Here is a 72,089-nt window from a genome sequence, read left to right on the forward strand (position 1 = left end):
CCTAAAAACATTCAAACAACGAAAAACACACGCAATGCATAATTTGCTCAGACAACGGTAATTTGAGTTTTATAATGTTAGAATTTTTGCTTTTCCCCCTCTATGCAGTAATCATAAATATATAATGAAGTCATATTGTTTTTTTATTTAAATGTTAGAGGAGTAAATTGACGGGAAATAGTGTTGTTGATGCTTTCTTCTAAGAAGGGATGTCCCAAGCTAGTTTAGCTTATAAGATGGTAAAGACCGAAAGAGTTAGGGCTAACTAAAAATGTAGCTTGTTGCGAAGTAGACCAAAAGGGGTGCGGAAGTATCACTTGAGTTGGAGAGATTAAGGGCTCAGGTTGAGGTCCTTAAATCTTATTTGGTGTCAGAGACATGAAATTTTGGTGATCGGAGTTAGAAATTTGAGATAGGAAAACAGGAGGTTATAGTAGAAAAATAAAGCACATATAATGAGATGATTATGTATTTTTTTCTTGTGTTTCTTTTAAAATAGTCTCCTTTAATTGTTCTAGCTGCCATGTCTAAATCATTCAGTTTTGTTTATTGAGGAAGTTTAGTGTATTTTGTAGAAATTCAATAGCATAGTTTTTGAGCATTAATACAGGGTTGCAAAAGAAACAGGTTGGAAGTGTTTAGAAGATAAATTTAATTAAAATATGCAATGCAAGAAAGCCAAAACAGATTAGTTAGCTTAGTAATGTCTATGATTTGCAGGGAAGAAAATATGAAAGATAATGAAACTGAGTGTTGTCTAATGCAAATTTATTGTGCTGAAGGCATCCATCGCTTGGATTAGAAGATTCAGTTGTCGATGCTGCCTCTGCAATTTCAAATATGCGTGCAACCTTGTATCAATCACGTCCATTTCTGTTGAAATAGGTAACTTTCACCTTAAAGAAGCATGTTTTGCCTACGACGTTGTTGACTATTGGCGGAATTTCATCGGTGAGTTTGACATGCATTATTGATTTTTTTTGTCATTTTGATCAGTTACTTTGATAGAACAGGCCGCATAATTTTCCATAATATTTGGTGAATAAATTTAAATGGTAAGAATACCTGGCCAATCTCAGATATGATGTTCTCAATGAGGACACTCGTCAGTCGCTCAACCTCCTTGTTGAAAATAGTGAAAGTTATTTTTCCTGAAGTATCCTTCACCCCAACAGTAACCTTGTACCTATTATGGGCAGATTTTGTTAGAGACATTTATCACAGTGTATAGGTGTTAAAAGGGTTGTAATAAATTTTAATTTTAATAATGTTATTTGTTTAGGGAAGGTAGTTGATATAGAATAAATAGTGACCACTCGAAATATGGTGGGACAATCACTACCGTTGTTTGAAGCCATTTTTTTCCTCGGTACAGTTATCACAATAAAATTTGTCATTGTCAACCCTTATCTTCTTTGGGCACTTTGGGCATGAGTTGTAGAACCAGCCGTCATATTTAGAGACATCCACAATAGTAGCTTCACAGATGAAACGTTGTACCTGCATGACATTTTATTATATACAACTGATTTGTGATCATATTAAGTTCACAAAATAAATTAGTAAACGTTGGTCATGTGTTATGTCTGATGGGAACATTTGTGATTACCTCAGTGGCACTTGAGATTTAAGTATCCATTATTTCATTGATGGAGACTTGTTTCAAAGCATTTTCTGTCGTTGTGATGAGTTGTTTCTTGGTTGGGGGTAGTATAGTTTCATATTTGTTATTCGCTGCTGCCAACATATCGCGCTCCAGTTCTTTGAGAGGGATATAGTCTATATTGAAGTAGGTCTCGGTTGCTTCTCCACTTGAAAGTATGACTGTTGTCCCTGTAAGGTAGCAATTTCTAGACCAAGATCAAATATGGGAGTAATAAATGGTTTAAACTTTTTTGTGTAGACGTGTTACTAGTAGATTTTTATTAGTATTTGAGCCAAGTAAATCTGAAAAGATAATTTTATGCAAATAATTCTTTTTGCGAAATTACGTCCCAGAGTCCATCCTTTATGAATGTACCCAAAGTTATATTGGTCAATCTTTATATTAACTTTTTAAATAGTTAGACCCTGGTGTTGTAAAAAAGATAGGATTACAACATAAGATGAATGTACCAAAAATTTATTCATGATGAAGTAAGGAACTCGAATGCAAGTACATGACCATCTCTTGCAATTCCTTTGTGGATGTTTGTACGACAGACCAAGGAGTACTGTATATAAATATGTTAAAAAAATTGAGTTTGTATTTTTATAATCTGGTACACTTGTTCTTAGGAAGTTGTTGCAGTAGGTTAATTTTTTCAATAGCGTTCTAAAACCTTTGCAGTCTCTATTCTTGTTTTTATATATGTCCATATTTGTAAATATAAATATCAATATCAAAACTTATGGAGGTACAAATTATAGTTAAGCATTGATAGTTGCGTAGCATTATAATGACAATAGGTCAATTTAAGCACCATTTGTTGAAATTTTATTAGAGTTATGTCCAGTGTAGGTTGCCTGTGATTCAATATAGGTCACAGTGTACTATGTAGCAAAGTTTTGTATCAAAACAGTCCAAACTTAATTTAAGTTTTGTAAGTGTATGAAAGGTGCACATTATCCATGGTTGAAATTTTATGAACCTGAGTATTGCTTAGCAAGGAGGCCCGTTATGACGACGAATGTAACAACCCAAATCCGGGATCAAGATTTGGTGTCACAAAACAATCTTTACATAAAATAAAAGAATATTCAATTAACCCCTTGAATCTGGATCATTTACAGGTTATGGTATGAAACAAGAAACAAACTCTTTCCAACTTACAATAACTAGAATACAAGTGTAAATACCTTTGATCTAATGCTCTTGTCACATTCTTCTAACACCTTCAACCTCTCGCAGTGGAAATTTCTCTAACTTCTGTTGTCTATCACAGCTATTCACTTTTATCCTTATTTATTTCTGGCAGAAATAAGAATTTACAAAGCAAGAGTGAGCCAAAAATTGCCCAGCAAGTATATAATTTTAGTTTCAAACATTAATTTCAAAGAAAACTTCCGGATAAAATCTTAAAACAATTTTAAACAATTCTATTTATTTGAGTGAATTGAGCGAATAAACGTTGGTTGTCACTAGCCTTTAACCATAAATTCAAAAGTGACAAGCGATTCCCAAATTCATCTCCTGAATCAGGGTTTTGTCCGGTTTTGGAATCGTAAAACTTTTCGAGAGAGAATGCCGTTAATGGCGATCAACAACAAATTAGACTGGACACTAAAACCAACATATGCACTATACACTGCTGATCAGTCAGAATGCAGTGCGGATCTATACCCAACTGTATAGGTCCATTCAGGTACCTAGGCACTACGACGCATTTCAAGGCACCAGTCATATCCGGGTCCTCAGGATTAAGACACACTTAATCCCCAAAATATCATCATTATCCATCCCATGTAGTATTTTGATGTCAAATCATTTTAAATTCAAAACATCCCAATTCAGGGTTCGCAAATAACCCGAAAGAATGGGTATTTGATCAAGAGAGCAATCGAATTATAGGAACAATAATGAAAAGACATACATAATAAGAGTAATTGCAGCGAAATGTAAAACAGTTAACTATTCTGAACTTAGAATAGGAATGAATAAATAATTGCAGTATTTAAGGAGAAAGGTTAGGAATACATGCAGTATTTAAAAGAAAAATCAAGAATACTTGCAGTATTTAAAAGAATGTTCTGGAATACTTGCCTCAATAAGCTTTAATAGCTATTGACTTTGGTTCGACTTTGATCGTTCGGCTTTATCATCAAACTACTATCCTATTCTGGATACGATACCAACATTCAGACCCTTCAGTTGGAACTTCGTTGATCTTGACGTCTAATCACTAGATCGTTCCTAGTCCGATGTCAAATCTCGGGTCTTCCGTCTAAAACCTACAGGATTGAAATACCCTAATTCAGATAACCGCTTAAGCTTAACATCAAATCGTTATCCTATTCTACCCATACGATTTCATAACCGAATTCATATTTATATGTATTATCGAAATACACATAGCAATTATGGTTCACATCTTCGAAACTCGGTTCGGTATTTAATTTCAGAAAATACATATATTTGTCATTTTGAAAAATAGGGTAATCTATTATTCAGAAAATATCTTGTCACGTCACGTAAATAGGTTTCATAAAGTTCAATTATATCCTCGTTCGACATTTTCGATAATTACAGGTTACGTTCCCGTATTTTCGGAATTAATTTCCCGAAAATCGGGCAGCGTCTCCTTTGTTTACCGGCCTACCCGTCGAAATCAAATCGACGTCAAATCACAACCACAACCCAATCCAATTAGCAATCCCAACCACCGATATGAATTCAATTATTATGTACTATTATTCGTATTTTATTTTTCATTTCGTTTCGAAATTAATTTCTCAACTAATTTTATTTATTTATGATTTATAAATTTAGGACTCAGATAAAATCATCACGGTCCACCGTCAGCTCATCGAAATTCATCGCTGACGGCGGCGAATCTCGGAGGTACCCGATTCAGATGCTAGTCACGAGTTTCACCGATTAATTCTCAAATACCCGTAATAACAAACATTCAAATAATCATTAAAAATTCATTCGAATTCCTCAAATAAATTCAAATAAATACCATAATTAAATCGAATAATTAAAATATGGACCAATAATCAGAAATCGACTCGAACTAATTAGAATCAAGCAATACAACACGGAAACTAAGTACAGGCAACAAAGTACAGGAACGCAACTCCGGCCGCCTCACCGGAAAATGCCCGGCGGCAACCGAAAATAGCAAGCCGAAAAAAATACGGCAGAAACAGGCACACAACACACACAATGACCACACACACATAATACAGCATATATATATACACATGTATATGTATACGACCAACAGGAACGACGGGAAGCCAGAGAAACGGCGATAGCGACCGGAAAACAGGGGCGGCCGGGGAAAGAACAGGGGAAAAGAAGATTAAAAGAAAAGAAATATATAGAGTTAGTGAATTGAGAGGGAGAGAAGAGACAATAGAGAGAGAGATCGAGAGATTTAGGTCGTGAGAGAGGAGAGATGAGAGATAGAGGGATTGTATGCACGAGAGAGAGACACACAGGGTGCCGTGTGTTTTTTTTCCTTTTTGTTTTTATTCTTCTGCAATCAATATTTGACATGTTTCTGTTTATTTCGTGAATTCTCGCCACATGTCTCCCCATCCTGGAAGCCTAGTTTTTATTTCGTTATTTGTGACTTACCGTCATATTTCACAGATAAAAACAATTCGAAATAATTTCAAATAAATCTTAAAATCTCCCAAGTATTTAAAAATTAATAAAATAAAATTTTCATAATTTTAAAAATGTTTTTAAATCGCATATCAGGCCCGCATTTAACGATTTATCGAACAAACGTGCAGTTGAATAAAAGCCAGAAAATTACCGAAATAATTTTAAAAATTTTGGAAATATTCAAGAATTGATAAAATAAAATTTTCGTGATTTTTGAATCATTATGGAATTAAATACTGATTTTACAATTAAATGCAATCATAAAATCATTGAGAGATAAATAAGCAAAAAAATATTGATTTCTAAATTTTATAAACTCCTAAAAATAATAAATAAAATTATAAAATAATAAAAATAATTTTAGAAACAATTTTAGCATTTTTAAGAGTAACTATTGAATAAAATCACTTTAAAATGAATTAAATACATACAGCTCGATAATTAATTATAAAAGTAATCTTCACATCCAACCAATCAGACACAATTAACAACACATCAACACATCGCTAGCAGAACCATTGCAAATTTTATTTATTTGATATTTCGATAATTACATTCACAGACCGGATCCGAAAATAGGTTACTTAGCCGCTAAGTAACTAAAAAGACGATACGATTTTAATACCAAATTTGGATAATTCTCAAAACAGAGCTTCCCATAAAATTCCTTATACGAAATTAAAGTAATAATGTCTCGCCTTTTGAGAATATGGATTTTTATCGATATATAAAATGATTTGCGTATCGAAAATTTTATACTGGGACTCGTACAGGTCAAACCGTACCCTGGATCGAGAAAGTCAAAACATGAAAAATGTTCAGAATTATCAAATTAGGTTAGGAAGGAGTTTTCGGAAAAGTTTTACAAAACGCAAAGCGGTTGAAGTGGGACGATTTCTGGTTCTAAAAAGTAATTTTTATAATTACGTGAAATAATCATTATTAATTCTATAAATCCTTATAAAATCATATAATAATCCAAAAATTACCAGAAAATACCAAAATTATCTAGATTTAATTCTGGATAATTGAAAATTAAAATATCTCAATTTTATCAGAAATACACATCCAATTATTAATATCAATTATCAAATAATTCACCAAAATTTACATAAAAATCACATAATAATTATTTATTGATAAAAAACATGGTCTGTTCCTTAGCATGATTCCGAGGACATAATCCTTTTAAGGGGGGAAGAATGTAACGTCCGGGAAATATTATGTAATTATGCTGCATCCTTCCACCAATCACAACAATCATTTATCTTGGACGATACACATTCAATTTTATTAACTAATCCATTTATTTTTTAATAACCACGCACAGTTTTCATTATTATCGTCGTAATCTGATGGAAACTTAATCGTTATCTCGTTATTTCTAAAAACTCCATAGTCGAATCACCATTGCTTCATCTCCACTTATGTTCCCATATCAAACTTTCGTCACTGACCCGGGTACGAGCATTAAATTCACCATCACTTGTTTACGCAAGTTAGAGAACTTCACAACTTCTTGAAGAACACATTTGAAGTTCGATTACATTTAAGATTTCTTCTATCTTGAATTTTCACGACAAATATCTTTTCATGACGAAGGGATGCCTCGTGTATTAACCGCCTGTCTGAGTCATTGTTCAGAATTCCCCTGATCTTCGATTATCGTCCCGACACGCGCTTGCTTTGTCTGATGCACACAACTTTACTTCCTTATTTTGTAATTAATCTATTTATTACGGTTCACTAACGATTCATTTTTCGTCGAAATCTTCCGATTTGAAGTGCATCACGTTAACGTAATCTATCGTATTGATGAGATCCCTGTAGCAAGAACAACTGCCTGACTTGATATCTTCGCCATGTCCATATTTATCGGTGTATCTATTTTTCTTCACTCGCAGATGTCCACTATTTATTGATTTGCAGTCGTATCTATGTTCGTTGTATGATTCCACGTATCACACTATTTCATTTCTTTTGAAATCGTCAGAGAACAGACTCTACGCAAGAGGAGAATTTGTGAACATGATTTTGATTGAGAAACGGAATAAGGAATAACAATGCAACAACCGATTGAAAGAATTTGTAAATCAGAAAATTGAAGGAAGAAAAATGAGTGAAGATTGAGACAACCATATTTGTACTCAAGATGGCCATTTTTTCATACTATATGGCATACAGCACATGATTATGTGGCGTCCCACCCGACTCTTCGTCATTTCGACCAAGCATCATATCACAACACTGTTGTCTCAATCAGGAATCCAGAATTTGAGAAGAGAAATAATTCAAAAAAAATACAATAAATTTTCTTTCGTTTTCGCCTCATATAATTTATCAATAGAAGAAGCTCATACGTATTCAAAACTCGAGAAGAACATATGCTATCGTATTTGTAAAAGAATAACATTGTAGATCACCATTGGTTACCGTCCACGCTCCATTTACGTATGCCTCCAGGGACCATTCAGATGAGAGATTCACCGTTTAGGTTACGTTATAACTTCATAATGTCTTCTGGAAATGCCTCCATATTCAAAGCTTTAATAATTCGATCATATCGCGTCCTTACAAAATTTATAATCATTGCTTCCAGTTGCATTCAAGAATCAAGAAAAACGTATACTATCATATTAGAATAAAGGATATCAGTATTGATCACCTTCTATGCTTCGCCTATATCTGCCTTCAGGATCGTTCGGATACAGGTTTACGATTTAAGTCACATCATTGCTTCGAAATGATGTCTGGAAATGCCTTCACACCAAATGCTTCAATAATTTGATCTTAATCGCGTCGTTCCAAAATTTAAAATCACGGCTTCAGATTTCATCCATGTCGCGTAAAATATCCATCGATCACGCAACGCCTCAATTATGTCAATAGAAATATGATTCTTCTCTAATCATCTGGAAGATTCTTTCATTTCCTTCCATCATCCTCCGTCCATTTGAATCACGAGTCTTGTTAAATTTTAATAATTTTATAAATTGGGTAATTAGTATTTTTATATGTTGATTCAATTATTGATTTTATTAAACAACGTTTACCTTTATTTTTCAAAGAAAACTTTAAACCTTTCTTCCTGCCAATGGGTCTACTTGGTCCCCCGAACTAACAACACTGAGTCTAAATCCATTATTTTTTTAGGTCATTTTCTGTTGGTAATAACAAGAACATAAATAGTAATTCGACAACCAATTTGTAAAACTCATTTCATGCCAAAAATCTTCTGAAAGTTGATTAAGAAAATCTCTTCCGACATCTCATTTTAAAGTTTTGGAAATCAAATATTTGGTCGTCATTACTATATAAGTTACTTGCTATTTTTATGATTTACCCATGAACTGTCTAGTTAAAAGAATGCCCATATAAGGGTCTCTCCACTTTGGTACCTCTTCCACTTTGGTACCTCTTCCACTTTTCCTTGGATTCTGATCGCACTTATTGATTGACGAAACTTCATTTACTGTCGTATATCATTTTATTCCTAACTCGAACCCAATGCTAACGCCTACCATTGTCTTTCATATTCTCGTCGTCGTTCTTGACGTTATGCTTACAACCACGCATGCGATTCGATATTCTGTCTGTAGATAGGGTCGCATCTTCTTACTAGTCTTACCTATATCTAGGAAGGTAGATATCATTCCTCGGGCAGCGCCCGGTATGTGGTAAGAATCTTCTTGTAACGATGATGCCTTCGAAATGTGCAACATTGGTTCTTCATCAGCTTCCATCAACTGGTTTCCTTCGGCGTGAAGCTCGTCCTACTACCTAATTCTAAGTTAAATCGTAGCTTCTCTTACACAAATTCTCACAAGAATCGATCGCATATTCTTCAAAGCCATACGAAAAGTAGGGTAACATACCCAGTCTCCGTCAATCCGTCGATTCCTCATTATTATAGGGTCTAAGAATTCAATATACCTATAGCGTTGCGACATTCGCCTTACACTTTCTCAGCAATCCTATCTTACGAACTCCATATCGGATCTGCTAACCCTAATTCGCACTCAACTCAACTTAACCTGAGTATGCCTAGGGTCCTTCCTATCCTGTACGACCTATCATTCCTATTTTACTCTCACCTATTCTAATTTCAGTGACCAATAACCTGCAGCTCTGATGCCAACTTGTTAGGTCCCAATGTGTTTGTAGAAGGGGGGGTTGAATACAAACAGTACCGAATAATCGAATTAAATGCGGAAAAAAAAATGTGAAACAAAATTCAAGTTAAATAAAAATATTATTAAACTTGAAAGGTGTTACAACAACTGTATCGATTACAAGGAATTAATCTCAAATTAATTATCACAAATCTAGAATAAATTCGACATGAACTTTTTCTATTTTTGTAATAAAAAGATTCAAATGCTAAACGCAATTTGAGATTAAGTTCTAGGGATTTTGATCCGCTAGATTTTTACACAAGAACAAGATAAAGATTTCTAGTTGATTGGATTTAACTTTACAATCTAGAAATTGATCTTGAATTAAACAGATGAAAAATGTAATATTTCAAGGCGGCTGCTTTTCTTGTTCTTTTTTTCTTCTGTTTGAATGATAGATTCTTGAAAGAAGGTCTTCTGCTTCTTTTTAATCAACAAACCAATAGAATTGAATTGGCATGACAATCCTATAGCTGGCAAGACTTTCGGTAGGACAATTGAATGAACTAGCAAGACAATCTGAATGAACTAGCATGACAATCAGAATGAACTAGCAAGACAATTATCCTCCTAGAGTAACTTTCGGTATGACAATGGAAAATGGCCTAGCATGACAATCGGTATGACAATCCAGATTGTCATGCTAGTTCATTTCCATTTGTCTTGCTGATTTAAGATTTGAATTTAATCCAATTAAACTTCTGAAAATTCCTAAAATTAATTCAGAATTAATTAATCAATTAATTCAATTAATAAATAAATTATTCTTCGCAGATATAATTTATTTTCTTAATTAAATTAGATGAATTAATTAATTAATAGAGAATTAATTCTAGTCTTGAGCAGCAACCATTCTTCTGCAAATCTTCTGAAAATCACTGAAAATTATGAATCAATTCCACCACTTCAACGTTGACACTCGATGTACTGTTTGGTTCATGAGTGACTAACTTCCGTGACGTTTCTTCATGTCTTGACTCTGACACTTTGATTTTCTTCAGATTAAATCCTTGTAATTAATTGATACTCTGACGAGATCTCTGTCACTTGATTAAATCCACGATCTTGATTTATATCACTGAGGCATGATCAACTTCTTGAACTTCTTCCAGTGAATTACCTCCTCAAGTCTGTAGATGAACCTTGTTTCTGAATCCTTTGACAGATATTATTTTGCGAGATCTCTCTGACGGTCAATCCACTATTTACTTATTACATTCTTATTTGAGTTGAGTTGAATCCTCGAATATACAAATAGGCTATGACATATGACTTACAATCTCCCCCTATTTGTTTGTTAGACAATAACACACAAATACCTAGAGGATAACTCAACTAACAAATAAGAAAAAGATATAAATATACATGCAAAGTAAATAGTAGAAAAGTTCTGGACTAGATTTAACATTTTCCAGATTCCAAGTAGATGTTCCTCTAGACTGAACATATCTTCAAGTAGTTCCATCTTCATTTGTACAACCACATTTCCTGTTGAGAAGCCCATATCTCTTGCTTCTCCCCCTATGAGAATCAACTGATTAAAGAAGATCACCTTCGTTTTACCACCTCTCCCGTACAATAGGATCCGCATATAAAAACCAATGGTACTCCCCTAACAGCTTCTTCCCTTACTAGGAAATCACCTTGTGTTTACCACCTCTCCCGTACAATAGGATCCGTAGTTAGAAACAACAATGGTGTGGTGTAGTGTACATTTTTAGGATCTTTTTCTTCCTCCTTGCTATTTCTCCCCCTTAGTTGAGGAATCCTCCGAACTATTTCTTAAGCTTTTATCTCCCCCTTAAAGAAGGAATGTATGCCGTCGTCTGAAGGAGTTCTCATATTTCACTTGGTTGGAAAAGAAATAACAAGTAGTTTCTCTTTCTACCTCACTGTGAGTGTGTGATTCTGTTTAGTGTACCTCACATGTGTTTCACTCTTCTCTCCACTCGTGTTTACACTCATTCTCACAAGTGTATCACTCTTCTCTCATAGCTCCATAATCCAGCTGTACCTGCAAGGAAAATCACCTTAGCCATCCTTAAAGGAGGTCACAGGTGGTGCAATGGGAGTTCACAAATCCCCATCCTTGTTAAACTCGTCAGATGAATCTGAGTCATAATTTACAAGTTGCTAGTTTCCCTTTTAGGGTTCCAGATTTGAATTCTGGGAAGGTAAACAATGATCCAACGAATTTAGCATAAAGATCAAAGTTCCCTTCTAATGTCTGTGAAGACATTTCCTTGTGACTTATCAGGTAATATCTGAATCATTGTCAACAAGTTGCCGATCTGCGCCTATGTCAGATCCACTATCCGCAGATGCATCCAGGGGATTTAAGCCTGGGGAGGTAGACACTGACCACTGACATATGGCTTTTGGATCAGTATCCTCTCCTAACACCTGTAAAGGCAATTGGTCCACTAACGAACCTTGAACAATCGAATCTGACCTTAAAATGGTCGAAACTCTTGTTTCCGTCAACTCATCCTTTGTGTGTGTAACCTCTCCTTGTGCATCAAGAATTGTTTATGTTTGAAGTGGTGACACTATATCGGATACCTTGGCCGACAAGCAAATTTCAATAGACACACCCTGTTGAGAGAATGAATCTAGTAACTGTTTTTATGCCTTTTCAACCATTACATCTTTTTGAGAAGATGTATGGGGGTTAGCAGTTGTCTCGGTTTAAATACTACTCATCTATGTAGGAGACAGAGCTACTGGGTTGACTACAGAACCTTCTTTATGTGGTGCACTAAGGCACTATCTCCCTCACGCTCATTCATACTATATTTAGTGGTAAGAGAGTGTTGGTTGGTTCTGTTTTTGTGTTTGTCTTTACAGTCTGGGATAGACGTTGTGGGTTTTCAACCTCATGACTGTTAATGAAAGAAAGCCATTGGAGACTGAACCTGTAACACAGAACATATGGTAATAGAGAGAAAATGATTTACAATAGTGATTTCAAAAGATTTTACATGAAATAAGAAATCACTAATGTAGAAAGAAGTTTGATTTTGTTTTTCAATATGAATGAGTTTTTGATAAAATATTGATCACTTAGGGTAAAGTCTAAGTAATTCTCATTCATGTCAAAAGCTTACAAATATCTGCAACATAATGTTAACAAGATATCATTGACCGATACTTGTCAAGTACTTTAGATACTAATTGTTATGTTGCATTATCAATATACCACTGCACATATAAAACAATATGATTGTGCTTAGTGATAAGATAGTTACTAATATGACGACTCTACTTATTCATATAAAATTATAACTTCTGTTAGAGTGCCATACCATATCCTTGACGATTGCTTGAGCAGTATACTCGTTCATACCAACCTGAAGTGAGATTGTGAAGAAGAGATTGCATAGTCCAATAGATCTGCAACTGCAAAGTCCATGAACTGTGGTGCACTGACTTCCTCTTTTGACTTACCAATCAGGAGTACACTTGTACACATCTTACTAGAGTACAATTCCAAGTGTAATGTGCAGCAGGTGTCTGATATGTCGTAATATTCTCAAGTCTCGTCACTGGTGCTATATGTTAGATGATGCTTCCTGATAATAACCTAGCACAATATACAAAATTATAATGATAACATTCCCAGCTTGCAAACAGCCATATCCCTCGGATAAACCTTTGCTGTTATCTCCAAAGGTAACCATGGGGCCAGCTTTCTCAACCACATTTGATAGCAGGGCTCTATCTCCGGTCATATGTCTTGATGATCCACTGTCAAGAATCCACACTACCGGTTATACTTGTTTAATGCCCTGCACTACAAATGGATTAGACCTTCTTCGGAACCCAAACTTGGTTGGGCCCGGCATACTTGTAGAATTGTCCTTTGTCAGGCAAAACAACATTTTTAATTTTAATTGTCTCAACTTTCTCAATGACTGAACATTTGACCTTGTAAACAGCCTTAACAAATTTCTGTTTAAGCTTAGGCACAAATGTCTCCTTTCTAGCCTTAGAAGGACTAGCAGTCTTAGACCTATCATGCTTCATGTTATTCACATGCTGACGAGGAGTAGTCTTATCATTAGACACATGCTTACCATTAAAATAAGCATACATCATATTAAAAGCACAAGACATACAATTAGCAACACCACATGCTTTATGAGAGTGATTAACAGCAGGTAATTTATGCATGGTAGACATGGCATTATTGTTATCCAACTCATGTGTGTCTGAGTTAGTCTCAGTTGCTTTCACAACTTTGACTGGAACTTTCGACTCACTTGACTTGGAAACAATCTTCTCATAAGCATGATCCTCAGCACGTATTTCTTCTTGAATAACAGAAGAGGTCGCATCAAATGGTTCAGCAATTGATGCTTTATAGAGGGGTTCATCAACACCCTTAAGCACATGTGGTACTTCCCTCCCTTTAGCACAGACATGAGGAGGGGAGTTTATGCCTAATTCTCCAATAGCAGCATTGTAATCATATCATATTCCAGATGTTTGATCAACAGCTTGCTTACTGTAGAACTCTTTAGCCTTCGAACAAGAATTGAAGTAGGCTCTAACCTTAGTCTCAAGACCGGTGATCTTGTCTTTGAGAATAGTTTTGAGTTTTCTATAACAGTCAACTCTATTCTCTAGAAAAGATACCTGTTCTTTTAATTTGTCTTGATTAATATGCACAAGTCTTAATTCATTGACCTCTTTCTCAAGGTCTGTGATCTTTAAACTTAACAGTTCATTATCACGACGTGCACAATCTAAGTTACCTCTTAGATGATAAACCATTTCAGCATCAGAAAGTTTTACCTCTATTCTTGACGATAAAGCTTTTCCATCAATAGCCATAAGAGCAAGATTTCCTTCATCTTCATCTTCACTGTCAGTATCATCCCAGCTTCTTCCCTTTGCCAGATAAGCCCTTTCAGAGTTCTTTCTTACTTGCTTTGGCTTCCTACATTCTGTGGCAAAGTGTCCCAACTCATTGCAGTTATAGCATCTAATGGTGCTTCGATCAACCATCCCTGTTTTGTATCCACCACTGCTGGTGTTAGAGGATGAAGATCCACCTTTCTGGAATTTGTTGTAGTTGGACTTGTACTTAAGCTTGGGATTCCTCCTGAATCTGACATGGGAGAATCTCTTGACAATTTGGGCCATTGATTCATCTTCCAATTGCTCCAGCTCTTCCAAGGAATAAAAATCATCACTTGATTGATTTGTAGTAGGAGGATCATATTCTGCTACTAACTCATTTTCCTCACCCTTGGAAAACTGTACCATTCTTTCTAACTGTTGAGATTGTTGTTGTTGTTGACCTTCAGCTACAAGTGCAGTAGATGTGCTGACCATTCTATCCTTCCCGTAGACTTCCTTCTGTTGAATCTGCTCCAACTCATAGGTTTTTAACACTCCATAGAGCCTGTCCAAAGAAATCTCACTCAGATCTCTAGCTTCTCTAATGGCAGTGATTCTATGTTCAAGATGAGCTGGCAGTGTTAAAAGGAACTTTTTGTTGACCTCCCTGATTGAATAATACTTTCCATTGATGTTCAGGTTGTTGATCAACGCATTGTACCTCTCAAACACTTCAGTAATTCCTTCTCCTGGATTTGATTTGAAATGTTCATATTCAGAGGTTAGGATTTCCAACTTGTTCTCCCTAACTTCCTCTGTGCCTTCATTAATCACCTCAATAGTTTCCCACATGTGTTTGGAATTTTTACAGTTCATCACATGTCTGTTCATCAAGGGATCAAGGGAATCAATTAATATTAATTGAAGGCTGGCATCCAAGGAGGCTTCTTCCTTCTCAGCAGGAGTAAAATCTTCAGGCTCTTTTGGATAGGTTCTAGCTTCAGTAGTCACCACACCATCTATTATTACCTCCGGTTCAATAACCATCGGAGTTTTTATACCCTTCTTTAACAAGTTTGAATATTTGGGATTTGCAACTTGTAAAAATAATAGCATCTTCTTCTTCCACATGATATAATTCTCTTTATCAAATTGTGGAATTTTAACGGTTCCAACTTTATGTGAAGTCATTATGAATTTTTGAATAAATAAAAATTCAAGGAGTTGAAAAATCACAAAAGTCTAGGATCTTGATTTGTTCGTTAATCAGAAGGCTCTGATACCAATTGTTAGGTCCCAATGTGTTTGTAGAAGGGGGGGTTGAATACAAACAGTACCGAATAATCGAATTAAATGCGGAATAAAAAATGTGAAACAAAATTCAAGTTAAATAAAAATATTATTAAACTTGAAAGGTGTTACAACAACTGTATCGATTACAAGGAATTAATCTCAAATTAATTATCACAAATCTAGAATAAATTCGACATGAACTTTTTCTATTTTTGTAATAAAAAGATTCAAATGCTAAACGCAATTTGAGATTAAGTTCTAGGGATTTTGATCCGCTAGATTTTTACACAAGAACAAGATAAAGATTTCTAGTTGATTGGATTTAACTTTACAATCTAGAAATTGATCTTGAATTAAACAGATGAAAAATGTAATATTTCAAGGCGGCTGCTTTTCTTGTTCTTTTTTCTTCTGTTTGAATGATAGATTCTTGAAAGAAGGTCTTCTGCTTCTTTTTAATCAACAAACCAATAGAATTGAATTGGCATGACAATCCTATAGCTGGCAAGACTTTCGGTAGGACAATTGAATGAACTAGCAAGACAATCTGAATGAACTAGCATGACAATCAGAATGAACTAGCAAGACAATTATCCTCCTAGAGTAACTTTCGGTATGACAATGGAAAATGGCCTAGCATGACAATCGGTATGACAATCCAGATTGTCATGCTAGTTCATTTCCATTTGTCTTGCTGATTTAAGATTTGAATTTAATCCAATTAAACTTCTGAAAATTCCTAAAATTAATTCAGAATTAATTAATCAATTAATTCAATTAATAAATAAATTATTCTTCGCAGATATAATTTATTTTCTTAATTAAATTAGATGAATTAATTAATTAATAGAGAATTAATTCTAGTCTTGAGCAGCAACCATTCTTCTGCAAATCTTCTGAAAATCACTGAAAATTATGAATCAATTCCACCACTTTAACGTTGACACTCGATGTACTGTCTGGTTCATGAGTGACTAACTTCCGTGACGTTTCTTCATGTCTTGACTCTGACACTTTGATTTTCTTCAGATTAAATCCTTGTAATTAATTGATACTCTGACGAGATCTCTGTCACTTGATTAAATCCACGATCTTGATTTATATCACTGAGGCATGATCAACTTCTTGAACTTCTTCCAGTGAATTACCTCCTCAAGTCTGTAGATGAACCTTGTTTCTGAATCCTTTGACAGATATTATTTTGCGAGATCTCTCTGACGGTCAATCCACTATTTACTTATTACATTCTTATTTGAGTTGAGTTGAATCCTCGAATATACAAATAGGCTATGACATATGACTTACACAACTTATAACAACCCAAATCCGGGGTCAAGATTTGGTGTCACAAAACAATCTTTATATAAAATAAAAGAATATTCAATTAACACCTTGAATCTAGATCGTTCACAGGTTATGGTATGAAACAAGAAACTAACTATTTCCAACTCACAATAACTAGAATACAAGTATAAATACCTTTGATCTAATGCTCTTGTCACATTTTTCTAACACCTTCAACCTATCGCAGCGGAAATTTCTCTAACTTCTGTTGTCTATCACAGCTATTCACTTTTATCCTTATCTGTTTCTGGCGGAAATAAGAATTTACAAAGCAAGAGTGAGCCAAAAATTGCCCAGCAAGTATATAATTTGAGTTTCAAACATTAATATCAAAGAAAACTTCCGGACAAAATCTTAAAACAATTTTAAACAATTCTATTTATTTGAGTGAATTGAGCGAATAAACGTTGGCTGTCACCAGCCTTTAACCATAAATTCAAAAGTGACAAGCGATTCCGAAATTCATCTCCTGAATCAGGGTTTTGTCCGGTTTTAAAATCGTAAAACTTTTCGAGAGAGAATGACGTTAATGACGATCAACAACAAATTAGACCGGACACTAAAACCAATATATGCACTATACCCTGCTGATCAGTCAGGATGCAGTGTGGATCTATACCCAACTGTATAGGTCCATTCAGGTACCTAGGCACTACGGCCTATTTCGAGGCACCAATCATATCCGGGTCCTTAGGATTAAGACATACTTAATCCCCAAAACATCATCATTATCCAGCCCATGGAGTATTTTGATGTCAAATCATTTTGAATTCAAAACATCCCAATTCAGGGTTCGCAAATAACCCGAAAGAATGGGTATTTGATCAAGAGAGCAATCGAATTATAGGAATAATAATGAAAGGACATGCATAATAAGAGTAATTGCAGTAAAATGTAAAACAATTAACTATTCTGAACTTAGAATAGGAACGAATAAATAATTGCAGTATTTAAGGAGAAAGATTAGGAATACTTGCAGTATTTAAAAGAAAAATCAAGAATACTTGCAGTATTTAAAAGAATGTTCTGGAATACTTACCTCAATTAGCTTTAACCGCTATTAACTTTGGTTCGACTTTGATCATTCGGCTTTATCGTCAAACTACTATCCTATTCTAGATACGATCCCAACATACAGACCCTTCAGTTGGAACTTCATTGATCTTGACGTCTAATCACTAGATCGTTCCTAGTCCGATGTCAAATCTCGGGTCTTCCGTCTAAAACCTACAGGGTTGAAATATCCTAATTCAGATAACCACTTAAGCTTAACATCAAATCGTTATCCTATTCTACCCATACGATTTCATAACCGAATTCATATTTATATGTATTATCAAAATACACATAGCAATTATGGTTCACATCTTCGAAACTCGGTTCGGTATTTAATTTCAGAAAATACGTATATTTATCATTTTGAAAATAGGGTAATCGATTATGCACAAAATATCTTGTCACATCACGTAAATAGGTTTCATAAAGTTCAATTATATCCTCGTTCGACATTTCCGATAATTACAGGTTACGTTCCTGTATTTTCGGAATTAATTTCCCCAAAATCGAGCAGCGTCTCCTTTGTTTATCGGCCTACCCGTTGAAATCAAATCGACGTCAAATCATAACCACAACCCAATCCAATTAACAATCCCAACCACCGATATGAATTCAATTATTATGTACTGTTATTCGTATTTTATTTTTCATTTCATTTCGAAATTAATTTCTCAACTAATTTTATTTATTTATAATTTAAAAATGTAGGACTCAGATAAAATCATCACAGTCCACCGTCAGCTCATCGAAATTCATCGCTGACTGCGGCGAAACTCGGAGGTACCCGATTCGGATGCCAGTCACGAGTTTCACCGATTAATTCTCAAATACCCGTAATAACAAACATTCGAATAATCATTAAAAATTCATTCGAATTCCTTAAATAAATTCGAATAAATATCATAATTAAATCGAATAATTAAAATATGGACCAATAATCAGAAATCGACCCGAACTAATTCGAATCAAGCAATACAGTACGGAAACTAAGTACAGGCAACAAAGTACAGGAACACAATTCAGGCCGCCACACCGGAAAAAGCCCGGCGGCAACCGAAAATAACAAGCCGAAAAAAATACGGCAAAAACAGGCACACAACACACACAGTGACCACACACACATAATACAGCATATATATACATGTATATGTATTCGACCAACAGGAACGACGGGAAGCCAGAGAAACGGCGATAGCAGCCGGAAAACAGGGGCAGCCGGGGAAAGAAGATAAAAAGAAAAGAAATATATAGAGTGAGTGAATTGAGAGGGAGAGAAGAGACGATAGAGAGAGAGAGAGAGAGAGAGAGATTTAGGTGGTGAGAGAGGAGAGATGAGAGACAGAGGGATTCTCTGCACGAGAGAGAGACACAGGGTGCCGTGTGTTTTTTTCCTTTTTGTTTTTATTCTTCTGCAATCAATATTTGACATGTTTCTGTTTATTTCGTGAATTCTCGCCACATGTCTCCCCATCCTGGAAGCCTAGTTTTTATTTCGTTATTTGTGACTTAACGTCATATTTCACAGATAAAAACAATTCGAAATAATTTCAAATAAATCTTAAAATCTCCCAAGTATTTAAAAATTAATAAAATAAAATTTTCATAATTTTAAAAATGTTTTTAAATGGAGTATCAGGCCCGCATTTAACGATTTATCGAACAAACGTGCAGTTGAATAAAAGCCAGAAAATTACTGAAATAATTTTAAAAATTTTGGAAATATTCAAGAATTAATAAAATAAAATTTTCGTGATTTTTGAAGCATTATGGAATTAAATACTGATTTTACAATTAAATGCAATCAGAAAATCATTGAGAGATAAATAAGCAATAAAATATTAATTTCTAAATTTTATAAACTCCTAAAAATAATAAATAAAATTATAAAACAATAAATATAATTTTAGTAAAAATTTTAGCAATTTAAGAGTAACTATTGAATAAAATCACTTTAAAATGAATTAAATGCAGACAGCTCGATAATTAATTATAAACGTAACCTTCACATCCAACCAATCAGACACAATTAACAACACAGCAACACATCGCTAGCAGAACCATTGAAATTTTATTTATTTGATATTTCGATAATTACATTCACAGACCGGATCCGAAAATAGGTTACTTAGCCGCTAAGTAACTAAAAAGACGACACGATTTTAATACCAAATTTGGATAATTCTCAAAACAGAGCTTCCCATAAAATTCTTTATACGAAATTAAAGTAATAATGTCACGCCTTTTGAGAATATGGATTTTTATCGATATATAAAATAATTTGCGTATCGAAAATTTTATACCGGGACTCGTACAGGTCAAACCGTACCCCGGATCGAGAAAGTCAAAACATGAAAAGTGTTCAGAATTATCAGATTAGGTTAGGAAGAAGTTTTCGGAAGAGTTTCGGGTTGAAAAAACGCAAAGCGGTTGAAGTGGGACAATTTTTGGTTCTAAAAAGTAATTTTTATAATTACGTGAAATAATCATTATTAATTCTATAAATCCTTATAAAATCATATAATAATCCAAAAATTACCAGAAAATACCAAAATTATCTAGATTTAATTCTGGATAATTGGAAATTAAAATATCTCAATTTTATCAGAAATACACATCCAATTATTAATATCAATTATAAAATAATTCACCAAAATTTACATAAAAATCACATAATAATTATTTATTGATAAAAATAATTACATAATATTTCTCGGACGTTACAACGAATGCGGCAGCCCCTTTGAGAGCAGCTAAATGCTCCAAAAAATGAAGTGCTTTGTCTTCCCACAGATTGACTATCATCTCATTGTGGTTGTGTAAGATTTGGAAGTATTTGTTAAAGTTAACGGCCGAGCGGAAAATATATTGCTTTTTTACATAGTCAATAATTGGAATGGAAATAGTAGTTTTTTGATATTTCACCAGCCCTATTCCATAAATAAGGCTGACCTGTTGTCAAGCAAAAGGATCTCCAATTTTTTAGCACAATTGGAGGCAGTATTGAGATGACCAAAATTTTTTACCATTCCAATAATTTCTACATTCACATGAAAGATGTGTGTAGATCGGTACATAGTAATGCAAATGCAGGAATTAGTTGTGTTGACATTATTGTGCAATAGAGTATATTGAAATTTGGTCGTACCTATGAATTGTTTCTTTGCCCAAAGCAGTGATCAGACATCCTCAAACTTTGTTATGTTAAATTTGAAACGGGGGATTCGGCCCGTGTCTTCAATAGGTAGGACACGTGTGTTGTGATAAAAGTTAAGTGCCAGTTCAGCATCCACTACTCTGTATTCTTTTGGGTTGGAGACAATCTTAAAGTCAGAGATATTATAAACTGAGCCTTCTTTTAGCAATGGGAAGTAGTCCGCCTTTTGATTGTTCCAGATAGTGAGCATTATCTGGTTTTCCTGCAATGTTTGTTATGATTGTGAAATCAGTAAACATGAATAGATAATCACTTTTGTACTACCTTCACCATTAAGTACAGAAGCACTGAAGGAGCCGAATATAATGTTGTTTGATAACATTGATTTGAAAATTTGATCATAAACTTGCAATCAAAATGATTAAATTCTTTGATTATAAGATAAATTATTTTTGTTTATCATATATGTTGATAATCTAAATTGGGAAGGCCTCTCCTATATTGAGTGTGAAATATATTTTTGTAAAAGATATGCATCTTACCTCTTCATCAATGAAAACGACCTTAGTGTTGAGTAGCTTCTTTGTATGAGTAGCTTCCCAGACACGCGTCGCACGAACAAGGAGCTTTGCTTTGCCAGCATCCCGGTTGAGAGCAGAAATGAGAATTGTTTGAGGAGCCATTTCTGGAGTATATGTTTGTTTGTGGACTTCTATATTTAGTGTAGTTTTTTATGTATTGTATTTATGTAGATGCCTTTTATATAGTAAAGGGAGGTTATTTTTTTAGGTATGTGTGAGTGGGTCTCACGTATGGTATTAATATTGTAACGGAAGTGCACATCAAGTAATGTACCTGTTCAGATTGTTATCACTGCTTTATTCCCAACATAATTATTATAGTTACTGCTTCATAATTGCATTAAATGCATACGTTGTTACAGTTGAAATTAGTATTAGTGAAGAGATGGTTGCCCAAATTAAAAGAATTTAGGCTGGTATCTATTTGCAATGAATATATATGTTCTAAATACCCATTTTTGTAGTGTCCAAGAATCCCAGTTACTTTCTAAGGAACTAAGCGGTAGTAAGGGCGAATGTGTTTTTGTTAGTTATATTTTGTTAGTCAAAATTTTACCTCCTGATAGGTGTTACAAAACTCCTTCCGCATTCATCACAATGATACTTATGTTCTTCGACAGATATGATATGTTTGCAGGAAAGGCAAGAGCCATCATGGCGGTATGCGCGTAGCTTGACTTTAACGATAGCAACAATGCAACGGAACTTATATGTGAAATGTGCGTAATGTTAGGAAACTTTTTTTAATATTATGCAGCACAAGGTGCGAGATGTAAAAAAATTTCCAAAGATATGTAGTGGACTAATAACCTTTTGGTAGGCCCAGAGCCTGAACTGTAGGAGTTGTTTTAATGTCAAATATGGGGTTTTGGTGGACGACTCTGGTAGTAGTTCGTATTGATATTCCAGGACGGCTCTGGTAGTAGTTCGTATTGATATTCCACTCCGTGGGGCACCTGGCATATAAAGTCACCATATATCGCGTTGACGCGGCTTGATAGAGAGCAACTCGTCGACCGGCGCGTTGAAGAATAGGCTAGTAGATGGTGTTGACATGAAATAAATTATTCCTGCAATAGTAATAAAGGCATGATATAGTAAAATTATGTGTGATATTTCGGATAACTTAAGATTTGGTTGTCTATTACTTCTATTGGGTATTACCTTTTTGATTTTTGATTAGTAATCCAGTAATGATAATTGTTACATTTTTATGGCGATGTGGCTGGAAATCATATTTGAACATCCGCGCCTTGTTTCCCCACAGAGATACTTGTAATTTTGAAAGCCTGCATTGTTTGTATGCATATCATAAAGAAGGTTGATTTGTAATGTGGTATTTGGATAATAGTTAGCGAGATATACCTGCTATCAACCAAAAGCAGGTTAGTACTTCTAATATCGTATCTCTGGAACTTGATATCTCCTACATGTATAATGACTCCGCCTATGTCTGAAAATGCCATATTTCCAAAGTTTGTGAGTAAGGGGAAAAAAGTAGAACATGCCCGAATAAAATTATGTGGGCAAAGTTATTTCTCAGTACCGATAAGGATATTCTTTGTGTTGGCCCGTTTTGTAATTTCTGGCCAGGAGCAAAAGCCAAATTTGAGGCGAGGGATAGGGCTACTATGCAGGCAATCAATGATCTGACTGTTTTTTCCGAAGATAAGAGTCCGGTCCGTATCGATAGGTTTCCAAATGGTCGTGCTGTAACTATTTTAAAATCTTTTATGTATTAAAGTAGTCCTTCACAAATGAAGGATAATATGCGATCACGCTCCAAAAATGGAGCTACAGCCCAGTATAATTCATTCTACAAAGTGTACTCGATGTTAACTATGTGGGATGAGGGAAAATAGCAATGAATAAATTTTTACATGCAAGCAGATGATAGAATGATTTATGAGGAAAGTTTACCTTTGCATCAATCAAAATAAAATTCAGCATTTCAGAATAATAAGCGTGTAATGAGAAGCTTTGCCATATTCGAATGATGCGCACCGGGACCTTACTTTTGTGGTAGCCATTTCCAAGTTGGCTTAGAATTGCCATTTGTGTTGATGGAAAACTTAGTATTTTTGTGGAGTGTCACACTATACAGGTAGGTGATCGTTTTCACATGAATATATACATGGCTGGTATATTGGAAGAGGAGCTTTCTACCACTCATTAAGGACAATTAAAATCATTAAGTGTCTTCTGGACCGTTTATATCAGTTATTTATATAATTTTTTTTACAGCCCAGTTTTGGAATGTAAGGGAAGAAATAAAGTTGCAACGGTTGATTTTTCTCAGTGTGTAGACTTTTAAATCACCCCTTTAGTACTTTATATTTCTTTCCAATTTCACAATTTGCTTTTTTTCTAATCTTAAAATAATAGTTACAAATTTTATTATTTATTAAATTATAAAATTATCTGATAACATAAATGTAAGACATGAAACGATAAATCATGGGGCATGTGTTGCTGAGATATAATATAAAATAAGTAATCTATGCATATATTTGGAAAATAGAGCTTGTTAAAAAAATATTGTGCTTTAAAATAAATAGAGCTTGTTAAAAAAATATTGTACTTTAAAATCTCAACTATGTTTGGTTCTATATCATCGCTTACACACACGTTTGTTATGAATTACTAATTATTTTTGAGCTTTTTTTATTTTTATATTATTTAATTAAATTATACTATATATGACATGTCTAATGTATTACGAATAATCCAGAATTAAATAATAATTATTATAATTTAATAACGTTTTGAGTAAATTTTAAGTTGTAATTATTTTGTTTATTAATTTTGGAAAAATGATAATTATCATAATCGGCCAGTAGTATGCGTTGGGCAAAAATTTGTTACGTTAATTTTAGTAAAATATAAATTTTCATTAATAAGTTCTCAATGATAATATTATTACAATGGTGAGACCTTAAATATATAGTAATAGGTCATTTGTTAATAATCTGAATTCTTAAAATTCTGAATGAATAATTAATAAACTCTTAACCAGTATTCCATCTGGATACAAGATACATTTTGCATGTAAAAAAGGTAAACATGGTTATACTACGAATATTTGACAGTAACTTAGTCAGTGAAGCACCCAACAATTTGTAAAGTAAAAAGAGGATAAGTAGGTTACTTACAACTTGAGCTTAGTAATCGAGTTGTAGAATGAGAAGATGGAAAAGTTATGAGTCGTCTGTGAAAGGTGAAAGTAGTATTGAGAAACGATCCAGTCAAAAATTTGACAATCACTGGTCCAGAAAGCGTCCAGTTAAGTAAAAGTAGTACAACCAAGTAAAATGTTTATCAAACACTACTAACAAAAAATACTAATTCGTCCAGTTTAGGTGGTTTCATCCCTATAATTTTGACTCTAATAATGAGTAATTAATAGTTTTCGAAAGCCATCGTCCTAAATGATGGCCAAATGAGAAGAAAACCACATAAAGAGAATGGTACAAATCTAAAAATATATACATCTGAAAAATTTATCTCCAAATATATGTGTACTAAATCATTAAATTATCAAGGATATGAATAGAATGTCTTAATTTGTTCAACGTCATTAGCAAAATGCTCAAGCAGCAGAAAATAAAGTTGTCCAAAAAATATACAAAATAATGTATGATAGTCCTTTTCAGCGGATGAGAGGATGTATCCAGCGTCCAAATTGTGGTTTCCACAAAGTGAAATTAATCCACGGACACAATGTCATTAAAGATCTCATGGTACACAATATTTTTGGTGTAACCATCACATATGTTATCTTCCTCTGCGCAAACAATTTTCAAACCTGCGGGGGAAGTTACTCTCGATATGACAACATAAAGCTGACCATGGCTGAATACCGGATTTGGAAAATAAAGTCCCACATTTTTCACAGTCTGGCCTTGGCTTTTATTGACAATCATTGCGTAGCAAATTGTAATTGGGAATTGTTTCCTCTTGAGAACAAAGGGAAGTGTTTTGTCAGCTGGGGACATACATATCCTTGGTATATATGTTTTTTGACCAATCTTTTTCCATGTTATAATGAGGGCTTCTATGAGAAACGTGTAGCATCTAGTAACAATAAGACGTGTCCCATTGCATAGGCTTTTCTTTGGATTAAGGTTGCGTAGCAGCTAATGGGTGCTCCCACTTTGATCTCCATTTCATGATTAGGGACGCCACTAAATTTTAAAGAGTTTAGGTATTCTGTAGGATAAAGGACCTCATCAAAGGAATTAGTGGAGGAGCCTTTGCAGATAGTGTCACAACTTTTGTAGACCTGAGAGGCACCCGATAACCTCTTTAGTACCTCCTGATTGATCTTATCCACGTATTCATTTAGAGGGGTTAGGATTGCCCTATCACGGAAGTAATCAAGGGAGCCTTGTTTTTCGTTGAGGTCTGTATAGATCTCATCAACAATTGCCTTGATGGGGTCACCAGAAAATGACACCTACAACTACATGTATGAATTATTAAGGGTAACCTAAATTGGAACAGTATTTTGGCAGTTTTAATTGGTGACATTTCCAGCTTGGAACCATAATAAATGATACAACTATTTTTCCCGATATTAGATAATTTTTATGGAAATAGGTAGCCTTAGTGTTTTGCTAAGTTTACAAGATATATCTAGTTTACTGGAGGATGGAGGATTTACAGAATTGACGGAATTTATATTTCATATGAGTTAAAAGGCTAGTTATGTACATTATCTTGGCACTATGTTATTTTGTGTCTATTAAATAAGGAGTAAAGCATATGTATAGAAGGGAACTATAAAGTCGTTAAACATGACAACCTTTATCAAAATATACACTATAACTTATATGATTAGCTAGCACAACCATTATTATATTATATGGATCTGTTTTTTGTTCATATTTTATAGGGACATTTATTTGGTATCATGTTCCTTTTGTGAAGGCTACATGCGTAACATATGTGTTACTCAAAACTGGTGTGCTGCATTTAAATAATGGATTGTTATCATACGTGCATGTATATAGATAGACACATATACACATATTCATATAATATAAAATGGGCAAACAAAAGTCCTTATCTTGTATGCACGGAGATTATACCTCTTTCAGGATTTTGATCCACGTTGAATCTGCGTCATCACCAAATTGAAATGTCTGTTGTAGCCCATTACTGATGTTTGAGATCCAATCCTTGAAATGTAATAAGTTTCCATCAATTGATACTGGAGGTACATTTTGCTCGACACACATATTTTCGGTGAGCGTGTATATCTTGCATTCTCGCCAAAGATAAGATTTGCTTATACTTGCAGCCACAATACCTTCGGGACCTTCCTTTGGCACAATAGGTAAAGTTTGTCGGAAATCTCCACCCATGAGCATGGTGAAGCCGCCAAAGGGCAGCGAGTCAGCATTTGGATTTACAGTCCGGCGAATATCACGGAAGCTCCGATCAACGGCCTCATACACATAGCGGTGGGTCATTGGAGCCTCATCCCAAATGATGAGGCTTGCTTTGCATATTAATTCAGCAAGATGTGTGTTCTTTTTAATTTCACATGTACTAACCTCGTTTATGTCAATAGGTATCCTGAATCGGGAATGAGCTGTTTTCCGCCCTCTATTAGGAGAGAAGCTATCCCTGATGACGCAACAGCTAAGACGATGAGACCTTCACTCCGGAGTTTGCACAGTATGGTAGACCTTAAGAAAGTCTTGCATGTACCACCATGGTCATAAATGAAATAGAATTCCCCTGAATTTAAAGTAACAGATTGGATTAATTTGTCAAATATCAGGCGCTGCATCTAGTTAAGACATGTGGTTCACTTTGTTGCTTCAATTTTTAGTGCATGACAATCATACATCAATTCTTCCAGTAAGAGTTGGTTCCCATACTTATACGTTGCAGCCGTGTCTAACAGTGCGAGTTCTGGGAAATCGGTCATCTTTCCATGTTGTTTGAGTAAATTATTAATACCTTCCACACCTAGTGCTTGTTTATCGTGATCATTAATAACAAGCATGGGCAATTGCAACAGTCTTCTATGTGTGTATTGAATATCATCAGCTAAAGCGGTCCAGTGCTTTTCCCACAACTCTGCTGGATTGCTTACTTCACAAAAAATCAATATTGTTACAAACAATTCCCTAAGTTGTGGTGATGTTGCATAATGAGAGGCATCATCTAAATCCATATTCCACTCTTTGTCGGATTCAAGTAAACCCCTGTGGAAGCACGCCTCAAGTAAACCCCTGTGGAAGCACGCCTCTTTGTATGTTGGGTACACTATACCATCAACGGTGTGTATCCCTTCAAAAGTTTTTGCACCAACAATGACATTCAGAAGCAGGCACAAATAAAATCTCTCGCCGCTGGCTGGGTGAGCATAAACCATACGCCCGACAACATCCACTTTTTGTTTTCTGGGAGCCCAAAACTTACCAGAGTTATCCCAACGAAACATTGTGGGGTACCTCACAAATGTTAGGTCATGACCCGTTTCATTCCGTCGATTATTTAATAACCACTGGATAAACATGGTGCCATCTGACCTTACCCTATCTAAAACTTCGGGCAGAGTATCGTCATCATAGAATCGAACCTCTTGTTCATTCTCAAGATGAAAGTATAAACGTTGTACATATGGTTCTCTGTGGTGTATGGGGTTCTCAAAAATTCTCCAACAAGCCTCAGCTGATGACACATATCTGCAGGACAGGTAATTTTTGACCTCGTCTAATTGTACTTCTTGTGATGTGTATGCTGCCACTGTTGGGCCATTATATCGGCTGTCAGTGCGTTCCATGACCGCGGTAACTTTATCAGGACCTTTGCCAATATATTTAAATAAGTACTTGATTGATTGTGATCGGTTGCACCGTTCCACATTGATATGTGCTTGATACTTGACAAGTAATCCCCGATTGTAAGGAACCACATGCCTGTGAAGCATATTAAAAATATAAACCAGCTGGATCAGATGAGGATAAGTACAAGCTTCAATTACAAATTTAATAGCAAGTACCTTCAATAACATTATAATCCCAAGAATATTTTCATATCTTAATATCAGAATTACTTATCATTGCGAAAGGTTCGTAGGTATGTATGTTTTTAAGCGCAATAGAGTTTTTGGAGAGTTCAGAGCAAGGTATTATCTTTTATGATGTAGATTATTTCCATTCTTTTAATTGTGTTGATAGGGCTAGAAATGATGTAAAAGTTTTCCTAATCAATTAAGCATTCTTCTATATTATTTAATATTATCTATAATCAGCAGAGACTTTTCAAGGTAATCAGATATGAAAATACTGTGATTTGCGCAATAATAATTATTTATTTATTGACTCAATACCAATGAATGTTTTTCAGAATAGATCATGAATAATAAGTAAAAAATTCTGAGGATTTTTGTTTTATAATGATGGACCCATGTGTACATTTTACAAATTATTATATAATTTAGTCAAGGGTCTTTGTCGGGGCTTATTGAATAACAAGGACACTTCAATACGAATTTAATGATAGCAAGCTGTAAATAATAACATAATTTACGAATGGTGGCTAAACATGGTGTTTGACAACAATATAATAGATGATAAAATCCCCAGGTTTGGTTTCGACTCCTAGCTTGTGGTTATTATAAAAGAAAATCACATCAGACTTGCTCGCAGGAATGTCTTGTATAATGATAATGATACGTAAATATAATAAAAAGGAAGTACCTATTTTCTAGATGAATTTTGTTAACTTCTACTGTTATTCCTGTATCTCTCCTTCGATATAAAACATAGCCATCTGAATCCATTGTAGTGGTAGAGATGTAAGGTCTGGGGTAGAATTTTGAACACTTTCCATTTATCGTACACGGGCACCTAGGATTTGCTTCACCACATGGGCCGTGCATCATTAATTGAGAGACTGCTTCGTATCCGACATGATCATTTTCTTTATCAGGGAGTTCAGCGCTAATAATGTGATCGATATCTTCCGTAGACACGAGTTTGTCACCTTCAGCCAACCATAGAACAATATGTGCATGCGGGAGGCCGCGCTTTTGAAATTCTATTGTGTACACAGCTACATGCAAGTTACCAATGTAGTTAACTATAATGAACCAGACAAAAACAAAATAATCTGACATTGACAACTGATTTCTAAATTGAATTTGTTCATTTTTTCCGAATAACCATTTTATATTATATGTATAATAATGGCGTATTAAGAAATTTAGCTCCCATATTTCGAGGTTAACCTGCAATTACGCGGCCAACCACATCTTTCTTCATGAAATCAGACATCATGGCATCCAATTTAAGCTTGAACACTCGTGCAACAAGGTCTGGTCGCATAGATGCAGCTGTACTACCTGCTGATGCAAGTGCGCGTTGTATTTCCACCCATTTTGGATTGCAAGTGAAAGTCACAAACAAATCGGGGTGGCCATATTCCTTGCAGATAGCCAATGAATCTTGAAAATTTTGTTGCATATACCTAAAACCGCCTGTAAAGCTTGATGGTAGCACTATACGCTTGCCAACTTAAGTGGCCGAGACATCTCCATGCCTAACAGAATCAACAATGTTTTTATAAAGGTTTGATCTAATTATTGATTGATGCTTCTCTACCCACTTTAATCGTCCGTTCAATGCAACACCAGACATCAACCACATATTGTAAAAATAGTCTCCCCCTAGTAAAAGAGTGTGCCCCTCGCTAGCACGACACTGCAGTCTGAATGCCTGGAATTCTCGCATACTGACAGTCATGTCATTGTCCTGGTTCGCATTATTAACATTACGATGTTTAATACCCAAGCGATAGCCATCTTCTCCGCGAGTGAAGAGCAGAGGGTATTGCAAGGACATAAAACACGGATGTATTTCGGTTATTCTTTGTAGGCCTCCTCGTTTGTACTCAACCACTATATCCCTGTGGTTGGCTAGGTTTTTGTCCACTGCAAGGCCCACAAATTCATAATCATTTCTGCTTATGCGGTTTACAAAACGCCCATCAGCAGACCTCCTTTCCAGAAGCCGAAGCCGAACAGGTATTTGTTCAGATAAAGGGTATCGTTCGCGTATCTGTTTAAAGATTCCCAGAAGCGCATTTTCTCTATTAAGCATTTGTAATAACAAATTAACAATATCGGGATCCAACTGATCTCTACTAAGCGGGAATTGTAAACGGTAATCAACTGCCTCTTGTCCATCGTACATGTAGAACTGGGCAAATTTAGGTGTACGGCCATCAGGTGGAACTAAAGAACCATTACTATGATATACATGGTCATTGACGCGAAACACATATGGTCCTGATCCGTTGTTTATACTCTCATCCACACTGCCGCCAAACGAACACAGTGCAAAAATAATGTTGTACATCCGTAGATTGTGCTGGAACTTTATTTCCCTCATAGTAGTGCCAGTGAGAAGTTGTTTTAGTTCAGGTGGTGTCTCCTTTAGTAAGGGAAGCTGCACTTTTCCTTTGGCACAACAGATAGAGTAAGCCTTAGGACCCGTGCCCATGTGTGTACCAGTAAATTCTGCTGCCCATACAAGTGCGCCACAGAACTTGCACATCTGATCTTATCGTCCCATATCATGTATTGTGTTGTTGGTAGCTGCAAGAAGGACACTCGTAAGCATATTAGTTTTACCCTTTTTAAGAAAAAATATCAAGGCAGACTTGCCAAAGTCCCTTTTCTTCTTGTCAATGTGAGTACGACGGCGAGGGGACTCTATAGCTGAAACTGGGAGCACACTGAAGAGTATTATGCGAAAGTTCCAAATAGTTTGCATATGAAAAACACAAAACAGTGATACACAATGTTCTTACCAATCGCTGGTAGTGTATCAGAGTTTTTTGGTCTTATCCTTTATATTGCAACATAAATACCAATAAGGAATACTCTAGACAAGCCTAAAAAGAGGGGACATCAGTAGCATGTTTATTATAATTATGACAATTGACAACTGTATATCTTGATTATTTTACAATTACCTATTTGCGATCAGATACCATGATTGTTTTTTTAATTACCTATTTGTGAATCTCCACTTTTCAATCAATATGACATTAAACATAAAGTGAAATAAATAGATGTGATAAAGGCTACCTCCACCCCTTCTCCTTACTGCTAATGGAGCCACCTGGCCTGCTGTTGTAAGTGAGGAAGATGATAAAACATTTCCTGTAAATATACGGTTAACGGTGTGTTAATTTAAGATTTTTTAACAAATTCCTACTAAAGGAAATTAATGATATAAATGTGCTTTCCTTTCTAGATCCACACTCTTCACTGATATCCAAATTTAACTCATAAGTGTATGTGTTCGTGTATGTGTAAAAAAAGGGGAAATCAGTGGCATGTTTATTATAAGGGTTTGTCTAGTGTGTGCCCATGGGCACATGCTAAGCACTAAAACCTATAAATTTTGAGTATTTTGATTGGTGGAGTTGTTGTAAATGCAGGGGGGTCGATCATCATTAAAAAGTATTGGCCAATCAAAACAAGCCAAATTTATAGAAGTTTGTGTTTAGTGGGTGCCCATGGGCACACAGCAGAAAACCCGTTTATGACAATTGACAACTGAATATCTTGCTTATTTTACAATTGCCTATTTGCGATCACATACCATGATTGTTTTTTTAATTACCTATTTGTGAATCTCCGGTTTGCAATGAACATGACATTAAACATAAACTGAAATAAACAGATGTGCTAAAGGCTACCTCCACCCCTTCTCCTAACTGTTAATGGAGCCACCTAGCCTGCTGTGGTAAGTGAGGAAGATGATAAAATATTTCCTGTAAATATACCGTCAACAGTGTGTTAAATTAAGATTTTTTAACAAATTCCTACTAAAGGAAATTTATGATATAAATGTGGTTTCCTTTCTAGAGACACACTCTTCATTGATATCCAAATTTAACTCATAAGTGTATGTGTATGTGTTAAACGGCTACAAGAAGGATTAAAATATCTGGAAAACTGACTATACTACAATCCAAGTACATCATGAATGGTTTTATTACCTCCAGATCGTCGGGCATTAAGCCGCTGTTTAGCTACACGTCGTGCCTCAACCAAGCTATCTGTAACGACAACCCTAGGTCTGCCTCTCTTTCGAGTCGGTTGTTCCATGTATCCTGCTGGCCACCTAAAAAAAATCACTTCAATTCTAAAATCTATGAGAGACCAGTAGTATTTCAAGAAGGCCTAAATTAATACTGCAAAAAAGAGGCACATACCATTAAAACATCATTCAAAAACAATTAATGTGCACTACAAACTTACCAAAATATGGACTGAAGCTGACTGTAGATGACAAGATTGACATTACTTTTGCCCAAAAAAGAACCGTAAAAAGAAAAAGTAATAAAATAAAACCTTTTTATTAGTTGATTTATGATTAATTAACTATTCAATCAATTATAATAGATTAAGAAAAGAAATCTCTTGATTTGGTATCATTATGAGCTTCCAATGATTATGCTTTATTTATCTGATGAATAAGATAAAATAATAAGTTTCAGCAATCCAGAAGTTTTCTATTTAGGCATGGGTGAGTACCTTAACAACACAAACTAATCTAAATGACAAGTTTTTCCCCCTTTTTAGTATAAAATAAGTGAAATGAAGGGAATTAGAAAGAAAATGAGCATTACTGGCAAAGTTACAAAAAAATAGTGTCGCCCTGGTTCCAAGAAATTGAGAATTAACTTTTTTTAAAATTGAAGAAAGTTCAAGAAGAATCTACTTATAACAAATATATTCATTTTAGTTACAAAAAAAAGGAGACCTCTTCACATACAAGCTTACCTATGTGTGCACATATTCCATTAAGATAATTTTTAGTTAATGCTTCCTAGTGTAACATAAGGACCTTGCCAATTACCTGATTTCAGCAGAAGTCGATTACAAATGCAACTCAAATTTGGCACAGCCCGTGGGATTTTTACACGTCAATAATTTTTCTATTCTAGGTTCTGTAAATTTATTGGATATATTGTTCTCTAAATAAATGAGCATTTAAGTTCTAACTTCTTATAACTCAAATAATCTAAAATCCCCAACAAGTTTAAGAATGAGTGTTGTAGGAAAAGAAGAGAGCAAACCGAAAAGAACTTGAGAGAATGAAGGAGTCGTGGCGTGAATTAACACTGCCCTAAAGTTGAATTTGCCCCGCTACGTACACACGGCCTCTTGGCAATCAACCTCCAAGGTTACACGACTTCTATTTCTTTGGTGTAGTACAAAGAAATAGATTGAAAACACTCTTGATCATTGCCCAAAAATATACTTATATCTATATGAGAGGAAAATTGTTTTTGTGTGTGCAAACATGAGGGGGAGACCTCCTTTTATAAGAGCTCAAACTTGTAACTCCAAGAATGGCCAAAAGACACCATTAATACAAGGAGGTAAAAAGGCTCCAAAGTGAAAAGTCACAAACTGAAAAGTCTTGAAGATTTTTCTAGAAGTCTTGAAGATTTTTCTAGATTTTTCTTTTAAAGCAAACTATAGAAATAATATTTATATTAATATTAATTCTAACATTCCCCCACATGCTGCAAAAGAAAAATAATTTAAGTAATTTAATGGGCAATGGATAGTCGGTTTCTTAAGCACCAATGTCTTGTGGACTTGAATTGATACCGGTGCATACAAACATGCCTCAAAACCATGTGAGGTAGAAAAATCCTTGAACCTCTCACGGAAGTTAGTGAAAACATATTTGCGCACTTTAACCTTTCTCAAATCAAGAAGTGATTTCGCAAATTATATTTTTATATAAGTGCCCCCACATTGTACCTGGATTTTCGTGAACGCTCTAGAGGTCCTTCGCCAAAGGACTCTCATAAGGGGTTGGGCAATAGCCCCACATTCACATAGGTAAGTTCATCAAGTTTGTATTGTCGCAAACCACCTCTTACGAGACTATGAACTTATTAAGAGCATTAGCTCATCCTAACACATGTGACAATAATAAAAATACTACATCACTTTATTAATAGGAATGGTAGTAGTATATAAACATGAGTTCTTTTATGATTTCGTTTGACCCATTGAACTTAAACAAGTTTAAGATGGGTGTCCATCACAATTCACTCCACAATAGGCTTTAAACCCATTCCTTGTGCTGACTCCAACACTAATTTTCTACAAAGGCCTTTGGTGAGAGGATCTTGAAAGGCATATGTCATAGCCTACTCGTTTATTCGAGTATTTAACTCAACTCAAATAAGAATGTAATAAGTAAATAGTGGATCAAGCATCAGAGAGATCTCACAAAGTAACATCTGTCAAAGAATAAAGAAACATTGTTCATCTGCAGTCTTGAAGATTCACTGGAAGAAGTTCAAGAAGTTGATCATGCCTCAGTGATATAAATCAAGATCGTGGAATTAATCAAGTGACAGAGATCTCGTCAAGGTATCATTTATTACAAGGATTCAATCAGAACAACAAAGTCAAGACATGAAGAAACGTCATGAAAGTTAGTCACTCATGAACCAGACAGTACATCGAGTGTCAGCATTGAAGTGACGGAATTGATTCATAAGTCTCGAAGATTGTCTGAAGAATGGATGCTGCTCAGAGATAGTATTAATTCTCTATTAATTTAATTAAGTCATATAATTTAATTAAGAAAATAAATTCTATCTGCAAGGATTAATTTATTGATTAATTGAATTAAAGTGATTAATTAATTTAGAATTAATATTAAGGATTTTCAGAATATTAATTGATTAAAATCTGTGATAATTCTAAAAAGACAACTGATTGAACTAGCATGACAATCGGTATGACAATTGATAGTCATACCGAATGTCTTGCTAAGTCAGTTAATTGAATTGATAGAATTTTCAATTAGAATAAAATCAATTAAGTATTCAGAAAAACAATTTCATTTGAACTAATATGACAATCGGTATGACAATCAATAGTCATACCGAAAGTCTTGCTAGTTCATTTTAATTGTCTTCCTAGCTCTAATGAGATTGTCTCACCGAAAGTCATTCAAGCTTAAAAAGATTGTCACTGCAGTTCAACAACTTCGACTGTTTTGATAAATAGAAGCAGAAGACATCATCTCAAAATAACACAGCAAAAACAGAGCAGCCAAAAATACAGAACAAGAAAATTATAGCAGAACCAAAGAGAAAATATTTCATCCTTTCTTCTGTTTATTCAAGATCATAATTTCTAGATTGTAATGTTAAATCTAATCAACTAGAAATACTTATCTTGTTCTTGTATATCAATCTAGCGGATTAAAATCCCTAGAACTTAATCTCAAATCGCTTTTAGCATTTGATCTTTTAATTACAAAAATAGAAAAAGTTCATGTCGAATTTATTCTAAATTTGTAATAATTGATTTGAGATTAAACCCTTGTAATCGATACCGTAGTTGTAACACCTTTCAAGTTTAATAAAAGTTTTATTTAACTTGAATTTTGTTTCACAATTTTATTCCGCATTTTATTCGACGAAACGGTATTGTTTGCATTCAACCCCCCCTTCTACAAACAAATTGGGACCTAACAATTGGTATCAGAGCCTTCTGATTAACGTACAAATCTAGATCCTAGACTTTTGTGTTTCTTTCACTTCTTGAATTTTTATTCACTCAAAAATTCATAATGACTACACAAAAAGTTGGAACCGTTAAAATTCCACTTTTCGATAAAGAAAATTATGTGATGTGGAAGAAGAAGATGCTACTGTTTTTACAGGTTGCTAATCCCAAATATTTGCAAGTATTGAAGAAGGGTCCAAAAATACCTATGGTTATTGAACCAGAGGTAATAGAGAATGATGTGGTGATCACCCAAGCGAGAACTTATGTGAAGGATCCTGAGGACTTCTCTCCTGCTGAAATAGAAGAATCTTCCCTGGATGCTAGCCTTCAATTAATCTTAGTAGATTCCCTTAATCCCCTAATGAATAGACATGTGATGAATTGTAAAGATTCCAAACATATCTGGGAAACTATTGAGATTATTAATGAAGGCACAGAGGAAGTTAGGGAGAACAAACTAGAAATCCTAACCTCTGAGTATGAATACTTTAAATCCAATCCAGGAGAAGGAATCACTGAAGTGTTTGAGAGGTACAATGCATTGATCAATAACCTGAATATTAATGGTAAATACTATTCCATCAGGGAGGTCAACAAAAAGTTCCTTTTGACACTGCCAACTCATCTCGAACATAGAATCACTGCCATAAGAGAAGCAAGAGATCTGAGTGAGATTTCTTTGGAAAGGCTCTATGGTGTGTTAAAGACTTATGAGTTGGAGCAGATTCAGCAGAAGGAAGTTTACGGGAAAGGAAGGGTGGTCAGCACGTCTACTGCTCTGGTAGCTGATGAACAACAACAACAACAACCACTATATCAACAACAATCTCAACAGTCAGACAGAATGGTACAGTCTTCCAAGGTTGAAGACAATGTTATAGTAGCAGAATTTGATTCTCCTACTACCAATCAATCAGGAGATGATTATTATTCCTTGGAAGAACTGGAGCAATTGGAGGATGAGTCAATGGCCCTGATTGTCAAGAGATTCTCAAATGTCAGATTCAAAAGGAATCCCAAGTTCAAGTACAAGTCCAACTACAACAGATTCCAGAAAGGTGGATCTTCATCCTCTAACACCAGCAGTGGTGGGTATAAAACAGGGATGGTTGATCGAAGCACCATCCGATGCTTCAACTGTAATGAGTTGGGACACTTTGCCACAGAATGCAGAAAGCCAAAACAGGCAAGGAAGAACTCTTATGATTCTAATCAGAAGAGTAAATCTGAAAGGGCGTACCTGGCAAAGGGAAGAAGTTGGGATGATACTGACAGTGAAGATGAAGAAGTTGGGAATCTTGCTCTCATGGCTAGTGATGCAAGCACCTCATCGTCAAGAAAAGAGGGCATTAAACAGGTACAACCGGTAGTGTGGATTCTTGACAGTGGATCGTCAAGACATATGACCGGAGATAGAGCCCTGCTATCAAATGTGGTTGAGAAAGTTGGCCCAGTGGTTACCTTTGGAGATAACAGCAAAGGTTTAACGGAGGGATATGGCTGTTTGCAAGCTGGAAATGTTATCATTGAAAATGTATATCTTGTGCAAGGACTTGAACACAATCTGCTTAGCATTAGTCAGTTCTGTGACAACGGCTACAATGTTTTATTCGACAAGCTGAAGTGTCAGATTCTGCACAAGAAAAGTGAAAAACCCTCTTTAATGGGAATACGGAAAGGAAATCTGTTCGTAGCTGACATGAACTCTGGAAGCAATCTTGAAGTCAATTGTTTCTATGCAAAAGCATCGTCAAATGAGAGTTGGCTATGGCACAAGAGACTTTCCCATCTCAATTTCAAGACAATGAATTCTCTTGTCAAAAGAGAACTGGTAAGAGGTCTGCCTCAGCTGGAATTCTCTCCAGAAGGACTATGTGAGGCTTGCCAGAAAGGAAAGTCAAAGAAAGCAAGTCACAAAGGCACTGACACATCTTCCATAACTGGTATTCTGCAATTATTGCACATGGATTTATTTGGACCAGTTAATATCCTTTCTATGTCAAAGAAGTGTTACTGTCTTGTGATAGTTGATGACTATTCCAAGTATACGTGGGTTTTATTTCTTCACTCTAAGGATGAAACACCACAAGTTGTGATTGATCATATCAAGATGATTGAGTTAGATTCTAACGTCCCTGTTAGAGCAATAAGGTCAGATAATGGAACAGAATTCAAGAATGCACTTCTAAATGGATTCTGTACAGACAAAGGGATTACCAGACAATTTTCAGCTCCTAGAACCCCTCAGCAAAATGGAGTGGTAGAAAGGAAGAATCGTACATTGATTGAAGCTTCAAGAACGATGTTAAATGAATCAGGTCTTCCAATGTACTTTTGGGCTGAAGCTGTCAATACTGCATGTTATACTCAGAATCGAACTCTAATCAACAAAGACTTCATGAAAACTCCTTATGAGATGTTGAATGAACAGAAACCTTCTATCAAATACTTTCATGTATTTGGTGCCAGATGCTTCGTGCTCAAGGATGGAGATGATCGTCGTGGTAAGTTCGAGGCAAAGGCATATGAGGGTATTTTTGTTGGATATGGAAGAAGATCATATAGAGTGTATATCATTGATCAACACAAAGTAACTGAAAGTGTCAATGTTACTTTTGATGACACTAAACTCCCTAGTATCCAAACTGAAGATCCTTCTGAGAAACTGAAGTTTGATGATATGTCAGATTCAGAGTCAGAACATGGTCAAGAACCTGAGGTTGTTGCTGTTGAAGAACCTGTTAATCCTGATATTACTCAAGGTAATAGTGATGGAAACTCTGGAAACAATGGAGATACCACTGCTACTGACGGAGAATCTTCAAGTCAACATGGCAACAACTCAGGGGGAGATGCTGAAGGATCATCTAGTAGGACACAACATCACAATGAATTTCAAGGCGAATCATCAAGATCAAATCTTCCAAGACAGACAGTCTGGAATAAAGCTCACCCTTTTGAGTTGATTATTGGTGATCCAGATGTTGGAGTCAGAACTAGACGTGCTACTCAAAATGAGTGTCTGTTCTCAGGATTTCTTTCTGAGATAGAACCTAAGAAAATTGAAGAAGCACTAACTGATCCAGATTGGGTGATTGCTATGCAAGATGAACTCAATCAGTTTGAAAGTCAACAAGTCTGGAAACTGGTACCTAGGCCTGTACACAAGAAAGCTGTTGGTACAAGGTGGGTATTCAGGAATAAACTAGATGAAGATGGTGTGGTTACAAGAAACAAGGCAAGACTGGTAGCTAAAGGGTATTCTCAAGCTGAAGGTATTGATTATGATGAAACCTATGCTCCAGTGGCTAGACTTGAGGCCATAAGGATATTTCTGGCATTCGCAGCATTTTCAAACTTTAAAGTTTATCAAATGGATGTCAAGAGCGCCTTTCTGAATGGAAAGTTGGATGAAGAGGTATATGTAGAGCAACCTCCTGGTTTTGAAGATCCAGATCATATGGATTTTGTCTTCTTTCTTTTCAAGGCTATCTATGGGCTAAAACAGTCACCAAGAAAATGGTATGACACTCTCTCTGAATTTCTTATTGAAAATAGCTTTATTAGAGGTGTCATAGACAAAACTCTCTTTTCTAAGAAACATAAGAATGATACTATATTAGTCCAAGTCTATGTGGATGATATAATATTTGGGTCTACTAATGATAATCTCTGTAAGAGATTTGCTAAGTTAATGCACAGCAAGTTTGAAATGAGCATGATGGGAGAGCTGAAGTTCTTTCTTGGATTACAAGTAAATCAAAGGTTAGATGGAACATTTATTTGTCAATCCAAGTATCTCAAGGAACTCCTCAAAAAGTACAATCTAGAGGATTCTGCATCAGCAAGAACTCCATCAACTACAGCTGTCAAGCTTGGACCATGTGAAAACTCCATTAAGGTAGATGTCACAAGCTACAGAGGTATGATTGGCTCGTTACTCTATCTTACTGCAAGTAGACCAGATATTATGTATGCTACATGCCTATGTGCAAGATTCCAAGCGGATCCTAGAGATATTCATCTCGTTGCTGTTAAACGAATCTTAAGATATCTTAAGGGAACACCAAATCTAGGTATTTGGTACCCTAAAGAATCTGGTTTTAACCTTGTTGGATATACAGATTCAGATTACGCAGGAAGTGTTGTTGATAGGAAAAGCACCTCAGGAAGTTGTCAATTCCTAGGAAGCAGGCTAGTCTCATGGTACAGCAAGAAACAGCAAACAGTTTCCAACTCAACGGCCGAGGCTGAATATATTGCTGCTGGAAGCTGCTGTGCTCAGATCTTGTGGATTAGGAATCAACTACGAGACTATGGCTCTGTATTGAACAAGATTCCTATTTTATGTGACAATACAAGTGCAATAGCCATCACCAACAACCCTGTGCAGCACTCGAGGACAAAGCACATTGACATCAGGTATCATTTTATTAGAGAGCACGTCATGAATGGTACTGTTGAACTATTTTTTGTTCCAACAGAAGAACAAATAGCAGATATTTTCACTAAACCACTTGACGAATCCACATTTACCAGATTAGTTGGTAAATTGGGCATGTTAAATAGTTTTAGTGATTAACTTAATTAATATCTGGAATCTGTTCTTGAATGAATTTACAAATAAATTTTTTCATAAATGAAAAATTCATTTGCAAATTTATTTTATCATTTTATCATATTTCTTGCTTATTTCTATGTAATATATATTATCTTATCTATGGTTATTTACTCTACTTGTTAATTGAAAATATCTCAGAATATTTTATTTCCTCTAAAAATATTTTTCTATGAATTTTATTTGCTAAAATTCAACAGAAATCTATTTTTTATAAAAATAATTAATTCTGATATATTATCTTTGTTTCTGTAAAAATTATAAGTTTTACTATTTCAGTTTTACTATTTTTGAAATGAAGGTTCAGTACTTAATTAGATGTCTGTACATATTCATTTTATTTTAATACTGCAAAGACTATCGGCAAGACAATTAAAATTGTCTTGCTGAAAATCATTTCAGTATTCATGTAAATATAAATATGTTAATAGTTATTTTATATTAATACTAGAAAGACTATCGGCAAGACAATTGAAATTGTCTTGCTGAAAATCATTTTAGTATATAATGATTGCTTATTTTAAAATATCAGATTAATTTTATAACTGGCAAGACAATCGGTAGGACTATTGATTGTCATGCCAGTAATAAAATTAATATCAGAATTATTTTGTACTGGTATGACAATCGGTATGACTATCAGATTGTCATACCAGTTATATTTTTAATACTCTTTTTATTTGTTTTATTTTCCTTCTTTTTGCCTGGTATGACAATCGGTATGACAATCCCGGATTGTCATACCAGCTGTTATATAAGGCTTGTACTGCTTTGTTTTCAACCATTTTAATCACAGCAGTTCATTTTCGAAAAATTCTAACAGTTTTTCACTCTCTTTTTCTCTCTTCTCTCTCCTCGAACACCATCAATCCAAATTTTCTTGCTCGAGTTTTAACTCAGCACACTTAATCATCACTTTGTGATATATACATACAAGTATATACATAAAGAAGTGCTGCTGAAATTTTCTTACTTGTGTCTTTTGGTGTATCAAAATTGTGCTTGTGAGTTAAGAATTTTAACGAGATACATTTCGGTCTAAATTTTTCGATTATAATTAATTTAATTCGAATTATTAAATTAATTTAATTAATTCGAATTTTCTTAATATTATTCTTAAAATTCTGAAAAGCTTGTGTCTTATTATTTTTCTTTTAAAAAATAAATGGCTCTCAATTTCCAAATTGTCGCGCATAATCAAGTTGGTTATTTTAATCCGGAAAAATGTGATGTTGAAAAATTTAAGCCGTGGATTAGATTTTTAAATGATCATTCGATTGTTAGCTCTGCTATTAAATCAAATGTGATTTTAAACGTCGATCTTCTTAGACTGATTTGCACAACTTCTACTGTGGCCGATGATTCAAAATCTTTTTCATTCACCATCGCAAACACACAGTATGTAGTTGATGAAACAGTCGTCAATCGTGCTTTAAATTTTCCACTAGACAATTTCTGTAATTTACCCTCTGAAAATGATATCACAAATTTTTTCAATGCCATTCACTATCAGGGGGTGATCAATTTAACCAAACTTTCTAAATCAAATTTGGTGTCTGAATGGGATATTTTCTTCGATACCCTTTCCAAAGTGTTTGCCAACTGCACAAAATCTAATTTTCATAACATTACTTCCACCCTGCAGTATATTGGTCTTGCGGTTGTTTTCAATCAAAGGATCAATTTTGGCAAACTACTTTTTCCCATTCTCCTGAGACGTCTAACTTCTGCTTTACGTGATCATTCTACAAATCGTAGGGTATCATGTTACTATGCTCGTTTTCTTATGCTCATAGCAGATCATCTACTCACCCCTGAACACAAATCACTTTTTGCTAACTCTGCTGTAACTGAACCCCCACCAGTTAGCAAAAAGATTTACACTCGCCAAGACACAACCTTCAAATTTATGCAAGTACCAGTACTTGTATCTGCTTTCATGGCCAATTATATTCCATTACCTATTTTTAATCTACCCGGCCATGAACAGCAACCTCAACCTCCAGTGGTACAAGCCACCCAGACTCTTCCATTACAGGTAGTAATTCCTCTCTCTCACTCTCTTCCTACTTCTGTTAACAGACCCTCAGTGGTTGATAGGGCTGACCATGAAGTTGTAGAACCACAGCTTCAATCCCAGGTCATAGAGCCAAACACAGAGTCTCATTCTATCTCACCCTCTCCCCCACTGTCAAAAATGTTACCCAGAAGATTATTAGGAAGTAGTAAATTGTTAAATATGAGTGAACCCTCAGCTCTGCCTCCTCCTAAGAAAAGAAAAACCTATTCTGAGGCATCTGAAAGCCCATCCTTGTCCTCCCAACAGGACATGGACTTTGAAATGGCCAATGAACAGTTTCTAGAGGCATTCTCTCAACAGGATGCATCTATTGAAATTCGCCATCGGGCCATGGCATCCTGTACTGAGTCAAGCACAATTCCATTACTCACAATGGAACCATACACTTCCCCAGATAATACTCAGGACACCCAGCGAGGAGTGCACGTCGAGTCGGTTACAGTGCCTGCCATAGTTACGGCAGAAGAGCATTCACATGCTTCAGAGGGAAAATCTGACTCTCCGCCATCTTTATTAGAGTCATTTTCTCCCCTCCCAGATCAAACACCTCTGGCTCCCATATGGGATTCTCCACTCGCAGATTTATCTGGAGAAAGTGGAGGGCAACTCGGTCAATCTATCCCTGAAGCAATTCAGACATCTATTCCAAAAGATTTGATAGCATTGACTGAGGATCGGGACTCGCGAATTCCCATTGCACCACCACTGACCTCTCTTGAAGAGGCTAGGGTGATTTTTTATGCAGGTACACAAGAACAGCAATTGGAAGACTCCTCACGAGCAATCATATTGAGAGAAACACATGCACGTGAGATGAGTGAACCAAATATGAGTGAAATTCAGGTGAGAGCACACACAGACACTGATACTGTCAACCTGTTAGCTCAGATTGCAGCCCTGAAAGAAGAACTTGCCAAAAGTCAAGCTGAAGCTCAAGCATTCAAAGCACAAGTGGTTGAACGGTCTTCTTCTTCCACCTCTGTCGACAATCAGCTTGCAATCATAAGGAATGACATCTCAGATTTAAAGACTGCTGTAATACCAAAGCTCAATTCTATTCAGGACACTCCAAACTTATCAGCTGATGACATATCCAACTTCTGCTCCCTACATACAAGGATGACTTCTCTTGAAGACCTCGTTGAGATGAATCATTCACTAGACAACTCAAGATTTCTAAAGATAGAGACGGGCATGGAACATCTGAATGAAGGCATGAAGCACTTATATTACATGGTCAAGAATTCTCATTGCCCTAATGAAGAACAAAGAGCTTATTTTGAAGGACCGTCTGGTGGAGGATCAGGCTCTGGAAGTGGTGGAGGTTTCAAAGGAAAGTCTGTAGAGGATCCCTCAACTAAGGGGGAGAAGAAAGGAGGGAGTAGTTCCAAAGGGAAAGAAAAAGATACTTCTGCTGGAGATAAAGGAAAGGCTGATGATGCCTACTACAGTGGAGAATAGGATGACTTCGATATTTTTGACATCCCCACTGAACCAGTTCAGGAAGATAAAGATGGGTTATTTGAAGCTGAAGAAGAAAGTGATTTTGAAGATTGGGAAGAAGAAGATACAGTGGATCCTAGGTTTGAGAAAGAATTTCAGAAAGAACAGTCAGAAATGCAAAGAAAAGAAGCTGAACTCAAGAAGGTCTCACAGATCATTGATAGGAGAAAAGACATACAAAGGACAGAAACTCTTCAGAAGCAACGTCTTCATGACATTAAAGCTCAAGAAAGGAGAAGAGATGTCAGACTGAAGATGGGTGTAAAGTGGGATGAAGCTAGGAGAGTACTCGATATGCCTCAGCTATACACTAACAATGATAGGCAGTTCTTACATCTTCTTGACAAGCTGGAAATATCAAATCCTAACAATGACATGTACATGAATGCTATCAAGACTGAAGTCTCAAGGATCACAGCTGCTTTTGATAGATCCCTAAATGAGATGAGCATTTTTGTATATTGTCAGAGTGAAGGATCATTCAAGGTGTCACTTCATCTATTCGAGAATCGTTCGTTGTCAGAGATTTGGGTTCTTTTAAACAAAGTGAAAAGAAGCTCTGAGTTGAATGAAGTTCTTCGGGAAAGACTTAAAGAGTTTGCCAGCAGGGCTAGTCCTCAAGTGGTCAACAATCCTCATCAAGTGAGATTCTTTAAGTCTGATTGTCTTCAAATCTGTCAGCTAGATGTACAATCTCTTAAAGACTACTCAGCTAAGCATCTGGTCTGGATGGAACATCATTTGAGAACAGCTGGATATTCATCCATGTTGAAGACTCAAGCTGCTGACTTGATTCAAGCTTATTGTGAGAAGAATGTTAAAAGGTACAATCAACTCAAGAATAAGTTGAAGACAGTTGGAGTTCAACCAGTCAGACCTGCAAGCTTCACTTCAGAAAAGGATCGTGTTTTTGACAAGGAATTGCTTCAAGATTTGGAAGAAGGTGAAGTCAGAAGAGAAGACAACTAAAGTCAATTAGCTCAAAACTCAATGTAATATGATTAGAGCGTTATGAATCAAGATAGTCTAATGTAGTTATATGTTCAGGCTAGAGGAACATCTATCTTGTATTCACTTGTAAATTTCATTTGGAATCTGGAAAATGTTAAATATAATCCAGAACTTTTCTGCTATTTACTTTACATTACTGTTCATATCTTTTTCTTATTTGTTAGTTGAGTTATCCTCTAGGTATTTGTTGTTATTGTCTAACAAGCAAATAGGGGGAGATTGAAAGGCATATGTCATAGCCTACTCGTTTATTCGAGTATTTAACTCAACTCAAATAAGAATGTAATAAGTAAATAGTGGATCAAGCATCAGAGAGATCTCACAAAGTAACATCTGTCAAAGAATAAAGAAACATTGTTCATCTGCAGTCTTGAAGATTCACTGGAAGAAGTTCAAGAAGTTGATCATGCCTCAGTGATATAAATCAAGATCGTGGAATTAATCAAGTGACAGAGATCTCGTCAAGGTATCATTTATTACAAGGATTCAATCAGAACAACAAAGTCAAGACATGAAGAAACGTCACGAAAGTTAGTCACTCATGAACCAGACAGTACATCGAGTGTCAGCATTGAAGTGACGGAATTGATTCATAAGTCTCGAAGATTGTCTGAAGAATGGATGCTGCTCAGAGATAGTATTAATTCTCTATTAATTTAATTAAGTCATATAATTTAATTAAGAAAATAAATTCTATCTGCAAGGATTAATTTATTGATTAATTGAATTAAAGTGATTAATTAATTTAGAATTAATATTAAGGATTTTCAGAATATTAATTGATTAAAATCTGTGATAATTCTAAAAAGACAACTGATTGAACTAGCATGACAATCGGTATGACAATTGATAGTCATACCGAATGTCTTGCTAAGTCAGTTAATTGAATTGATAGAATTTTCAATTAGAATAAAATCAATTAAGTATTCAGAAAAACAATTTCATTTGAACTAATATGACAATCGGTATGACAATCAATAGTCATACCGAAAGTCTTGCTAGTTCATTTTAATTGTCTTCCTAGCTCTAATGAGATTGTCTCACCGAAAGTCATTCAAGCTTAAAAAGATTGTCACTGCAGTTCAACAACTTCGACTGTTTTGATAAATAGAAGCAGAAGACATCATCTCAAAATAACACAGCAAAAACAGAGCAGCCAAAAATACAGAACAAGAAAATTATAGCAGAACCAAAGAGAAAATATTTCATCCTTTCTTCTGTTTATTCAAGATCATAATTTCTAGATTGTAATGTTAAATCTAATCAACTAGAAATACTTATCTTGTTCTTGTATATCAATCTAGCGGATTAAAATCCCTAGAACTTAATCTCAAATCGCTTTTAGCATTTGATCTTTTAATTACAAAAATAGAAAAAGTTCATGTCGAATTTATTCTAAATTTGTAATAATTGATTTGAGATTAAACCCTTGTAATCGATACCGTAGTTGTAACACCTTTCAAGTTTAATAAAAGTTTTATTTAACTTGAATTTTGTTTCACAATTTTATTCCGCATTTTATTCGACGAAACGGTATTGTTTGCATTCAACCCCCCCTTCTACAAACAAATTGGGACCTAACAGATCTGCAATATTCCTCTCTGATTTTACATACTCGAGTGATATCACATTATTTATGATCAGACTTCGAATTATAGCATGCCTCAAGCGAATATGTCTTTTCTTCCCATTGTAGAGTTGATTATTCGCTAGTCCCATTGCAGCTTGTGAGTCACAATGCATTGAAACTGATGAAGAAGATCCAGATGCTAAACATGATTGCACATTAGCTTTCATAGGAAAAATATGCTCAAAAAATTCAACGTCTCTTGACTCTTTAAATGGACCAAAACCATATGCATCTTTAAGAATAAGTCTATATGCACCACCATTAAAACCAACAAAAATACCATCAACAGTCTTGGGACCAATTTTACTTCTTTGAAAATCTGGGAGCCCAATTTTTCCCAAACACCCCCACACTTTAAGGTAACTCAAGTTGGGCGCGAAACCCTTCCATAATTCATAAGGAGTTTTATCAGATTTTTTATGCGGCACACGATTAAGCACATAGCAAGCATATAAAATAGCTTCACCCCACATATTAGAAGGCATTCCTGAACTGATAAGCATAGCATTCATCATATCTTTAAGAGTTCTATTTTTTCGTTCAGCTACCCCATTTTGTTCAGGCGTATATGGTGCTGTAACCTCGTGAATAATCCCATTAAGTTCACAGAATTTCTTTAGAGTTGCTCCATCATATTCACCACCCCTATCTGTTCTTAACCTTTTAATATTTTTATTCAATTGTTTCTCAACTTCAGCCTTATAAATAAGAAATTTTTCTTCGGCCTCATCTTTCGAACTCAACAAGTAGAGCTTGGTGAATCGTGAAAAGTCATCCACAAAAGTAATATAATAACGTTTACCTCCTCTACTCATAGTGTTCTTAAAGTCACCTAAATCACTGTGAATTAATTCAAGCAATGTCGAAGACCGGTTTCCGATTTTATTAAAGGCCTTTTTAGGGTGCTTTGCTTCAACACATACTTCACATTTATCAAAAGATGTATTGCTGAATTCAGGGATTAGCCTAAGTTGTTTAAGCCTTTTCACAGAAGCAACATTTACGTGACCCAGTCTAGCATGCCATAAGGTAACAGATTCAGCAATATAAGCAGAAGCAGTAGCAATTTTATTATCAGTCAAAATATCAAGTACAAACAGCCCACCATTACAAAAGCCTTTGCCCACAAAATCACCATTTTTAGTAAGAACAAGTTTATCAGATTCAAAGGTTAATTTAATACCAGCTTTGTTCAATAAGGCTCCAGAAATCAGGTTTCTACGAATATCAGGGACATGCAAAACATTATGCAAAGCAATAGTTTTTCCAGAAGTAAGTTTAAGAGAAACCTTTCCCTTTCCAAGTATACTCACAGTGCTTGAGTCTGAGATTTGTCTTCCTTTATTTTTGAACCAGGTCCCTTTCCTTGCCTACACTCCTTTGCGGCATGCCCGAATTTTCCACAAGTGAAGCAATTTCCTTTAAACTGCCTTCTCCCTTTGAAGTTCTTATTTTTCATTTTAGTGCCATGGAACTGATTTGGACCTTTACCTTTTGGTCCTTTCGTATGACCTGCATCTTTTGACTCAACAAGATTAGCAGTAAATGAAGAATGACCAAGTGTTGTTTCATTTGTTTGAATTCGATTTTGTTCCTCAATCTTGATGTGAGACACTAACTCTTGCAGAGTGAAGTCCTTCTGTTTGTGCTTCATAGAATGAACATATGTTTGCCAAGATGGTGGTAATTTTTCAAGAAGACAATTAGCTTGAAACATTTCACAAATTTTCATTCCTTCAGCAATAATATCAGCACATAAATATTCATACTCATGAACTTGTTGAAGAACAGGCTTATCATCAGACATACGAAAATTTAGCCAACGACTACATGCATATTTCTTAGTCCCATAATCATCAGAACCATACTTGGTTTTTAAAGCATCCCAAATTTCTTTGGCCTTTAAGGACTTGCTATAGATTAAATATAAAGCAGATGTCATATAATGCAATAACATTCCACGACAAGTCTTATTATCCTTCTCGAAATCTTTTCCAGAATTTTCAGGGGCTGAGTCTTTAGTGAGACAATAATCTACTCCAATTTGACTCAAGAAAAACTCCATCTTATCGGACCACATTTTATAATTTTTCCCATCAAAAGGGTCTAATTTAGACATATCAGGAATAAAAGTATTGGAATTCATGGTGGCAGATAAGATATATGCTAACACAAAATTCAACTTTAGAATGTAGGAAAAGAAGAGAGCAAACCGAAAAGAACTTGAGAGAATGAAGGAGTCGTGGCGTGAATTAACACTGCCCTAAAGTTGAATTTGCCCCGCTACGTACACACGGCCTCTTGGCAATCAACCTCCAAGGTTACACGACTTCTATTTCTTTGGTGTAGTACAAAGAAATAGATTGAAAATACTCTTGATCATTGCCCAAAAATATACTTATATCTATATGAGAGGAAAATTGTTTTTGTGTGTGCAAACATGAGGGGGAGACCTCCTTTTATAAGAGCTCAAACTTGTAAATCCAAGAATGGCCAAAAGACACCATTAATACAAGGAGGTAAAAAGGCTCCAAAGTGAAAAGTCACAAACTGAAAAGTCTTGAAGATTTTTCTAGAAGTCTTGAAGATTTTTCTAGATTTTTCTTTTAAAGCAAACTATAGAAATAATATTTATATTAATATTAATTCTAACAAGTGTTCGATATTGTAGCACTTCTTTCGGAGCTAGCTAAAGTGAATTCCCTTAATCTTTGATGCTCAGAATAGTTTATATACTTGGACAGTTTCCTGTTAAATCATGCAAGTATGATTTGTTTACGAAATTAGTTCACAGTTTTATTGTCTTAGAATGAGTATTACCTCGGTTTCATGGCGTTTCACTCTGTGTAATGTGCAATGCATTAGTTTTTCTTGTACAATTAATACTCTTTTTGATATAAATGCATTTACAAAAAAATACTGATTAGTAAAATAATAATATCTCAGTGTACATTGCAAGGAGCAGAGGTGAAAATATATATAAAGAAGTCATTTTTAAAGTAATTGTAGTTAAGACTGTAGGTCATATCCATAATCCAAACTCACTGAGTGCCTCTTTACTAATTTGTACATCACTGAAAATTTAATGGGTCAATTTTCTGAACACACTACTACACTCGAGAATAAAGAGGTGGTACAAAAAATCTGGAAAAAGCTGCACACTAAGTTGTACATTATCACAATTAAAAATAACAAAGTAGTAATCATATGCATAATAGCACTGTATGTTCTCCAAAATTATTTGTATATGAGCATTGTTCAAGTACGCACATACCGTGTGAAGTTACTGCAGAGGCCGATTTTCAGCAAAGATGCCACACATGGTATAGAAAATTCCAAGAAACTGAAAACCACAGGAAACACTGATTACGAAGAGATAACATATATTATGCAAGAATAAGGTCACGAAAAAACTAAAATATAGAAGACAAAGCAATTCAAAATTAGAGGAAAAACTGATAACGCCAATTAGGTACAGGGCATTTCAATTAAGCTCCAGATATTAACATTTAAATTTCTTGGTACAAGAAATTACTAACCTAATTTGTTTCCATCTGCTTCTGCTACAACCAAATTGTGTATCTACTACTCCTAGGTACAGCTTAATTTACCCCATTTGCCAAGCTCTAGAGACAGACCACAGCCTTGCAATTTCATATAATTAATATAAAAAATATATTTCATGTCGCAACACAGTCATGTCTCTGCTAAGACCGGCGGTATCTATCACCTCAAAGGACCTACTATCCAACCTGTTACTGGGTTCTGTCTCCGGATTCTAATAGTCCTATGTGAAGCACTTTGAAACCGTTCAAGAACAGCATATGTGATTGAATCTGGAGTTAGCCCTTGCTATTTAAGTCACGCATATAGATCCACTGCCTCAGCAGTCCTACCACACTTTTCGAGACAGTCTAATAAGATATTGTATGTCACAATATTGGGGCAACAACCTTCAGCAAGCATCTCATCTAACAACCTACAAGCCATTTCAACTTTATTAGACTTTCCAAAACACTCTATCAGCGTGCTGTACGTGACAACATCAGGACTGAAAACCTTCTCTTGCATCTCTCTGAACCTCATATGTGCTTCATCAACATCACCATTCTTTCCTAGGCAATTGATTAATGAATTGTAAGAGATGATACCAGGCCGACAATTATATTCTCAACTTCTTCAAAAACTTTAACTGCCTCGTCAACTTTTCTAGCTCAAGCCAGCTATCAAGATGTTATAAGTAAATATGTCTGGTAAAGGACCGTCTCTTTTCATTGTTTCATATAGATCATGAAGATGAGATACCTGTTTTGATTTTCCAAGAGCAGATAACACTATATTATGCATATATGTATCCGCACTTAATCCCTTTTCAGGTATCTTACTTAGCAACTCTAAAGCCTCAGTGATCTTTTCTGCATTGCATAAACTCTCCAGCATGGCCAGGTAGGCATCCCTATCTCCATAGTCATGAAAATTCCAGATATTGCAGAACCTACGATGAGCCTCATTCGCATGGCCCAACTTACTCAATGTCCTCACAAGATAAGCATATTGCGACTTATTCATGTATTTCCTTGACAATTCTACTATTTCATCAAGTCTAGCAACCTGTCCTTCTGAAACCAAAAGTTTCAAAATAATACTGTACGTGAATTCATTAGGACGACAATCATTTTCCATCATCTTAGAGAAGAGAAAGATTGTCTTGTCGACCATCCTGCTCCTAGATACACCTACAGCCCGTGGGATTTTTACACGTCCATAATTTTTTTATTCTAGGTTCTGTAAATTTATTGGATATCCTGTTCTCTAAATAAATGAGCATTTAAGTTCTAACTTCTTCTAACTCAAATAATCTAAAATCCCCAACAAGTTTAAGAATGAGTGTTCGATATTGTAGCACTTCCTTCGGAGCTAGCTAACATGAACTCCCTTAATCTTTGCTGCTCAGAATAGTTTATATACTTGGACAGTTGCCTGTTAAATCATGCAAGTATGATTTGTTTACGAAATTAGTTCACAGTTTTATTGTCTTAGAATGAGTATTACCTCCGTTTAATGGCGTTTCACTCTGTGCAGTGAATTAGTTTTTCTTGTACAATTAATACTCTTTTTGATATAAATGCATCTACAAAAAATCACATCCATTCTACATTAGGAGAGACCTGCAGTATCTCTAGAGATCCTAAATTAATAATGCAGAGATGAGGCATGTTATAATTAAAATATCACACAAAAGCAATGAATTACCAAACTACGGACTCAAGCTAACTATATATGACAAGATTGACATCATTTTTTCCAAGACATAAACATAATTTAAAAAATTAATAAAACAAACCCTTCTCAGGAGTTGATTTATGATTAATTAACAATTAAATCCTATATTTCTAGGAAAAAAAAATCAAATTTTGAGGTTATTCGAGAAATGCTTAATATTTCTAATTTACACCAGGAAATCAGAATGAACCTAGTATATGCTAATTATATGTAGAAGATCTCGAACTTGTTTCCAGTCTCTAGGTAGCTAGGTTGTGTATTTATAGAGTGCAATTCTGGCGTGTTATCAGTATTAATGCACGAGACTCCATTGAGATAAATCCAATCAACCTTTGACACATGATAATTTATAAACTTTTTTGTACCAATTTGTGACTCCCGGTGTTTGTCAGGTTCAAAGATTTTGTCAGGTTTAACTCTTACTCGAGTAATTAAAACTATAACGAAATGATGTTTACTTTACAATTAAGTAGCAGAGTCCACAACCTAACATATGTTGTTACTCACTCTGTTAGTTTTAAGGAGGCTTTCTTTTCTGATCAAATTTGGAGCGAAGGGTGTTAGGAAGAAAATTCCTTGGTAGTCATCTTCATAATTCGAGGATTCCATTCCTTTAACCGAAACCAGACTCTCTGAGTACTGACAACCACCATAGCAGGGGGACAAACACAAGTATCCTTCCTTTCCAAGACTCTTCAGATTGTCGATTGTATGGTTTACAAGATTGACACAGGTTAATGTGAGATTATCACTTACAAACAATATGTCACCATTTCTGAAGCACTCTACCAAGTAATATGGCCTCAAAGGATTAGCTAGCTCCCTAATCATAATCGGTCCAATGGACTTCTTATTCCAACTACAACATTCCTCATTGAAAACATAAATATCGACCTGTTCATTAAAGAATGATGGTTTAATAGTCTTATCGCAGATGCAATCAGAGATACAATTTCACAAAACTTAACAGACCGATTACTTAGAATTATTTACGTAATTGCATATACACATAAGCCAGACTGTGATGATAAACGACAAACCAAATATATGCCCAATAAATTTGCACACTAATAAGCAAAAAACAAAAATTCGGGAAATGCGGTATATGTAATGTGATCCGCTATATTCATTTTAATTTCCAGCAAAATTTATAATGAATCGATGATTACACTCCGAATTAGCTGGACCCATACATTTACAATGATAAATATTTTACTAAATTAATACTAATACACAGTGTACAACTTTATGTATCAGTGACATATGATATAATTGGATGTTGGAGATCTCCGGCCAGTGCCAAATATCTCCGCATGGTACTTGCTTGATTTGAAAACCAGAGTATGGCTCCTTTGATTTTATTATTTCATTATCATCTTAATGTTAATAAATTATATAGTTGTTTTAGAAAATAAGAATTTGGGAGAAAAAAATTAAATTCAAGACAAATTATAGAGCATCAATTTTCATCATCCACTGACACCTTGTTAAACTTGGCAGAGGTAGAGAGAGATGATTATCTAATTGAGAGATTCTGAGCATAGCTTGTGCGAATTCACAGGCAAATGGGCGGTGAGAGCATCCATTGCCTTTATATTTAAAAGTTTATTGAACAGAGGAGAGCAATAGTACAAGGGAGATAATGAGAGTTACTGGGGGTGACTTTACCTCTTCTCTCTCGGTATTGTATTGAATAGAAAGTGTAGGGAGCATGTGATTATGTGCTGTAATAATTTCAGGTATTAAAAAATATTTTAAAGGTATCTTTTGTACCTAGGATTTAGAAAGTAATTTTAATGTAATTTTAGTGTTTTTGTGCGTAGGGGCTTTTTCAGGATGATTTTTTTGTCTCATCTAACCCCTACTTATAGATTGTGTAATTCAAATTCATAAAATTCAAGTAGTCACCAAGAAAAAATAAATTGAAAACATGCGAGGACAAACACAAAAGAAACTAGTCAAGTAATTAAATTCACATGTACATAAATGAAAGGAAGGGTGAAATCTTGAAGATCACTGGTGTCAACCTTACTAACACCGCCTGGACCTTAGTGTAGGTATTCGACTAACAAATGATCAAAGTAAACAAGAGAAGAACTAACACACTAAATGGCTATAAAAGCCCTAGATTGTATTAGGCATCGCCAATACCAATTAAAAAGACGGGCGAAACAAGTAGCCAAAATTATAAGAATTGAGTTATGAGGGAATGCTACTGCCTACTAGGACAATCAGGTGGTGTTCGTGTAGGGAATGTGGGAAGATGGTTGTATATATGCAACAAAACATCATAAAATTATGATTAAAGCTAATAGTAAAAGTAGCAAAGCCAGCATTAAGGCAAGAAGCAGCGACAATAGGCTCTTGAGCTACAAATATCCTCAACTTATCCATTACTGCCATCTTTTCTCCTCCTATGTCCTCTGTATTGTGTTTTATATTTATTTCTCTCGTTTTGTAATTTATGTTGGGTGCTCTGTTTTTATTTCATTTCTTCCTTCCCCCCTTCTGTTTTGGAAAATCGGGTCGGGTTTATCCGCTTGCAAATTTCAGGGTGACGTTAAATAAATGTTTGAAACTGTTGAACAATAATTTTATTGTAATTTTATATATAATATATTGTATTAGATAGATTTTTTATTATTTATAATGATTACAAATTTCTTTCAGATTTCTGTTATTTGATTATTACAATTCCGGCTCTTTAGTTCATTACTTGCACCACATATCAAATTGGGAGCAAATCAATTATAAAAAAAAAACTAGGGAGCAAATCTTGAAAGATGGACTCTAGTTTGGATTTAGTCTATATATGTTGTATACTCTTGAGCACAAAACTCAATTAATTCTCTGATAATAGTAAAAATCTCAAATGACTTTAAGCATACCTATATACTTTTTTTCGAAACAAGCTGTACTTGCATTAATCAAATACTATCTGAAATCAATAAATGATTAATAAACTCGGGTGGATCTACAGTCCACACACAAAGGTCAGATGTAGAATAAATAGCTAACAAGTGTGTCACATTATTCACAGACTTACTAACCCACTCAATTAGCACATGTATAAAGTGCTTTTGTAACTCTAAACAATCACCAACAATAGTGTGAAAATAACTGTCCCCTTTTTTATCTTTACAAGCTTGCACCAGACTCCTCGCATCCGTCTCAAACACACAATGATCGAGCCCCAGTTCTTTCTCCCAAGTCAATGTTTCCTTCAAGCTGATTGCCTCTGCTTCTCGTGGATTCCATCTGCCCTTTATTCGCTTACATCGAGCTCTTACAAACTTTCCATGTGCATCTCTAATTACCTGGCCAACACCGATATAGCCATCCTGAAACACTGCTGCATCTGTATTAATTTTAAACCACCCTTCAGGAGGTCTATTCCATTTTCCGTCCATTCGACTAGTCAGCTGTGTTCTTTTTTCGATTTCACATGTCTTCCTCCAGTCTGTTAGCAGATTCATAGCTGCAGATTTTACTCCAAACACCGATCCCGTGACTCTTTTCCAAATCCATTTGTTCTTATGTCTCCACAAACTCCAGCAGACCATCCCTATTAATGCACACTGATCCTTCGTACATACACTAAATATCCTATTAATAACATCAAAAACTACCTCGTTCTGCATCACTGTAACTTGAGAGCATAAACCAATACCCGCCCACACCTTTTTTGCAAACTCACACTCAAACAAAATGTGTACATCAGTTTCAACATTCAGGTGACACCACGAGCATACCATATGAACATTGATCTGCTTCATTATTAACGCCACTGTTGTAGGTAAACAGCCTCGACACACTCTCCATATGAAATTAACCACCTTCCCTGGAATTTTAAGAGCCCATAGCTGTTTCCAGAATTTACTATGCGTCATATCCAGAGCGCCTTGTAACTTTTGATACACACTTTTCACTGTCAACTTACCATCCTCTTCAAATTGCCAAAATCACGAATCTTCCTTTCTTCTACTTGAAAGTGGAACCCTCCGTATAAGCTCCCTATCCCTGTCATTAAATATATCATCTATAACCTCGAAATCCCACCAACCTGTATCCATATCTATCAGATTTTGTACTGTAGCTCCACTCAATTCCTGTGGCATTACTGTAGTGACACACCCATTTATTTCACATGGAAGCCAAGGTACCTCCCATACCTTCGTACTCGCCTCGTCTCCAATTCTTCTCCAACAACCTTCTTTAAGCACCTCATGAGCTGACAATATACTACGCCAAGTGTAACTTGGATTTGCCCCTAAACCCACGTTCAAAAAATCTGTATCTGGGTAGTATTTTGCCTGCATAATTTTTGACAGTAGAGGATTTTCTCCTTTCAAAATTCTCCATCCTTGCTTGGCTAGCATAGCAGTATTAAACTCCCGAAAATTACGAATTCCAAGCCCACCTGCAAATTTCGACACACTTAATTTTTTCCAGGACAACCATCGAATGCCCTTACCATTTGAGCCATTTCCCCACCAGAAACCATTTAATTGTCGTTCCATTTTTTCACACACACTTGCAGGGACCATGAATATACTCATCCAGAAGGTTGGTATTGATTGAGCTCCAGCCTTTATAAGTGTGAGTTTTCCACTCTTTGACAACACCTTATTACTCCACCCTTGCACTTTGTTCCCCACACGATCAATCAGCTCCCCAAACACCTCCGTTTTATTTCGGCCAATCGACATTGGCATGCCTAAATATTTACCAGGCTCGTTAATCTCATGTACCCCTAATTTTTCACACACTTTAATCCTGTCATCCACCTTAGTATTAGGACTAAAAGTGATGTTTGACTTACTATAATTTATTGCCCGACCAGAGATTAATTCATATCTTTGTAATACATTCTTCATACAACCTGCTTCCATCTCATTTGCACGGAAGAACAAATAACAGTCATCCGCGAAGAAAAGATGAGAAATCGGCAGAGCACCTTTAGCTATACTGCATCCATGGATTAATCCCACACTTTCATGTCTACGAATCATTGCTCCCAAGCCTTCTGCACATACTATGTACAAATACGGGGAAATATGATCGCCTTGTCGGAATCCTCTACGAGGATGAACATTACCAAACACTTCACCATTCTGCAGAAAACCATATGACACGGTCTTGACACAGCACATAATTCTATTAATCCATCTCTGATGAAAACCAAATTTTAACATCATATTTTCAATGAATTTTCATTCAAGTCGATCATATGCCTTCGAGACATCAATCTTTAACCCATCCAGGCCATTTTTTCCTTGTTTCTTCCTCCTTATATAGTGATTCACTTCATATGCAATTAGCGCATTATCAGTCAACAAACGCCCTTCTACAAACGCACTTTGTTTGTCTGATATAATATTATTCAAGCACGACTTTAAACGATTAACCATTACTTTTGTCAGAATACGCACAAGCACATTACATAGAGAAATGGGTCTTAAGTCTTGCATCTGCTGTGGCTGCGTTATCTTCGGAATCAAACAGATGATGGTGTAATTTACACCTGCAGGTAGTTCCCCATTATCGAAAAAATCTCTGCAAAATCTTATTACCTCTTCTCCAACAATCGACCAATAAGTCTAGAAAAAAGCAGGGTTAAATCCATCATAGCCAGGTGATTTATGAGGATGCATCCCAAATACAGCATTATTTACATCTTCGCCATTAATTGGTTTCAACAGCTCTTCATTTTGCTCATACGATATCTTTGGCACTTTTTCCCCATCTGTCAAATACCCCCCGGTTACCGAAGACTGAAATAAGTTCGAGAAATACTCCGTAATAATCCCTTATATCTCTATACTATCTTCTTTGAATACACCAATCGCATCCTTCAATTTAGTTAGAGCATTCTTCTTGCGTCTGTTTGAGGCATATCTGTGAAAAAAACGTGAATTCATATCCCCCTCCTTCAGCCACATTTGTTTGGCCCTTTGTTGCCAATATACTTCTTGTTTTTCCAGCAAACAAAGAAACTCCCACCTAGCGGCATTGTATTGACTTACACCGTGATTGTCTCTTCGAGCTCGCAATTTCTTCATCTTTCTTCAGCATTCTGCTATCTTTTCTCTCATCTCCTTAACCAAACCTCCCCCCCACTCTTCTAGTTTCACACCACACCTCCCCAGTCTAACCATAATATCGTCATTACTTTTCTCAGTCCAACAACTCTTTATCACATTATAACAGTCACTCTCTCTAATCCAGGCATTCTCAAATTTGAACCTTTTCTTTTTCTCCATATATACCCGCCTATTTAAGTCAAGGAACAACGGAAGATGATCCGACGTTGACACCTCGATAATTTTAACCACATCATCAGGGAACAAAGATTTCCAATCCTGGTTAGCCAATCCTCTATCTAATCTCTCTTGAACCCATGCATCAGTGCCTCTACATCTCTCCCATGTAAACATCTCCCCTTCAAAACCCAAGTCCATTAGGCCACAGTCTAGTACAGCTTCTGTAAAACCTTGTAATAAGAAACGAGCACATGGTCTTCCCCCTTTTTTCTCCTCAGCTTTCATTAGATCATTAAAATCACCAATCAAACACCATGGAAGTGAGGATCGTAATGACAAATCACGCAACATATTCCATGCTTCAATTCTTCTACCTTGCTCCGGGTACCCATAGATTCCTGTATACCTCCATCTTCCAACTTGCTCTTTCGTCACCTCAAAATCAATATAATTACTACAACTATCTATAATCTGTACTCCTCCCTCATTCTTCCACAATAATGTCAGACCCCCTCCATGCCCTTGTACATCCACGACAAAGAATCCAGCAAAACCCAGCATTCTACTAATATCAGCGATTCTATTTATTTTACTTAACGTCTCAGACAGAAAAATAATATTGGGCTTATAATAATTAACAGTCTCCTTGAGAAACCTAACTGCACGTGACTTGCCCAACCCACGACAGTTCCACGATAAAAGACTCATAATGTCTGGCGGGCCTGGAGTCCAAAACCCGCCACTAACATGTTTTTTGGCCCATTTTCCATATCGAGCCCATCTTTATCAATATCATCCTCTCTGTTATTTACTCCCTGTAAACCCGCATCCACCCTCTTCCTTTTCGAATCCAACACAATTTTTTCATTAATACATGCATCATTCCTTCCTATAATTTCTCCCTTATTTTGAATTTGAATTACATTATCCATATCCTTCTGATCACGCATAACAACTTTTATAGCGTCTTTATCTCCTGATTTCTCGCGTAGAATTCCATCTACCTCCATGAATTTTGGTTCCGCCATCTCACCACCCTGTACGGTTGTTGATGCTCCCGTTTGACCCCTATTATTCGCCCATTTTTTGTCTCCATCACCTGCATTACGTAGCCACCGAGCTCCTGTCCCCACCTTATTCCCCCGATTTGGAGCTCTTAACCAAACTCCATAAGCTCTTTCAATTGTTTTTTCTGGATTGGCATAAACTATGTTGCAGTCTCTCTCTGAATGTCCCATAATGCCACATACAAAACAAAATGAACTAATTCTTTCATATTTAAATTGTATCCAACTCCAATTATTTCCGTCACGTTTGAGTTTCATTCTCCTTTTAATCGGCTTCTCAGTATTCATTGCTACTCGCACACAGACATATTCCTTCCACCTGCCATCAAGATTTGCTGGGTCAGTTTTTATAAATCTCCCAACTGAACCTCCCACACTCTCTAGAACTTTCTCCGATATAAGCCCTTTTGGGATATCATAAATCTGAATCCACATGTCCACTTCCTGCAGTTTAACTTGACGAGGATCTTCCATTTCACCTAATTCGCGACATACCAGCATACTCTGTTCAAAAGACCACAGACCACCCTCCAAAATCTTATGCATATCCAAGATATGGTAGAATACGAACGAGAAACGAGATTCCCCCATCGTACACCTCCATCCCTTCTTTCGGTCGCCACAAAGAGGCCATAATGTTCTGCATAGCATTAAAATTGATGTTTTTCTCCGTTAAAAATTTACCTACAAGAATAAAAATATTTGTCTTCGCAACTTCCTCTGTATTTTCCACAATAACTCCACCCTCCTCTTCCTCCTCCAACGTAATTCTTGAGTATAGTTCCTCCAATGATACACCACTTTGGTTCATTACTTCACTTATACGAAAGATAAGAGCAGATATATAAAACTGAATAAGGAAAATGATGAAATGATGATAAAATGATTTCAAATACTGTCAATATGACAGACAAAACTTGCCATTTAGCAAGACTGATAATGTTAGCTTACAATAAGTTAGCTTACAATGTGACTAGAGTATCGTGATTTTACTGATTTGGCCATTTAAATGCAGCATACCTATATACTTGATAATATTATAATATTCAAGTCACGTTAATTGTTCAATTTAAACTGAAAAAACAGGGGACTTTTTTTAATATTAAAAGAGAGGAACACAAACATCCCCCAGGTAACAAGATATATAATGGCGAGCATACAAAAAACTGAATACTAAAATACCAAATGCATGTTCTTATGCTGCTGCATACAACAAATAAAATCTTCCCAGGACATGTTAATGGTGAATAAACACACTGTTTTATTTTTATCATTTTGTTCAGACAAACAAAATAAAATCCAACTATGGAGGAGGAAACATGCAACAAACTAGAACATCGGATAGTTCCACATTTACATTTTAAAAATATATACATACACAACACTAAATTTCATTACAACAATTCGTACAAAGAGCCCTCACTACTTTCCCTAGTCAAAACTCTTAAGGGTGTGCCAAAAGCCAAGAAATCTGAATATGTGCATACATGAAAGATCTACCAACTTACAGACTATTCATTCTACTCCTCCCTAAATCAATTTTCACAAGGTCTAACTCTACAACAAACATGGAAGCTTGATACAACTGCACAGTGTACAAAGTTTACAAAGCTGGGAGCATCCATCCGATGGTCCAACCCAAGAACAAGCCGGCACCTACAAGACTCAATCCCAAAGCAAACATAAGAGCGTACTTGCTTAAATTACATCTTCGACGCCCTTGCTTGGAACATTTCCCCTTTCGCGTTTTCCTGTTCTTTTGAGGCATCCATGGCAACACCCCTGGAAACAGAGAAGAGACCGGATGGTTTTTGTTTTTCTTGATCTGATAGTACAAGTTCTCTAGCTGCAAAAGGTGTAACCATTGCTTATAAGCGAAAAGCTGAGATGCCTGCCTGAAAAAAAGCTTTACAACATGCTCTTTCTCGGCATATGCTTGCTTCACTGCCATCTCTGCTTCCCTTGCACGGGTTTGAGAATGCCTTAAAGCTTCTAGCAGCTGAGCCTTGCATGGATCTTTAACAGATATCAGTGTTTCAGATTGACCTACTTTTGTTGTGTTATAACTGTTTCACCACACGCCAGTAGAACTAAAGTTATAAACAGAAGGTATTCTCTATTACCGCTATTTATGTACCTACTACTTGTCTGTATAACAGAGTACCAGTTGCACATAAAACATTGTTTGGCAAATAATATCACTTTTTTAGTGATTAAACATGTGAAAACTACATTTTACCATGCCACTACTACTTAATCAATAATTACGTGCTTTACTGCATAAAATAAACATGGATAAATATCATGAACTAAAAGTTTGCAAAATTTAAAAATGAAGCGCAGTTTCAAGAATAGTGAGAAGAAACTCTAAATCATCACCACATCACGAAACCAAACACCAACTCATAATACACATGAGATTAATAAATCTTACTGCTTCCTACAGAAAAATTGTGTTTTGGGGGAGGGGGATATGAAACAGGTGATGTGCACTTAGGGAATGATTTTAATATTCTACCCCCCTGCCTTATGTATAATTGTTTGTCTTGCCTGTTTTCTTATGCTTTAGGTGTTCTAATTAATTGTAACTCTAGTTTGTTCATGTATCTTAAAGAATTTTGCATCCTTCCCTCTGTCATGCATTGCCACGACCCTTGCAAGAATTCAAGGTTTTAATAATCAGAAGTACATAAAAGGAAAGGTCAAGGAACCTTGTCCCTTTCCGTGTGAACTTTTATTGTTCAGACACCAAAAAGACGTGAAAAATGCCGACAGTGGTTTATTCTCAACATGACCTACCAGTACCACAGATGTAGGGTGAAGGCTTCTTAAAAAAACATTGCAAGGCATAAGAAATTTTTGTCAATACCTGATGGCCTCATCTATACCAGATTTTAAGCTTCCTTCAGCTGACCAGTTACTCCCACGTCCACCTCCTGGAGTGCCACTCCCACTTGTGTGACTAGTTGGAATGCTTGTGTGACTAGTTGGAATGCTGCGATCAGCACTTTGAGGCATCAGTTCACCAGATGATTTTTTACTCCCATCATGATCAGAAAACCCAACACAAGCATACGGGGGCCTCTTCAAGTAAGCTTGTTGAGGCTGGGGAAGATCCCTCTTCATCTGAGTTGTCCGAGGCAGGGGAAGATCCCTCTTCATGTGAGTTTTCTGAGGCTGGGGAAGATCACAATTCTCAACAAGATCGAGTGATCTTTGTGCAACTAAAAAAACTAATTCATCACTATCTGCATTTTTCCACCACAGCTCTCTTTTTCCACTTACAATCAATGGAGACTCTGAATCAAAACACGACACATCGGATGTTTTGAAACTTGCATTATCAACATGATCCATTTCTATAAATTCATAAGACTCTTCACCATCTTTCATCTTTATAGGTTCTCGGGTGCTCTTCGTATGCACTGCCTTCAGCTCTTGCTTGTTAACTATAGGTTCCTTCTTTAAGAAACTTGCACAAACTTTACTTTCAGTGGCACAAGAGGCCTCTGAGTTTAAACCCTTGGTAATTAATGTGCCAGCGTTCTTTAAGTGGAATCGACTCGATTTAATATTTAGGCTTGCAAAACCAGCACCGTAGATATTCATCTCTGTTTCCAGGGTATTTAACTGTTCATTTGACAAACCCCTTTGTGATCCATAGTTGGGTTGCAGCTGGAGCCACCATTTATTGTCGGGAGATACATTTGTATATGAAGGGTTTTTGTTGAGGGGAACAAAACCTGGAACATGATAGTCTTGTCCGTCTGTTACACTTGCAGGTCCAGAATCAACCTGCTTAGTTGCTGCTCTTGATGATGGACAGCAAGCTAGTTTTGGAGCTCTTTTTGCATCTTCTTGAACAAAGCAACGATTAGCTGCTCTTTGCCAAGCAGTCCTTGCTTCTCCTGCTGCCATCACTCACTCATTTTCCAGACATTCTGCAATATATATAACGCTTCTAAGACAATATTCATTATTAAAATCAAAACAATACTTTTTTATTGGATCAACTGCTTTAGTTATCCCATGACTGGCAAGAATATTGTTACAATGTTACTTGAGCAGGATACTAATCAGATGAACTATATGGGTATGCAATATTAGCAACCAATCATCAGTGCTCATGTTCATCTGAACATCTGTAAGTGTCCTAGTCCATTAATGAACATGCAGAAAAACATATATATAGCAAGAGTTCCACACAGAAAGACCAGTGGCTAACAAAAACCAACACCACCTAGAACCTATATAGCAACAGAAATACAGAGCGAAACAAAAAAATGGCAAGTCATGACTAGCAAAATGACTTGAATGACTCGATTATTACGTATTTAGTTCTAAAGTTTTTGTGTTCATCCTCATGAAAATTCAGTAAGTTCCAGAATGACACAAAGTTGACAAATGGGAAGTTTCAAACATCAACGCAGATAGGGACCCAAAATTTCCACCCTACCCAAAATCAAAGATAGAGTAAGCAAATATATGACATTTTAACGGGTCACCAAGTTCAAATTAAGCTTTCGCTCTTGCAAATCAAAGAGACCAAGTTCAAATTAAGCTTCCGCCCTTGCAAATGAAAACATGCTCATCCCACATTAAAAGGCAACCAAAACTAACAACAAATGAAAATAGAAACAATTTGAAACAGACACACAAGTTAACAACTGTCTATGGACAAGCAAAAACCTAAACATGGTAGATATTATTAATGTGAGACACATATACCCCTAACCTGGTGAAACAGGAAAACAGCTGAAATCTTGTATGAGACTGCTAATAAATGATATAAACACATGTGAAATGATCACTTGAATTGTAAAAATATATTGATCAAGAATCCATCTTGACCACAACAGAGTAAGCAAAATTTACAAAATACATACATAAAAACAGACAAAGAAATAAAATTAAAAAAGAAAAATGAAGTCTCTTTGACATCACCTCATATCAAACAGCATGAAACCAAAACGATTTCATACTTATCCATACAAAATGAGACAAAAAACTTGACCAATCTGATCAATGCAAACATTATACCGGGGGAGAGGGAGGTAGGGGGGGGGGTCGAGAGAGTATTTATTTATTTATTTCATGAAAGATTTATGATTTATATTTATATTATTTCGTAATCCTAATAAGCAGGTATTATATCTCGGCCCAAAACCTAAAACCTTGCTAATTGATCTTTAACACGAGAGAGAGAGAGAGAACCTGCAAGAGAGAGTTGAAGAAACTAAAGGGATCGAGATGAGAGGAGAATGATGATATTAAAAGGGGGAGGTAGTGGGTATGTACGTAAAGATCCACTATAAAATACAATAACAATAATTGAGGGAGGGGGGGAGAAATGTTTAAGAGGCGAGGGTGTTGAGTTACAAAGACACGAATCCTGATCCTCATCATCACAGATCCTTCATTTTGTTTCCCATTCATTTCTTTTCTTTGCTTGCTCATTTGTCGGTTTCTCGGTCCCAATCCCAATAAACGACATGGTACGGTTAAAGCCTAAAGTTATACATACACGCTGTACCGTAACAGTTTAAATGAACCTGGAGCTGTTATTTTTAGAAAGGCGTCTAAGAGTCTTTTAGTAACTTGCAGTATTTAGATATTTTTTACTATTTTATTAAAGCTTGTCATTTCGTTGTTGGATAAATCAATACCACGGTGCCACGTGGTTAGTACAGATACGATAGTAGATAAACATGAGAAAGGGTTTGGAATGGGGCAGATATGATTATGCAAAAACTTTTATTCCTTTCTTTCGTTTTATGAACTCTCCCTCTTCCATTCCTGTCGTTTATTTAGCTTAATCTGTTGAAAAGTTTGTTTAATACTCGAGAAGTGTTATAATTGGTATCAGGGCACTCGTTCCTTGGCTCTAGTACTGATCATGGCAGAAAGAACGCGCTTAAGAGGGTTAGATGAACGATTGGGAGCGCAGGAAACGAAGGTTAATGAAGTAATGGATAAGATCGTTAAGAACAGGGATGAAGTGGTATTCCAATCGAGAGAGTTAAACGGTAGAATCACGGGAGTCGAGGCCAAGATTGGTGGGATGGGTGAGTCACTAAAGGAGATTAAACAGATGTTGAATGCTCTGCAATTGGGTAAAAAGACTGGAACAGTGGGTAGCTCGAACACATCACCACCTTTATCTTCTGGACCAAATCTGCGATTTGGGAGCACATATGATGTGGGAGGAGTTCTCAATCCCAACTTCCAAGTTACTACTCCGTCTGGTACTCCTCATTCTCACTCTAATAATTTCAGTGGCATATATACCTCTAATGCTAGTATTATAACTCCCAGCTTACACACACCTCACGTACCTCTTAATTTCAATGGCACTCCTTATTTTGCTCCACCACACTATAGCACAATCACAATGGCACACCCTCTTATGTCTGTTCAGTCTTGTATACATATGACGGCTCCATTCACTACTGTTGTTAGCACACCACCTATTAGTAGCCAACCCCATTTTGTCCCTATAAACCAGTACGTACTACCTCCACTTACAAACACCTACACACTTCCACAGTACATCCACATACCAACACCCCATAATAACTCCCAGTTTCATCATAATATGACTACCACCACATTTAACCCTCACCTTAAAATTGAATTTCCAAGATTTAATGGTACTGACCCAAAAGGCTGGGTGTTAAAGGCGGAGCAATACTTTGATTTTGTTAATATAGAAGAGGGAAAGAAAGTTAAATTGGTTGTGATGCATTTTGAGGGGAAAGCAAACACGTGGTACATATATTATCAGGGTAGCAATGGTGTGGTGCATTGGAAGAATTTTCAAGCTGATGTAATTTTGAGGTTTAAAAATCAAGATCAAATGGATGTTCAGGACCAATTTAACAAATTGAAACAGACCTCTAGTGTGGCTGAGTATGAAGATAAGTTCGAGGAACTTAGAGCTATGGTGATGCATAAAAATAAAGGGTTCAATGAAGAATATTTCTTGTCTAGTTTTATCAGTGGTTTAAAATATTCAATTAAGGTGGCAGTGAGAATGTTCAGGCCCCAAACCCTTGTGGATGCTGTCTTCTTAGCAAAACAGAAAGAAGCCAAGAATTCTAAATCAAGCTATGCTGCTATTAAGAGCTCAACAGTTAGAACTTCTTCTCAAATAAACAATGACTTCAAGTCACTCACCATCAATTCAAAGACACCCTACCAAGGAGACAGGAGAAACAAATCGACATTGGGAAGTAAAGAAATTATGGAGAGAAGAGCAAGAGGACAATGTTTCCACTGTGATGACCCTTTTCACCCCGGAAAGGAGTGTAAATCTAGACTCTATAAGCTGCTTGGGGAAGAAATAGAAGACTGGGAGCAAGGTACTGATACGAGTGAAGTAGAAGTACAGTCAGAAGATTTCCTGGAGAAATTTCTATCAATGCCCTATCTGGGAGTAGGTCAACTAGCACTATCAGACTCCAAGGTGTTATGAAGGGAAAGAAGGTATAAATTCTTATTGACAGTGGGTCTACACACAGCTTTGTAGATACCAATTTGGTCAAGCAATTGAAGCTGACAGCTGAAGTGGTTGCTCTGTTATTAGTAACAGTAGCTAATGGCACAAACATGATGGTGGATACCATGTGTAAGGGATTAACCTATAAAGTACAACATCAGAAATTTGTTACTGATATGCGACTATTTCCACTAGGGGGCTCAGACATTATATTAGGGGTGGACTGGCTCAAGCAGCATAACCCAATTACATTAGACTACCACAACATGAGCATCTCTATACACAAAGGGGGAAATCCAGTAACACTACAAGGAGCATCACAAGAGGGTAGCTTGCAAGTTATCAGTAGCAAACATATGGGAAAGCTACTTAAGAATGGAACTGGAGTTTCTCATGGCTGCATTTTTATGATTCACACTACTTCAGTCTCAAGTCCTGAAAATGACATCACTCCTCCAAGCATACAGAACTTGCTCCATGAATTTGAAGAGATATTCCAGGAACCAAAAGGCCTCCCACCAGAAAGAGAGCATGATCACCAGATACCTCTCCTACCTGGCAGCCAACCAGTCAATCAGAGAGGGTATAAGGTGCCATACATTCAAAAAGCTGAAATAGAGAAGCAAATAAAGGAGATGTTGCAGTCTGGAATAATATAGAAGAGTACAAGTCCTTTTTCCTCACCTATAATTTTGGTTAAGAAAAAAGATGGGACGTGGAGACTGTGTATTGACTATAGGAGGCTGAATGACATTACCATCAAGAATAAATATCCCATACCTCTCATAGATGAGTTATTGGATGAGTTGCAAGGGACTAAGTGGTTCACCAAGCTGGATTTGAGGGCGGTTTACCACCAAATTAGGGTAGCACCACCAGATGTGTTCAAGACAACCTTTAGAACACATCAGGGCTTGTATGAATTCAAGGTGATGCCATTTGGCCTCACCAATGCTCCAGCTAGCTTCCAGAACCTAATGAATGACATTTTTCAAGATCAACTCAGGAAGACAGTGCTAGTATTTTTTTATGACATTCTGGTATACAGCAGTTCCTTACAAGAACATGTTGAACATCTATATTATGTTCTATCAAAGATGAGGGCACATCAGTTGTATGTCAAAGCTAGTAAATGTTTATTTGACCAAAGGAAGGTAGAGTATTTGGGACATGTTATTACAACAGAAGGAGTTTCAACTGACCCTACCAAGATCCAAGCTATGCAGAATTGGCCTACCCCAAAAACACTAAAGCAGCTGAGGAGATTCTTGGGTATCACAGGCTATTACAGGAGATTCATCAGGAATTATGGCATAATAAGTAGGCCCTTGACTGATCTGTTAAAGAAGGGAGGTTACATGGACAACTGAAGCTACTGATGCTTTTCTTAAACTGAAAAAGGCGATGACCACTGCTCCAGTGCTTGCCTTACCTGACTATAGTATACCTTTCATATTGGAAACTGATGCTTGTGGAAATGGGGTGGGAGCTTTATTAATGCAAAATGGGAAGCCAATAGCTTACTACAGTAAAAGCTTGGCTCCAAAACATCAAGGAATGTCAACTTATGAAAATGAACTCTTGGCAATAGTAATGACCACTCAGAAGTGGTATACCTACCTCAAAGGAAACCATTTTATGATAAAAACTGATCACCAAAGTCTGAAATACCTGTTGGAGCAGAGGTTGTCTACTATTTTGCAGCAAAAGTGGTTGGCCAGATTAATGGGATTGGATTATGAAATAGTGTATAAGAAAGGTAAAGACAATATTGCAGCAGATGCACTCTCAAGGATGCATGAAATTGAAGGGTCAGGGCAATTGCAGGAGTTGACAGTGGTGCAAGATGGATGGTCATCCACCATCATGAACAGTTATGACTCTGATGTTTATGCTCAAGAGTTGATCACTACTATAGCATCCCAACAGCCTCAACATACAGACTATACATTCAATAATGGCTTGATCAAGCATAAAGGAAAAATATATGTGGGAACAGGAGGGACTGCAAGACAGGATGTAATGTGGGAATTACATGACAGTGCCACTGGGGGACATTCTGGTCAAGATGCTACTATTAAAAGGGTTACTCAATTCTTTTATTGGCCACAGATGAAACAGGAAATTACAGAATACGTGTAAGCTTGTGATGTGTGTCAGAGAATCAGATCTGGAAACTCTTTCCCTGGGGGTTTATTGCAACCACTTCCCATACCTACACAAGTATGGTCTGACATCTCTATGGATTTCATAGAAGGGCTTCCTAAATCTGGAGACAAAGATTGCATTCTGGTGGTCATTGACAGATTTACTAAAGTGGGCCACTTCCTTCCTCTATCACATCCTTATAGTGCAACAACAGTAGCTAAACTGTTTTTAGACAATATTTACAAGTTACATGGTGTGACGGCCTCAACTGCGGGGTCTGGAGTTGACGTCACCAACAATAATAATAACCATCATAATTCAGCCTAACTCATTAATAATGCATATAATACGTCCCCTTTACCAAGACCTTTTCCAGGTTTAAGTATGACTTAGGTTGCTCAACAAACACAACTTATTTTACCTTACACAATTCTGACCACTAATTCAATGCAACAACTCAACAGACCTCATCTGGTCTAACACAACTACCTCAGAGGAGCCTGACACGAAAGGAGCTGGAACTCTGCCCTGACTACCGCGCAAGAATCTCTTAGGCATCTGCAATACATATATAAAACATTTTGCAAGGGTGAGCAATCAATTGCTCAGCAGTACCACTATATGAATAACAAGTAAAAATGATTTAATAAAGCAGTGATAGGAACATAATTCATAACTCGTTAGAAAACAGGTAAACATTCATAACTGGATATTAAAACTAGCATGCTCCGAGAAACAACAATATCAGTCGTGTGCTGTATATAAATACCAGAGTTCAATTCTTTTAGCATGCTATTTTCATTTTCAAACCTTCCGTTCCATTACAGGAACCATAAAACCATTTTCCCGTTACAGGGACCCAAAATCATTTGTTCCGTTTCTGGAACCACAACATTATCAGTCTCAAACACGTTGATTTGTTAAACAATTTCAAAACTGAATCAATCAAATCTATTGGACGTTAACGGGTGAAGATAGCTGATCAGTCTACCCTCACCGGACAGCGACTAGCGGCCATCCAGAAATAGAATGTGTTCCGGAACTTGGGAAAAGACTAGCTAGGTCTTTCCCCCACGCTGGACTAATCGGTTAAATATAATGCACAACCCAATTAGCCACTTACGCAACCTCATGCTGGGCCGTTACCGAATAACGGGCCTCTTACGCAACTCCAATAGATCAACTGAATTTCCTTTTTGTCTCTTTCCAAAGTTCCATGACATATGTTAGATATATTTGATAATGTCATGGCTAATATAATTTATATTTAGTTTTTCAGATCTTACTTAACAGGACAAATCAGTACTTAACTGGGAGTCAGTACTTATACTGGAAGTCAGGACTTAAGGATATCAGTACTTATATTATCAGGAGATAATCATCAGAAGTTGGATATCAGAACTTAAGTGCTGAAGGACGATTATATAAGGAAAGTAGCTGATTAAAGGAAAGAAGATCGAGATAAACATAAGAAGAGATATGCATGAAGAAGGAGTTCCGTGAAGAATGGAATACTTGGAAGAAAAGATATCTGATTGATATATTTTAGGAAGCAGAATTATATTCCATATCAATTAGCGATTATCTTGTAACTGTGTAGTATATAAACACAGACATAGGGTTTACACTATAAGTGTTATCATATTCGAGAAGATTATTCATTGTAACCCTAGCAGCTCTCGTGATATTTGTTCATCACTGAGAGGTAACAGTTCCATACTGTAACAGAGTTTATTGTTTCAATAAAGTTTGTTTTCTGTTACTCAAGATATTAAAGTTCGATTTGATTGTATTATACACTGTATTCACCCCCTCTACAGTGTGTGTGACCTAACAAGTGGTATCAGAGCCTATCTGTTAACACACATACAGTTAAAGATCCAAACACAATCATGTCTGACACAGAAACTCCAACTAAGCCTACCAAAACTGAAGAACCTCCAAAGACACAAATTCAAAGTCGGTATGAAACCATCAGAGTTCCCATACTGAGACCATCTGAATATGCCATATGGAAGGTGAGGATGACCATGTTTCTGGAAGCTACAGATCCAGAATATCTTGATAGAATTAAGGAAGGGCCTCACAAACCAACCAAGCTCGCTGTTGCAGTTGCAGGTGAAGCAGCAAAAACCGTACTAAAGGAAAAGAGTGATTATACTGCTGAAGATATCGCATCAATTGCTAAGGATGCTAAGGTACGACACTTACTGCATAGTGCCATTGATAATGTAATGTCAAACAGGGTAATTAACTGCAAGACTGCTAAAGAGATATGGGATGCTCTGGAAACAAGGTGTCAGGGAACTGATACGATTAAAAAGAACAGGAAGACAATACTCACTCAAGAGTATGAACACTTTGATTCAAAGGCTAATGAATCATTGACCGATTTATATGATAGATTTGTCAAACTCTTGAATGATCTGTCACTGGTTAATAAGGAGTATGATCTTGAAAATTCAAACCTTAAATTCCTATTAGCTCTTCCTGAATGTTGGGATTTGAAGGCAACAACAATAAGAGACAATTACAATCTTAATGAAACAACTCTTGATAAAATTTATGGAATGCTCAAGACTCATGAACTTGAGATGGAACAAAGAAGCAAGAGAAAAGGAGGAAAGTCAAGAACAATT

The 72,089-nt window shown here is 35.9% G+C and overlaps 6 protein-coding genes across 8 annotated transcripts; all 6 read right to left on the reverse strand.

Moving 5' to 3' along the window:
• Window positions 1-21,206: 21,206 nt before the first annotated feature.
• On the reverse strand, window positions 21,207-21,867 carry LOC141665553 (uncharacterized). The gene is made up of 2 exons (XM_074471536.1): window positions 21,727-21,867; window positions 21,207-21,446 (listed from the first exon to the last, which is right to left on the reverse strand). The coding sequence occupies exons 1-2, from the start codon at window positions 21,865-21,867 to the stop codon at window positions 21,207-21,209; spliced, it is 381 nt and encodes a 126-aa protein (XP_074327637.1).
• A 3,952-nt stretch (window positions 21,868-25,819) lies between these two features.
• LOC141665554 (uncharacterized) lies at window positions 25,820-27,239 on the reverse strand. Its single transcript, XM_074471537.1, has 2 exons — window positions 26,856-27,239; window positions 25,820-26,221 (listed from the first exon to the last, which is right to left on the reverse strand). The coding sequence occupies exons 1-2, from the start codon at window positions 27,237-27,239 to the stop codon at window positions 25,820-25,822; spliced, it is 786 nt and encodes a 261-aa protein (XP_074327638.1).
• Window positions 27,240-27,328: 89 nt separating this feature from the next.
• Window positions 27,329-30,248, reverse strand: LOC141665555 (uncharacterized). The gene is made up of 4 exons (XM_074471538.1): window positions 30,014-30,248; window positions 29,484-29,865; window positions 27,736-28,700; window positions 27,329-27,510 (listed from the first exon to the last, which is right to left on the reverse strand). The coding sequence occupies exons 1-4, from the start codon at window positions 30,246-30,248 to the stop codon at window positions 27,329-27,331; spliced, it is 1,764 nt and encodes a 587-aa protein (XP_074327639.1).
• A 51-nt stretch (window positions 30,249-30,299) lies between these two features.
• On the reverse strand, window positions 30,300-31,340 carry LOC141665556 (uncharacterized). Its single transcript, XM_074471539.1, has one exon. It carries the CDS (start codon window positions 31,338-31,340, stop codon window positions 30,300-30,302), a length of 1,041 nt encoding a protein of 346 aa, XP_074327640.1.
• A 27,202-nt stretch (window positions 31,341-58,542) lies between these two features.
• On the reverse strand, window positions 58,543-59,445 carry LOC141665557 (uncharacterized). Its single transcript, XM_074471540.1, has one exon. It carries the CDS (start codon window positions 59,443-59,445, stop codon window positions 58,543-58,545), a length of 903 nt encoding a protein of 300 aa, XP_074327641.1.
• Window positions 59,446-61,124: 1,679 nt separating this feature from the next.
• On the reverse strand, window positions 61,125-65,275 carry LOC141666670 (uncharacterized). 3 transcript variants are annotated; one of them, XM_074472809.1, is made up of 3 exons: window positions 65,019-65,275; window positions 62,674-63,745; window positions 61,125-61,870 (listed from the first exon to the last, which is right to left on the reverse strand). In XM_074472809.1, exons 2-3 carry the CDS (start codon window positions 63,720-63,722, stop codon window positions 61,408-61,410), a joined length of 1,512 nt encoding a protein of 503 aa, XP_074328910.1. In that variant the 5' UTR covers window positions 63,723-63,745; window positions 65,019-65,275; the 3' UTR covers window positions 61,125-61,407. The 3 variants fall into 3 exon arrangements, with proteins under 3 accessions (XP_074328910.1, XP_074328911.1, XP_074328912.1); XM_074472810.1 differs by lacking the exon at window positions 65,019-65,275 and adding an exon at window positions 64,749-64,979; XM_074472811.1 differs by lacking the exon at window positions 65,019-65,275 and adding an exon at window positions 64,540-64,695.
• Between the last annotated feature and the right edge of the window lie 6,814 nt (window positions 65,276-72,089).

The sequence above is a fragment of the Apium graveolens genome, chromosome 6 (genome assembly GCF_009905375.1).
Source record: "Apium graveolens cultivar Ventura chromosome 6, ASM990537v1, whole genome shotgun sequence".
NCBI classification, from domain to species: domain Eukaryota; kingdom Viridiplantae; phylum Streptophyta; class Magnoliopsida; order Apiales; family Apiaceae; genus Apium; species Apium graveolens.

Coding starts and splice junctions, on each gene's coding strand:
- LOC141665553 (XM_074471536.1), bottom strand. CDS start 21,867: ATGGCTCCTCAAACAATTCTCATTTCTGCTCTCAACCGGGATGCTGGC. Junction 21,447..21,726: donor TCGTTTTCATTGATGAAGAG/GTAAGATGCATA, acceptor CAAACATTGCAG/GAAAACCAGATAATGCTCAC.
- LOC141665554 (XM_074471537.1), bottom strand. CDS start 27,239: ATGACCCACCGCTATGTGTATGAGGCCGTTGATCGGAGCTTCCGTGAT. Junction 26,222..26,855: donor GGATCAAAATCCTGAAAGAG/GTATAATCTCCG, acceptor ATGTAGTTGTAG/GTGTCATTTTCTGGTGACCC.
- LOC141665555 (XM_074471538.1), bottom strand. CDS start 30,248: ATGCAACAAAATTTTCAAGATTCATTGGCTATCTGCAAGGAATATGGC. Junction 29,866..30,013: donor GGTTGGCCGCGTAATTGCAG/GTTAACCTCGAA, acceptor GGTTCATTATAG/TTAACTACATTGGTAACTTG. Junction 28,701..29,483: donor AAAATTCATCTAGAAAATAG/GTACTTCCTTTT, acceptor TATGCTTCACAG/GCATGTGGTTCCTTACAATC.
- LOC141665556 (XM_074471539.1), bottom strand. CDS start 31,340: ATGTGCAAGTTCTGTGGCGCACTTGTATGGGCAGCAGAATTTACTGGT.
- LOC141665557 (XM_074471540.1), bottom strand. CDS start 59,445: ATGAGTCTTTTATCGTGGAACTGTCGTGGGTTGGGCAAGTCACGTGCA.
- LOC141666670 (XM_074472809.1), bottom strand. CDS start 63,722: ATGGCAGCAGGAGAAGCAAGGACTGCTTGGCAAAGAGCAGCTAATCGT. Junction 61,871..62,673: donor GGTATAGATGAGGCCATCAG/GTATTGACAAAA, acceptor GTGGTGAAACAG/TTATAACACAACAAAAGTAG.